This window comes from Urocitellus parryii, unplaced genomic scaffold (genome assembly GCF_045843805.1).
Source record: "Urocitellus parryii isolate mUroPar1 unplaced genomic scaffold, mUroPar1.hap1 Scaffold_60, whole genome shotgun sequence".
Classification (NCBI taxonomy): domain Eukaryota; kingdom Metazoa; phylum Chordata; class Mammalia; order Rodentia; family Sciuridae; genus Urocitellus; species Urocitellus parryii.
In genome coordinates, this window is record NW_027554101.1 from 2,530,246 (window position 1) to 2,602,334 (window position 72,089).

Consider the following 72,089-nt stretch of genomic DNA (forward strand, 5'->3'; position numbering starts at 1 on the left):
CATAGACAAATGAGCAACATATGAAACCAAAATGCTTCTGCGAAGCTAGGCAAACAATCAACAGAACAAAAAGACAAGCTACGGAATGAGAGGATATTTGCAACCTTGCATCCAATAAGGTGCTATTATCCAAAATATACAAGGAACTTAAACAACTTAATAATAAAAAAATGAAAAACACAACTATAAAATGGGGAATGTATGTGAATAGAATTTTCCTAAGATAGCATACAAATGGCCCATAGATATGAAAAAATGCTCAATATTGGGGCTGGGGATGTGGCTCAGTGGTAGAGCACTTGCCTATCATGTGTGAGGCACTAGGTTTGATTCTCAGCACCACATAAAAATAAATAAAGGGACATCAACAACTAATAAAATCTTTTAAAAAATTCTCAATATAACTAGCTATCAGAAAAAATACAAATTATAACCACAGTGAGAGATACCACCTTGCACCTGTTAGAATGACTATTATCAAAAGATAAGAAGCATTGCAGAGTATGAGTAAAAAAGGGAAGCTTGCATATTACTAATGTGAATGCAAATTAGTACACTCATTATGGAAAACAGTATGGAAGTACTTCAAAAAATTTAACATAGAACTACCATATGATTCAGCAACCCCACTTTGGGGTATATGAAATCAGTGTATCAAAGATATATCTGCATTCCTATGTTAACTGTAGCATGATTTACAATGACCCAAATTGATATCAATCCAAGTGTTCATCAGGCAGGGATGGATAAAGAAAAAATGTGGTATATATGCATAATGGAATATCAGTGAGTCTTAAAAAAAATCTTTGTGATAATAAAGATGAACCTGGAGGACATTAAGTGGAATGAGTCAGGCACAGAAAATTGATTAGCATCCATATTGATAGTAATCAATATAAAGAAAAAGGTATTTTCAGCAAAATGCAACTAATATATGGGGAGAAATATAAATATAGTACTATACCAATAGTCAATTTATCAAGAATTATAAATGGAGGCTCAGATGAGTTTTCTGGGAGGATATTTACACAAATCATCTCTCTACAGATAAAATTCATCTGGAATGACTTTGGATGTTTAGTATGAGGTCAGAATCTAAACTGATTTCTCTCCCCACCACCAAATGGTAACCAGTTTTTCATCTTTTTTTCCCCACAGATTAAACTGTAAGTGAATACAGATATTGGACTGAAAAACTTATTGAGGTCATGGACTATAATCATGTTCATAGTTTGATCCCTAGAGTAGTGCCTACTTAACAACACACATTGTTGGTGACTCCAAAATGTTTGTTACAGGGTCTGGAGGCACATGCCTAGAATTCTAGTTATTTGGGAGGCTGAGGTGGAAGGATGGAAAATGAGTCCAGCCTGGGCAACTTAGTGAGCTCCTATCTCAGAATTAAAAAAAAAAAAAAAAAAAAAAAAAAAAAAAAAAAAAAAAAAAAAAACATTAAAAGACTGGGGATGTAGCTCAGTGGTAAAGCACCCCTATGCTGCGGAAAAACAGTTTGTTGAATAGATGTTTTATTATTATTTTTTTAATCATACATGGAGTTTCTATATACATTAAGGTGTTCTTGTCTAGAATGACTACTTTATTCATATGCTCTCTGGGTCTATTTTGTACTTTATTTTAGGTTTATGAAATATTAATATATGGTGGACTGATTTAAGAAAGTTTTTTTGTTTTTCTTCCTAGAAGGCAGAGACTTGAGCATGTTCATAGGCTGAGAACAAAGAGTCACTGGGAAAAGATTGGTTGAAGATACAGTGCAAGATACCAGGAACAGGAGAGTAGATTGGGTGCCAGGAGGATTGAACTGGGAAAGAGCAGACCTCTCTCTACCAGAGAGGAGGAATCCAGGTAGGCCAGGGTAGAAGTGGATATGTGGATGCAGGAAAAAGCTGTGGCAGGGGAGGTTAGGTTGTTAAGGATTGCACCCAAAGTAACCTTGGCTTGTTCACTTGGTTAGATAAGATTCTCTAGAGAATGCTAGTCAAGGTAATGTGTGTGTGTGTGTGTGACCGCAGTAATGAAGAATGACAAGGGGAAGCTGAATATACTCTCTAGAATGATTGCTGAAGGGCCCAGTTGAGGGTTGTGACCAGGTTTTGTACTAGGACAGATTTCTGTGGTACTCTCTAGCAGCTGAAAAGATCATCTCAAAGAAAGCTTGAATGAGGATTTGCCAAAACTCTCTGAGGAAAAGAATCCCCAGAATTGAATTAAAATAGAACCTCCCTTTATATTTCTTTCCTTTCTGTGCTCCTCTGCCAAGCCCCACAATTTCAGTCAGCAGGTTTTGGTATGTTTTCTACCGAACCAAAGTGACGATCCAGCTAGCCTTAGCATCTGCAACTCAAAACCTGAATGAAAAGCTTAGAGCCAACATCACTAACTCTGGGTCAGGCACTCTGCCAACCGCTTTTCATTAACTGTTTTACATAATCTTAAAAAAAAAAGTATGTGAAGTGGGTACTGCTATTATTAACTCCATTTTACACACCAGAGGTCTGACGCCTGAAGAAGTTAGCAATTTTTCTACGGGAATATGCCTAGCTATGGTCGGAGTCCTGCAAGTCTGACACCGGCGTCTTCGCTCTCACCCACTGATCAGCGCTACATAAGTCAAAGTCCGGGTCACCAGAACGCCGAGCACTGTAACCCATTAAGAGTGCTCACGGTGTCGAACACATACGGTAACCGCGGCCCAACCAGCACCCGTCTGGTGCCCAGGACACCAAGCACGCATCCAGTGACCCACACGCGTGACGCTCAAGTGCGCCGTGATCCTGGCTTCCTCAAAAAAGGCTGAGGAGGCCTAGCTTTGGCCAAGTGGTCCCAGACGACACTCTCTGGGCTGGACTCTTTCTGCCTGAGCGTCTGATCCGAACGTCGTGTGGGCGGGGAGGAGGGGGTGGAGTCGGCCCCCAGGAAAGATCGCGGATTGGTAGGGAGGAGGAAAGGGGGGGCGGAGCCTTGGGGGGGAAGGGAGACTCCGCATCTACCGTGTAAGCATCTTCGCTTCCTGCTGCAACAGCCAGCGATGGAGTACCCCTTCGCTGCGCTCCGGGGCGGGCTCCCTGCACCTGAGCGGGGTGAAGCTGGGGTTGGGGTGGAGGGAGGCCGGCGGGGCCGGGGCGGGAGGCCCAGATAAAGGAGAGGCCTGGGGTGTGGCCAGCTGGGGCTGATAGTGGGAAGAAGGCCGGCTTGGGTGCTGTGCGGGCCAGAGCAGTGGGGGAAAGCTGAGGTGAGGGCGAGAGATGGGGCTCCTTCGCTGGGCTGGGCCAGGAAAGGCCAAGAACCTGTCCCAAGCATTAGCTGGTCTTCCTAATTCCAGGCTGCCCTAAGTCTGGCGAGTGGAACGGGAGCCGAGTAGGGCACTTCTTGAAGAGGGTTCCTTGAAACATTTGAAGTTCCCTTGCACCTCTTTTAACCTTCATGCCCGAACTTATTTAGGAGGAGGAATGCCCACTCCTCTTCCCTTTGAGTGGACGAGCTCTGGTCCATGTGTCAGAGGTACATCATTAGGCTGGAAAAGAAAGTTCATAAGCTACAGAACTGGTAACAACATTGGGCTTTCAAATATGCGTATATCTCCTTAAAAGCTTGTTTCTGCCATTAAAGGCGATTTTATTTCAACTCAAAGTGTTTTGGGAAGACTTGGTTTCCAAATTAGTACTTCCCTTTCTTAAAGAATGTTCTCAACAAAAGGATGAGAATGAAGTGGGTGGATACTTTTAGGAATATGGGGTCTTCTGCCTAGTTTAGAGTTTGTTGTTATTAAGACATTCAAGAAATATGAAAAATGCTAGAATTCTGTATCAAGCAGAATCGGTTATTTCTGTGTATCTGTGTATAATATGTTAAATTATTAAGATGTTAATTCCGTGCATTCATTTAGTAAAAATTAGTACAATGACAATACAGATAGTATTTTGGCATATTTGCAGTATTTTATTTCGGATTTATTTGAATCTCATTTTCTGCCTCTCCAAAAGGTCCTACTCTGTCATTCTTACAAAAAATATTCTTAGTTTTCTTTTTCTTGAGTTTGGGCAGGTTGACTCCTCTGAGAGGCAAGACTAATTTCCTGGGAACTGCCTCTTTCTTTCTGGAAAGAGTAATATGGATCAGTTTTGGTATTCCTTTAGTATTTTTGTTGGCAAAAATTGAACAACAACAACAACAAAACTCTTTGTTGGTGGAAGCCAACACTACTAGTATTAAACTGTCCTGCATTATTAGATAAAATTTGAGTATTTTTTTTAAAAAAAAACTACTTAGAGATGACTAGGCTGATACTTGGATATTCTAACTAAAATTTTGATATTGGCTGATAGAGCAACTTATTTCCTACGTTTAATACCCCATAGCCTACTGATTAGCTTTACTAACAAGGTAATATGCGTATACTACACTAACCTTGAAATGGAAAGAGGTGGAGTGCTGGTGATACATCAGAGGTCTTTGAGTAAGTAGATAAATACTTCTAATTACCTGTCAGGAAGGAGTCCTAGTTTTTATAATAAGCAGTTATTGAGTTGTCAAAAAATTAGAGTTGTAATGTAGTTTTTTCAGGATCCCAATATCATGTAATTATTATTGATAACTCCATGTGATTGTATTTATGTTGTAGAGACAATACTTGCTATATTTTAATATTGTGATTTTTTATCTTCATATCTCCAAAACCTAATAAAAGTTTCATGTTTAGTTGATCTTTAGAAGTAATTCAAGGTAATTCTAAGGCTCTTTATGCAGGTTTTTAACTCTGCTTCTGATATTACTTTTGTGAAAGTAGAATATAGGTTGTTTTCTGAGGTCTGAGGTTGCTATTGTCATCATGTCCTTCATCTCTAGTACTCTTTTAAAAAATACAGGACAAAAATTTGAGTTTGTACTTAATCAGTCACCATCTTATTTTCTAAGTCTTGAAGCTGGAATATGGAGTGTCATGATACTTTGGAAGGATTATTAACTACTTTCCCCAATAGAAGATGATATTAAAGACTTTTCCCTTTTTCCTTCCTCCTCCTCTTCTCTCACTTTCCCCCCTTACTCTTTTTCTTTTCCTCCCTGCCCCAGCTTCTAATAAATATTTATTGCCAAAATTCTGTTTAAGTTAGTGGTTTCATTTGTGCTTTAATTAAAAGTCAATTAAATTATAAATAAAGCAAAGTCTTGAGTAGTCTTGAGTAGCTAGAAAATAGCTTATAGGCTAGACTTGGAGGTCTGTGAAAAGCTACAAAAATAATTTCAATCTAAAGAATTTTGTGGTGAGATTAGATGCAGGTTCCCAAACTATCTTTGTGACCTCCCCCCAGGAAAGTTATTTTAGATTCAGAGTATCTTGGTTGCCTTGAAGATAAAAATGTAATGAGGACTGCTTTATGTACCTTCCAGGATTGTAAAAATAAAATGAGATGGTGCATATGATTTCAGAGAAGCAAAGCATTTACAAGAGTGTAATGTCCTCTTTTTAAAAGTGTAAATTATATTAGAAACTAAAGCATTTTAATGACTAACTAGAGGTATGCATGGTTCTTCTGGTTGAACTATAACTCCGAATAGCAAAATATAAATCGGTGCTTTTTTGGTAAACTCTGATGTGGAGATTTACTGCTTTGGCTGAATTATGATTTTTGGTAATTTAGGGGGAAAAGTCCTTTAGGAAGATCTTTATCTTAATATTTATATAGGGTTAAAGGGGAAAATAGCAAGTTCATGTTCCTGGGAGGAAACATGATGGAGCATAGCTTATTGATTTGAATAGTTGTCAATATTCAAATAAGGTGTAACTTGAGCTAATTATTGAGTTTATATAGAAATGTTTAAAGGATGACTATTTTATTTCCTTTCTTTAGGTAGATAATTTTTTGTTATATTTTTAGAGGGAAAAGCTGAAATAAGTAAGATGGAGGAATTTATATGTTGGCATAAAACCAGTTTCCCCCTATAACTTTAAAAAAATATTAAGTACCTTTTTTCCCAAAATTTTTACAGATACGAAAATATTTTTCTTCTTTGCCTGCTCACATTTATGACTTACCTGCAAATTTTTTAATTTAAAAATTTTAAAATGATTTTAATAGTAATGTTTGAAATTAGGTTGACCATCAGTTTTAGGTGTTGAGGTTTGATTTAGACAGCAGTGTTTTTAAACCTTCACTTGAGTATGCTAAGCTAAATTCACTGACTCTTTGGTTTTCATAGGTAAAAACTCTCACAGAATAGGATCTTCCAGATGTATGCATATTGTTTGAAATTAACTTTTGGCTTCTGAAACAGTAACTTTTTTTTTTCTTTTGCAGACTCATGAAATGGCCACAGATGATAAGACTTCCTCAACACTGGACTCTGCTAATGATTTGCCTCGACCTCCTACCAGTCATTCTCATCTTATACACTTTAAACCTTTGACTCCTGACCAGGATGAACCTTCTTTTAAATCAGCATATAGTTCTTTTGTAAATCTTTTTCGATTTAACAAAGGGAAGACTTACTCTTAAGCATCAGAAAACTTACAGTTTTGATTCTTTATAGTTCCCTTATTCAACTTTCATGTTGTATCTTTGTGAAAAAGTGAAATATTAATAAGATGCTTAATTCATATATCACCAGATTTTTCTGCTTAAGAAGAAAAAGCTAGATTTCTTTTTTTTTTGGGGGGGAATACTGTTGAACCCAGGGGTGCTTAACCACTGAACACATCCCCAGCCCTGTTTTATATTTTATTTAAAGACAGGGCAAGAGCTTGTCTTGCTGAGTTGCTTACAGTGTCACTAATTTCCTGAGGCTGGCTTTGAACTTGTGATCTTCCTGTGTCAGCCTCCTGAGCTGCTGGGATTGTGTGCCATTGAGCCCAGACTAGGTAGAATTTTTTTTTAAATATTGTTTTTAGTTGTAGGTGGATACAACACCTTTATTTTGTTTAACTTGTTTTTATGTAGTGCTGAGGATCGAACCCAGTGCCTCACATGTGGGAGGCAAACACTTTATCACTGAGCCACAACCCCAGCCCCTCAGTAGAAATTTTGATAGTTCTAATTAAGTTTATTAATGGTTAGGTTTAAAGTACTGTAAAAACTTGGTACATTTTTAAGATGATAATTTTTAAAAAATAAGCTTTAATTTTTAAAACAGTTTTATTAGATTTATAGAAAAATTGGAAAGATAATGCAGAGCACTTAGTTTACCCCTACATTCAGTTTCTGCTATTATTAACATCTTAGGTTAGTATTACTATACTATCAGTATTACTGCACTAATGTAAAGATTTTACAATTTTCACTAACTACTGTATGTATTTTATTCAGAGTTTTAAAATTTTTACATAATGTCCTTTTATTGTTATAAGATTCCATCTAAGATATTATATTATGTAGTCTCTTTATAAGATAATACTCTATTTATTTAGTAAACGTTTATTGAGCAGCTACTATATTGGGTGCTGTTTCAATAGTACAAGGAATCTCTTCCATAAACACAGCAAAAAATCTGGGCCTTTGTGTAAAAAGCTTGCATTCTGTTTCCTCAAATTTCAAATGAAAAGTAAAACAGAAAATCACATATACCAAGGGTGTGATTATTGGCTTATAATTTTGCTCTACTCTTTGGATTTCTTTCTTTTAAAAAAATCCAAAAGCCTAATTTTAAATTATGCATGTAATATATACATACATATATATAAGTATATATATGTATGTGTGTGTGTATGTGTGTATATATATAATATAGTTGTCTGGAAAATTTCATGTTTTCTCTTTGCTGAATTCTTGTGTCTCAATTTTTCAAATAATGTCAACCTTTCTTTTGCTCTACAGAGAGAGGAGAAGGGAGCCAAGGAGAGCACCCTTCTCCCAGTGGAATTTGGTCCAGCCCTCAGCTCCCTTCAAGGACACAATCAGTGAGGTCACCTGTTCTTATAAAAAACAGCTTAATGAGGAACTTCAGCGACGCTCTTCAGTGTTACGTAAAAGAGTGTTCTTATTTCATTCTTCTAAGATTTTTCCACAGTCATTGTTTCGCAAGTTATTTACTGACTTAACTTTCTTGTTGTTTGGAATAGTCAGGTACTCTCCAGAATAAATAAAACTATTACTTAATTAGTGAAAGAATTTGTTGATATCTGAATAAAAGCTCTTAAACATGTCACTAAACTTTGATTTAGGCAAACAACAGACCTCTTGGCTGCTTTTTGATTAATTACTTGCTTGAGTTTCAGCAGAGAACAATTTGCAGCATCCCCAGGAGAACACAGGTTAGTTTCAGTCTTGTGAATGAATTCTGTGTCTGTATTTGGGTGCTAGTGAAATGTGATGTGCATGCCTCTGGCTGCAGAATTCTTCAACTCCATTGCTGGGCTGCCACTTGCTCTTGGCCTGTGTCCTTTGTGGGGTGCAAACTATCAGTATGGCTGTATAAGCGGAGCTCTTCTTGCCTGTTTATTCTCCATCCTGGTTTATTACACAGTCACCTCCTTCATTTTCATGCTCTTCTAATGAGTGCGTGCTAGGGATCAGTGAAGTGAAGAAACTGGAGAGAGTAAATATTTTATGCTTTATTTCTGGTAGATTGCTAAACTCAGTAGAATGGTTTGCCCAACCATCTATCAAGGTGATAGAAGAAGGCAGTGGGAAGTGGTGTAATAGAGGCAAAGGGATACAGCATTGAGAAATCAAGTGTCCCTGAATACCAGATCCTGTGGGCCCTGGCCAGTCTTCCCCATGAGAATGAAAAATAGATGAAAGCAATGGTGTTTGGCAGAAGGATATTTTATTTCTAGCTGAGATTTGGTTTATTGGAAGAGGCAAGAGAAATCAAGAAGAAGTACTGCTGAAGAACTGGATCAGAGCTGGCTGTGTCATCTTTACAGGACTTCTAAGGCAGTGAGCTTTAACCCCTGGTTAAGAATTGGAAGGTGGGCAAGGGAAGAGAAATAAAGGAGTTCTCCTTTTATTTTAAAACATCTCCACTTTAACCTTTAACCTTAGCTCTTATACCTGGCCCATGGCCAACAGCCTGTTTTTGTTGAGGGAGCCCTTCTGACTAAATAATATTGAATGAAGACATTATTGTCTGAAAATTTCACCTACCACCTTTTCTTTGCAGAATTATTGATCTTAGTTTTTCAAAATACCACGCTTTCCTTAGCTACAGAAAGAAGAAAAGGAGACCAAGGAGAGCAGCAGTCTCCATTTTAAGCATAGGATTTCCTCACTTGTTCAGTTGAGGAGTTGGAGTAGAAACTCATCTTTTAGTAGTGACAGACTGCCTAACTTTGCCTGTCGTGTTATGATACAATTGAATTTAAATATTTTTAGATGGAGCTTCTAATGTCTCATTTGTTGCAGTTTCTATATTAAAAAAAATTTAAAATATCTTTATTTTACTAATTTAGTTTTTTTTATGTGGTGCTAAAGATCGAACCCAGTGTCCCACATGTGCCAGGCAAGTGCTCTACCACTGAGCTACAACCCCAGCCCCTCTACCTTTTTTTATTGTCTTTATTCTTGGATTCTACCTTAGATGCATTCGAACTTCAAAAGCCTGGGACTGTTTGGCCAAATAAGTTCCTTTCTTCACTAAAGAACTGTAATTATGTACTGGCTTTAGACCTTAGGAAAATAATTTAATTTCCTGGTATCTCTTTTATAAGAAGCAGCTAAGATTATTTGCCTAAGAGCAAAGAGCTAGACTAGATTTTCTCAGTGTCTGTTCATCTTAATTCAAGGGCACTAGTGCTCATGGTTCTAGGAAGAGCCTCACTCATCCTTTTCCAGTGGATGATGTTATTAATACTATCTTGTATTTCTAAGTAGCTAAATGCAAGGGGCTTCACAGTTTGTTATTGCCAGTATGCGGAGCATTGCCATTGTAATTCTCACAGCTTTGTCTCCTTTTTCAACTTATAATTCATGGATAGTTGCTTTATATTTTGAGACTCAAGAATAATTTGGTCGTTCTAATACTTACATTTTAGTACCACCTCTGAGGTATTACTAATGCTAAATTAAGATAAAAAGTTTTCAAAGTGTTTAAAAATAAGTGCAGTTTAGATACAGTGATTATTTCATTAAATTGTTTTAGGTAATTCTTTGTAAATTTGGATTTAGATATCAACCTCTCATTTCTTTGCAATCTTTTATTTCCCACCCAACTAAAACAAAGCACACCTAATATAAATCTGGCAAATAGTGAGTTTGAGGCAGATTTTCCATTTTATTTTTTAAATCATTATTATTTTGTTGTTGTTGTTGTTGATGGACCTTTATTTTATTTATCTGTTTGTGGTGCTCAGAATCGAGCTCAGTGTCTGATGCATGCTAGGCAAGTGCTTTACCACTGAGCTACAACCCCAGCCCCAGATTTTCCATTTTATAGTAGTTCCCATTATCTGCAGGGATATACTCTAAACCTCCTTTCTTTTCTGTACCAGTAGAGGCTTGAAACCACAGATAGTACCAGACCCTATGTTTTTTATCCCCATATGTACACATCTGTGATAAAGTTTAACTTGTAAATTAGGCATAGAAAGAGAGTAACAAAAATAAATATGACAATAAATATGTTAAAAATCATGTGATTGTTGTCTCTTTCTCTTGAAAGAATGAAGACAAATGTTAAAATTTTAGACTGCAGTTGCCTGTGGGTACTTGAAACCTTGGAAATAACTGCAGTCTGTTTAGGTTAGTGGGAGCTCCATGGGTTATAAGACTAGAGTGTTTAAGCTAATTGGATGTTCATCTTTTTTGTCAAATCACCTCCTATTCACCCTTAGATTTTGAAACAGCTGGAGTGTCTTAACTTTTTGTCACTATGACCAAAATACCTGATAGGAACAACTTTTAAGAAAAGTTTACTTTGGTTCATGGTTTCAGAAGTTTCACTCCATAGTCAGCCAACTCCATTACACTGGGCCTGAGGCAAGGCAGAATGTTAGAATAGAAGGACATGGTAGAGGAAAGCTGCTCAGCTCTTGGAAGTTAGGAAGTAGAGAGAGTGAGTAGCTAGGAACAAAATATAAGGCCTAAGGATATACCCCTACTGGCCTCCTTCTTCCAGTCATGTCCCAGCTGCCTATAATTACCACCCAGTAATCCACTCAGATTATTAATCCATTAAATTGATTGATTCACTGATAAGATTATAGTGTCCATAGCCTAAACATTTCATCTCTGAATATTCGTGTATTAACTAATTTGAGTTTTTCAGGAACACCTCATATCAAAACCATAACACTAATCCAGGAATAGAAACTGCAGTAGTTTTGGTCCACAAGAAAAGTACAGTTACCTACTAGTGGCACTTTTGGTGGGCATCTACCATTCTGGTTACAAAGCTAGAATCTGGGCTTGTTTTATTATAGATAGATTTATGTTTAGTATTGCCATTTCAGTGAAACAGCTGGAGTGTCTTAACTTTTTGTCAGTATGACCAAAATACCTGAGAGGAACAACTTGTAAGAAAAGTTTATTTTGGGTTCATGGTTACAGAGTTGTCAGTCCATAGTTAGATAACTCATCTTTTTTGTCAGATCACCTCCTGTTCACCCTTAGGTTTTGAAACAGCTGGAGTATCTTAACTTTTTGTCACTATGACCAAAATACCTGACCCTTTCAGTTTGGAACTACAGGATTGGGTTGGGTGCAATAGAGAAGGATAGGACTAGAGTTTTAGCAATTCTTTGGCAGTTATAATATGCTTGGACATTTGTCAGATTTTATCATGGTCAAATCTACTCTCTTAGATGTTTTGAATTCTATCAGAATCTTTTTTTAAAAATATATTTATTTTTTAGTTGTAGCTAGACACAATACCTTTGTTTTATTTATTTTTATGTGGTGCTGAGGATCAAACATGCTAGGTGAGTGCTCTATCGATGACCCACAACCCCAGCCCTCTATCAGAATCTTTAGGGGTGAGTTATTTCTTTTTGATGATTAGCCCCAGAAGTGAACCATTTGATCCTATTGCTTACCTATTTGACTATAGAGACTAAGCTAAACTAACCACATTTTTTTAACCTAAATTCTTAACTTTAATGTGGTTTATTAGTTTTTTTTTTTTTTTTTTTGCTCCTTTTATGGCTAGTGTTTAATCCTCTGGAGTTGCTTTTTCTTCTGTTAAATGTCCAGCAGGTATTTATTATAGGTTGGGACCAAAGAGCAAAAGAAATCATTACTAAATTCTGACCATGTAGATAATGCTGCTGTTTTAGGCCTCCAAACCATCAGCTCAGATAGTTCTTGTCTTAGATGGCTTTTACTTGCTTGTAAAATAGTATTTTACATGGCAATAAGAAATACTTTCAACAGTCTGTTACCCTTATAAAGACCACCCTTAACTCTCAACCTATGTCACTGGTTGGGAGAATACAAGTAATAAAAGCACTTCACATCACATAGATGCAGTGTTTTATATAGACACAAGGAACCGTTAACAAGATTGCCTTTGTTGTTCTCTCTTTTTTTTTTATTATGACTCAGATACAAGAAGGAAGGCAGAACCTACCTTTGGAGGTCATGATCCTCGTACAGCTGTTCAGCTTCGAAGCCTCAGCACAGTATCAAAACGTCTCAAAGAAATCATGGAGGGAAAAAGCCAGGTAATAATTAGTGCTTTGGAAGATTTCTTCTTACATACTTTTTGGGATCATACCATTCCCACTGAAAAATGACATAATATGACTTGAAAGAAAATGTATTTGTTAAGCTGGGTGTGGTGGTGCAGACCTGTAATACCAGAGGCTTGGGAGGCTGAGGCAGTAGAATCTTGAGTTCAAAGCCAGCCTCAGCAACTTAGTGAGACTCTATCTCTAAATGAAATATAAGAAAGGGCTGGGGATGTGGTTCAGAGGTTGAGTGCCCTGGTTTCAATCCCTGGTACCAAAAATAAAGAATAAAATGATAGTATATTTACTATTTATTTCAGTTGTGAAAACCACAATTTTTTTAACGTAAGTTCTTAACTTTAATGTGGTTAATTGTATCAGTTTTTTTCTCCTTTTAAGGCTAGTGTTTTTTTCTCCTTTTAAGGCTAGTTTCAGGCCAGGATCTGTAGATATACCCCTATGATTCTTTTTAAGAAGCTTTATTATTTGTGTGAATAAATAGGGTCAAGTTTCCTTTTATTTTCATGTCTATTTGGATATAATGGACATGAGGATAGCACCATAGTTTTTGAAAGACCATCTGTCATTGATTGTGCTGTAAATCTTATCACAAAAATCATGTACACATTAGTGTATGCTAAGCTACTTTTTTCTGTTCCATATCTCCATTTTTTTTGTCCTTGCACCAGTACTATTTAAAATTATATAGCTTTTGAATAAGTCTTGAAGGATGGTAATGTAAATCCTGTTTTATTCTTCAGGATTGTTCTTGGTCATTTTGGTCTTTTGCATTTATTATGAATTTTAGAATTAACTTCTCATTTCTGTAAAAAAAATCTTCAAGGATTTTATTTGCCATTACAATATAAAAATCAGTATTTTCAAGAAGTCTTCACACATTTTTATTGTTATAGGATAGTGACCTGAAGCAATACTGGATGCCAGATAGCCAATGTAAAGAGTGCTGTGACTGTAGTGAAAAATTCACAACCTTTAGGCGCAGACACCATTGCCAACTATGTGGGCAGATTTTCTGCAGTCATTGCTGTAATCAAGAAATCCCTGGAAAATTTATGGGCTATACAGGTAAATGCATTTTATTGACAGTGTTACAATTTTTAAAGGTCATAAGAATAAAATAATTATAATACAGGACCAACAATAAGCCAATTTTTATTTCGGGCCTTGTGTGTAAGGCGTGGGGATGCAATAGTGAGGGCGACAGCACTTCACAGTCAAGTGATAAAGTAGATGGAAAGTTAAAAAATAACTAGAATAAAAGACAGTGTATCATAGATACTAGCAGAAAGCTCTAGGGATGTTAAAAGTTATCAGACAAGATGGTTAGAGTAGATTTCTAATTTATATTATTATGAGAGTTCTTATTTTTAAAGTTTTTTCTTGACTTATATGACACTATGTTTTGGCAAATTGTATCTTACTCTTATTCTTCCATAAGGAACATAGTCAAATTTTAGCAATACTGAAAATTCAAGTTATTTGTTGAAACAGAAGAAAGCTGACAATGGTGTGTGGATTTATGCAGTGATTTGGAGTGGAAGGTGGACCAAAATTACTCAAGAAAATGCTCTTGACTTCTTTCATGTTATTTTTGTTATTGTATAGATTTTCCTTTTGCTTTCATTCACTTGAAAAAAAAAGAAACTAAAATTGCTACAGAGTTCATTATCTTTCATCCAGATTGACTAGAGCTTTCAAGAGATTTTCTTACTCCTAGTTTTTCCCTATCTTGAATTCATTTTTCATATTCAAGTCAGTATTTGTAGAATGCCAATTGATCATGTCAGGTTATTTCCCTGCTTAGTACTCTTAGGATAAATACCTTTTCAGAGCTACCATTACCCTTAGGATAAAATCTATCTCATACGGTTAGGATTGATTTCTTTCCTTTTTATTGAGGCACTTAACCACTGAGCTAGATCCCTGGTCTTTTTTTTTTTAATTTTGAAAGAGGGACTTGCTGAATTGCTGAGGCTGGCCTTGAACTTGTGATCATCCTGCCTCAGCCTCCTGTGTCACTGGTATTTTAGGTGTGTGTTCCATGCCTGGCTGGCATTTTAGTCTCTTAGGACTACCATAACAAAGTACTGGCTGAATGGCTTAGAACAATAGAAATTTATTGTCTTACAGTTCTGGAGGCCAGAAGCACCATAATAGAGGTTAAGGAATCAATGTATGGATTTTACCAGTTGCTGAATATGTCTATATCAATTATATATTCTAGAACTGATGAAATAACCACAGAATGGGCTTTGGGGATCCACTAAACTCACTGTCACATGTACCTGAGCTAAAACTCCCATCAGTTGCCATGCCTCCCTAAGCCTCTGCTGTGACTGGTGAACAACAGTGATGTTTGAGTCCTTGGAATTAGTTTCAGTTTAGAGTTAGTGCTGGTAATCCCTGAAAAAGTTGAATGTTTCCTTGCTTTAATTGTATAGTCACAGTATTCAAAGGCCATAAATCCCTTTGGCCCCTGATACCTGAGGATCCAGTTATCCCAATTGCATTTGGTTTTCCTGGTTCAGTGGTAGCAGTAATTTCTTATCTAAAAAGAAAAGCAATAGCAGCCAGAGCCCTTCAGGGATTCTGAGTCTCCCCTCACAAATTTATGTTTCATGGTTTTGCTGAAAGGTATATCTTTCAGGGATAAGGGAGCAGGTTTTATATGGCAAATCCACTCTATTTTATGTGTGTGACCAAGTATGATTTATTATAGGCAAATCATAGAAAAAGGTTACTAATATCCATAGATAAATTCCTTAAGTCATATGTAAAGAGAGACTATTATTAAAAGTTTACTTTAGTTTTCTGTCAAATCAAACACTACTATCACTTACAACTAGATTTTTTATGCTTTCCAAGTATTAGCACAATTAGCATTACTTTATAAATAATCAAATCATAACTAGGTCCCAGTGGTTTTGTCTACATCCAGATTATTCAAGTTATCAGGAAGAAAATCTTTTGTTTACTTTAGCTTTTAGTTCCTGGTGATAGCTCCAAATACAACAAGTATGAGAAGCTTCTGCTTCCATATTACGAGTATCTTGACCAAATAAACCCAGTAGCTGTTGAACAATGAATTGAGCTGTACTGAATTCCTCTGCAGGTTTGGCTACGTTAGCCAAACCAGTACATACCAATCCCTGTTTCATAATTGGCATCAGGAAAAAAAACCAAATACCTGTTTTTGTTGATTGTAGAGGTACAAGGTCTAGGGTACTCCTCTGGTGACGTCTTTCTTGCTAGCAGAGCCCAAAGGTCATGCAGAGCATCACATAATAAGAGAGAGGGAGTGTGGTTATGTATGTGCAAAATTAACTCATTCCTGTTTCCTAAGCTCATGTATTCCTTGCTCTGTAGTATATTAGGGAAGTTCAGGCATTTTATCTTCATTTTTAATATAAGCCACCTTTTAAAGATTCATATTTTTTAGCCAGTCAACTAAATAGACTTAAGAGCTTCTTTTAACTTCTCAAGCTGCAAGATTAAATATGGAATCTCTATTTAATGGACCCATATCAGTAAATTCAACTTGGGCCAATTTTCTATCCACTCTTATCCTATACCCTCAATAGCCATCTCACACATTCCTTGGGTTTTTGTCTATATTAATTGGAATAGTCATTTGGTTCTTCGGGTATACCACATACATCCTCATTGGTCTTACTTTGTACCTTACCTTTAAGACCTGACAGGACTTGACTATGGGTTGGAGGTACTAGGAATAGATCTTGAGGGGAATTAGAAGTGTCTTGCAAGGCACCTAACTCGAGGGAGGGCATTACAAATTCCTGAAGCAAAGCAGAGTTAATTTCGGATGACTTGGAAAGGCTACTTCCGACAGGAGGTTCAGATTTGGGGGTTTAATATCCTTAGCTTCTTTTGGCTTTTCCCATATATCTTCATTCTAATTTTCAGGATCCCATTTCTTCCTAATCAGTGTCCTCACTTTATTAGCAGACATACTGCAAGATTGGTAATTGAAGTTATGGGTTTGGTATTTTTTTTAAACAACTGAAATTTGTTCTCCCATTTCTGCATTTCTGGGGGCCAAAAGCTTGGAATCAAAGTGTTGGCAGTCTTACTTCCTTCTGGAGGCTCCAAGGGAGAATTCATCCAGGCTTCTCTCCTATTTTCCGGTGGTTGCTGGTACTTCTTCATATTCTTTGGCTTGTGAACAGAACCATCACTCCTGTCTCTGTCTTTGTTGTTATGTGTATTAATTCAGTCACTTGTATTTTGAGAATTGGTTAGATATTCAGCAATCTTAGCACTGAGGCCATAGGAGATAAGGGATTCTTTCAGGGAAGACAGAAACTTTTAATTAGCTCAGTTCTTGAACTGGGAATTTGAATCCTGAGGTTATTCTTTTATTTCTCTACTTTGTGTAGTGCAATTAGGAACAATAAGTTTATCTTAATATACTTATTAGTTTGACAAAAATGTTCAAAGATTAAATACATAGTAACTCATAATCTTGCTCCTTATAAGTATTTGATTAGGAGTATCCATACATAGGTGATATTTTGCATGTTTGTATTGCTAAGCACACCATAGATTATCAATATTCTCTTTGCTGTTAGAAATAAAATCATTAGTGCCTTTCAGTCCAATCAGAGAACCAGTTCTAGAAACATGAAAGCCCATTCAGGAACCTTATCCTTAAAATTCTTTTCCTTTGGAACCATTCTTTTTACCAGTTTTAGTTATGTTTGTGTGTCTGGTGACAAAAAATACCTGACAAAAACAATATAGAGGAGGGAAAGTTTATTTTGGCTCCTGGTTCCAGAAGTTTAATCCATGGTCAATTGAGTCCACTGCTCTGGGCCTGAGATGAGATGGAGCTTCATGGCAGAAGGGAGTGGTGAAGGAAAGCTGCTTAGTTTATGGTGGGGTCAGGAAGCAGAGAGGAAAGACATGAACCTAATGACCCACCTCCTTCAGCCACATACAAGTTACCTACAGATACCAGGAGGTCCATTTAAACTAGGCTAGACTGATCAGGTTACAGCTCTCACAATCCAGTCATTTCACCTTATTACTGCATTACTACAGGAGCTTTTGAGGGACATCTCATATTCAAATATAACAGTACCAAAATCTGCATTAGTGAGAATTCTTTAAAGAAACAGAATGAATGGAGTTATGCACACACACTGAGCAAATGAGTGAGAGAAGTTTATCTGTATTTTAAGGAATCAGCTCAAGTGATTTAATGATTGTGAAGGGCTGGCAAGTCTGAAATTCTCAAGGAGGCTAGCAGGCTGAAAACTTCTATAGGATTTCTGCCTTGCAGTATTTCCTTTTTATTCTGGAAACTTTAGTCTTACCTCCTCAGACCTTTAACTGATTGGATGAGACTCACTACCTTGTGGAGAATAATTTGCTTTACTTCAGTATTTGTAAATATTAATCATACTCCCTGCACCCCTCAACCCCAGATAACTGTTTAGATTACTTGACCAAACCCCTTGTCTAGCCAAGTTGACCCGAGATTAACCATCACAAATGGGAATAATATATTTAGTGCACAATTGCACATTGAGATGCTGAATAAATGTAGAATACCTGGAACAATGTCTGGCACATATCAAAGGATCCATGAATATTAAGCAATTATTATGGTAATAGTAAAAGTAATATCTATGCATTCATCATGCAGCATTTTAAATTATATATGTCCATCATCTCCAGTATACTGTGAGTTCTCTGGTGGCAGGACTGTGTCTCATCAGCCTTAATTTTTCCATCATATAATACACTTATATGTGTAGTGGCCTTTGCTGATGAATGCTCTAATGAAATGAAACTTTCCTGGTCAGGCTTGACTGTCTTTATTGGTTTGATAACTTTAGTTTTGAGAGCTGACTGGTTCAGGGAGATTTCCTTTAATAGTGTAAGAAACAAACCCGCTTTTGTAATGGTAAACTGTAGGTCTTTCAGGAAGGAAGTAATTTCACATCCTCACTGAAATTCTGCCTTGGTCAGTTGATGGTAATTATCCTAGTGCTTTGATTATCCTAGACTGGTGTTCACTTTGTTGTTACTGTTTTCTGGGGTCCTGATTGAAGTGGATGCAGATCTATTTTTCTTAATAGTTTTAATAGATTTTATCTTTTAAATTGTGATGACAGAAATTAGTATATCAACAACTGACATTTTATTTTGATTAAGATACATGTATAGTTTAATAAAATTAAGTATTATATAATAGTAGTTTTAAAATAAAACAGAGGTATTATTATAGTTGGTGAAATTATGGCAAAAGCAGTACAGTGAACTTTTAGAAATCTTTTCTGTCACTTCAGATTTTTAGTAGTAGTGGTAATAAATAATTAAGGTAGAATTGTTAAATTACATGTAAAGTTAAATATAGTCTTGTGTTGCTTAATGATGGGTAAGTTCTGAGAAGTGCATCACTTAGGTGAGTTTATCTTTGTGTGAACATTATGGAATATACTTAAACCAACCTGGATGGTGCTGGTTAATAGATCCCTATGGCCCCCCTTTTTTTTTGGTAGGGTGGATTGGGTTTTTGGGGTCTTGCAGTTGCCCAGGCTGGTTTTGAACTTCTGGCCTCAGGTGTTCCTTCTATCTAGCCTTCTGGGTATCAACATAGCATTTTGAACAATTGAGAGACTGCTACTGATCCAACATGGTATACTGTTTTATGGTAAAATTTTTTATAAGTAAAAGGTTGTTCATTCTAAAATAATGATAAAAAGTGTAGATCATAATGACATAAGTCAGTGACATAGTCATTTATCATCATTACCAACTTTTATGTAATATATGTAATTGTATGTGCTATGCTTTTATAAGATCTACAGAGTAGTAGATTTATTTATAACAGCATCACAAACATTAGAAATGTGTTGCCCTACAACATTATGATGGCTACAACATCACCAGGTGATAAGAATTTTTCAAGGGCCAGAGCTACAGATAAGTGGTAGTATTCTTGCCTCAGAAGTGTGAGGCCCTGGGTTTGATCCGCAGTACTGCAGGTGGGGGGAACAAAATGGAGTTTTTCGGCTCCATTATGTGACAATTATTGTATTATGTGATCTTGTTAACCAAAACATTGTGTGGCATATGACTATTTCACCTCCATTTTTAATACACCAAATTGTTACGGAATCACAAACCAATGTTTTAGAAAAACAAGGTAGAAATTAACACTTATTTTTGCGCAGGACTACATCCTAAAAAAAAAAAAAATAGAAGTATTAAGTAATCTTGTTTGTTCTCCCAAGTACATTTCATTTCTATTTTAACTGCTCGTTATAAGAATTTCAGCAAAGTTTATCTCAATATATCATATTGTGTTTAGGCCATTTTATTAGTTTATTTCAAAATTGTGTACCCTTCTAGAGGCCACTCTTCAGGGCTTCATAATAGAAACTTTAATTTCCTCACTTGTTGCCTAGGGAAATTGTGTTGTTTACATTTACATTGGTTTATTTACTTATTGAATTTTTTTTCCTCCCAGGAGACCTCCGAGCTTGCACCTTTTGTAGAAAAATAGCTTAAGTTATGCTCATTCCACAGACAGTAATTCCATTGGGGAAGATTTGAGTGCTCTTTCAGATTCTGCTTGCTCTGTGTCTGTACTTGATCCCAGTGAACCCCGAACACCTGTTGGGAGTAGAAAAGCCAGCCGTAACATATTCTTAGAGGATGATTTGGCCTGGCAAAGGTACTGGCACTTGAATATAATTTTATTTAAACTTGAGAAATACTAAGTTTCTTGACTTATAAGTGCTTTCGGTTGACTTTTATTCAAATTATTTCAAATTCACCATTTTCTCCTTTCTCTTTGGTTCACCTCCAGCAGGATCATAGATGTTTATGGGTAGTGAGGTTATTGACCAATTAGAGTATAATCTCAGTAAGACGAGAGACTATATCTTTATTGTTCACTCACTGTTTTACTGTTGGCACCAAGAATAGCACATGGCATGTATATAAACTTCATGATATTTGATGAATAGGCAATAGAAGTCACTGAGATTAATAATTCCTAATGAAGTCTTTTTAGGGATAATACTAATGAGATTTGTATTCATATTTCTAAATGAAATTAGATTTTTTATTTTAATTAGTAATATCTTTTAATTGTGTATGATCTGGCTATATGAGCCCTTAATTGGCAGGTACAATTTAATAAAACAAATTTTATAAAACAAACCAGGTATGATAGCTTCCTGAGAGGTGTTTGATAGATGTCAAAGGTAGAATAATAGTTTTAGACTTTGTGCTAATTATTTAATATTCATTCTCTTTTATTCATTATACCTCTTTGGTAGGCACTGTTTTTTCCTTTTGACAGATGCAGATGCTGAAGTTCAGAAAGATTAAATAATGAATTTGGTCACACAGCTAGTAAGAGGTGGAACCTGCTCTTAGACCTAGTTTTGCTTTTTATTTTGCTATTCCAGTGGGCTGTGGGGACAGAGAGTAAAGTTTTAGAACTCATATTTCCCAAATCATTTCCATCTTATTTGTGATTTGGGAAATTATCATGTAAGTCACTGATCCAACCAATTTCATTATTTTATTGTTATTTTGCGGGGGGTGTACTTGGGATTGAATTCAGGGGCACATGGCCACTGAATCGCATCCCCAGCCCTATTTTTATATTTTATTTAGAGGCAGGGTTGTATTAAATTGCTTAGCTTCTCACTATTGCTGAGGCTTTGAACTCACAGTCCTCCTGTCACAGCCTCCTGAGTTGCTGGAATTACCGGCATGCACCACCGTGTTTGACTATTGGTGTTCTTAATGTTTGGTACACTTAAAAAACTTTATCATTCTTTTGACATTTGATATGATAATCACACAGTTTTCACCTTAATCCAAGCAAGTGCAAAAGTGACCCATAATCCCCCAATTTCAGGGGAAAAGATTTAATTTGCTTTTAAATGTTAAAATATCTCATTGGAATTGGGTTTGTCTTTTACTGTTCCAAGCGATCTCAATATTTTCCTATTTTCTTTGTAGTTTGATTCATCCAGACTCCTCCAACACTACTCTGTCAACAAGACTTGTATCTGTTCAGGAGGATGCTGGGAAATCCCCCGCTCGAAATAGGTAAATGCTAAATGGAAACACTGTATTCTGTGTCTGTTTTTTATTTCCTCTCATGGTAATAACAACAAGCATTAAAAAGGGTGATTGCTTGTTATAATCCCAGTTCTAAAAGCTGAATTAAACTATCATTTTCTTTTTGTTGGTCAGCTCTTGCTTTCATTCTTTGAGTAGCTCTTTCCAGTATTCATCAATGGCTTAAGATATTGGGACCTACACCATCCTCTGTCTTCTAGTTTAGTAAAAAGACCTGAAGGATGTGAGAGAATGATGTGAGAGAATGAAACCTTGTGGACCTTTTGTATAAGAGTGTACCAAGAAAACAGGAATGACAAGTTCCCAGCAACTAATAAGAAACAATCCCGTGAGTCTGAAGTAGATCAGTTTTACAGTTAATTGTCAGGACTTTTACTCTGAATGAGATGGGGAGAGTGTTTTTTTCTTGAATTTTTAATTGTTTTAAAAAACTTTCAAACTTGCAGAAGATTTGCAAGAATAGGAAAATAAGTATCCATATATTCATTAAGATTTACTTATTTATGTTTTTGCTTATTCTGTCATTTTACACATGCACATACATTTTTTTTTCCTGAACCATTTGAGAGTATGTTTCACGCATTGTTATCTTTTATTTCTTTAGTTCATCAGATTTATTTTACATGGCAATTTTAGGGTGATAACAAAATTGAGGAGAAAGTACAGAGGCCCTTTTCCATTGTTCTCCATATGCTCAACCCTTCACTACTGTGAATATCTGGGACCATGGTGGTATATTTATTATAGAACCTACACTGACACATTATCATTCAAAGTTTGTAGTTTCCATTAGGGTCTACTGGTATTGTAGGTTGTATGGATTTGGACAAATGCAAAATGACATGTATCTACCACTGTACTATACAGAGTAGTAGTTTCACTGCCTTAAAAATCTGCTGTGTTTTGTCTGTTCATCCCTCCCTCTAACCCATGATAATCATTGATTTTTTTAATTGTCTCTGTAGTTTTCCTTTTTACCAGAATTATATTCACTGAATATATGTAGATTTTTAAGATTGGCTTCTTTCACTTGGTAATGGGCATTAAAGTTTTCACTTTATCTTTTATGACTTGATATTTTTAGTGCAGAATAATGTTCCATTGTCCAGTTGTACAGTATCTGTTTACCTACTGAAGGGCATCTTGATTGCTTCCAAGTTTTAGCAATTGAAAGAGTAAGATTACTATAAATACCTGTGTACAAGTAATTTTCACTTTATTCAGATAAATACCAAGGAGCATGATTGCTTGATCATTTGGTAAGAAACATTTTTGTAAGATATTTTCGAACTGTTCTTCAAAGTGTCTATATCATTTTTCATTCCTACCAGCAAGAGTTTCTCTTGCTCCTCATGATACCAGCATTGGTGTTTCCAGTATTTTGGATTTGGGCCAATGTTATAGATGTATATTGGTATCTCATTATTGTTTTAATTTGCCATTTCTTAATGACATACGATGTTGAACATCTTTTTTATCTGCCTTGTGGTTTGTATATCTTCTTTGGTGAGATGTCAAAATCTTTAATCATCTGTAATCAGTTTGTTTATTTTCTCATCATTGAGTTTTAAAAACTTTTGTTTTATTTTTTTTTAAATACAGCAAAAAACTTTATTGTTTTTTAATTCTCATTGTTAATTAAAAAAATTTTTTTTTGGCATTACTCACATTGAACATTGACTCCTGAGGTGCCTTCCTGCTGAGTTATAACATCAGCCCCCATGCCCACTGTTTTTCCATTCTTTATTTTGAGACAGTCTCACTAACGTGTGTCCTCCTGCCTCAGCCTCCTGTGTTGGTGGAATTAGAGGCATGTACTACCACACCTAGCATATTGTTGTGTTTTAGATCATAGTCCTTTATCAGATGTGTCTTTTGCAAATATTCTCTCCCAGTGTATGGCTTGTCTTTTCATTTTCTTGACATTGTCTTTTGCAGAGCAGAAGAATTTAATGAAGTCCAGATGATCAATTATTTCTTTCATGCACTGTGACCTGAGTGTCATATTTTTAAACTCATTACCATATCCAGGATCATCTAGATTTTCTGTTATGTTATTTTCTAGGAGTTTTGCCTTTTACAATTATGTCTATGATCCATTTTGAGTTAATTTGTGAAGGGTATCAGTTCTTTTCTAGATTTATTTATTTTTTAATATGTGGATGGACAGTTGAGTTTTCAGATTGGAAACTTATTTGGAAAGATTAATTGCTCCTTTGTTTTACTTTTATTCCTTTGTCAAAGGTCAGTTGACAATTTATGTGAGTCTATTCCTGGGCTCTTTTATGTTTTGTTGACGTATTTGGCTATTCTTTTACCAATACCATTGCCTTGATTATTGTGACTTTATAGTAAATCTTAAAGTCAGGTTGTATCAGTTCCCCAACTTTTTCTCCTTTTATAGTGTGTTGACTATTTGGGATGTTTTGCTGCCTCTTATATTCTTTAGAGTTACTTTTTTGATGTCTACAAAGTAACTTGCTGGTTTTTGATTGGTATTGCAATGAATCAGATCAAGTTTGGAGAAACTTGACATCTTGACAATATTGAGTTTTCCTATTCATGAAATATCTATTTATTCTTTATTTTATTCATGTGTTGTAGTTTTCCTCATTTAGATCTCATACAAGTTTTGTTAAACATTCTTGCACTGTTAATTCCAACATTTGTGCCGTACCCAATTTTTTCTTATATTTGTTCTATATCTCCAAACTGTTTTTTTTCCTTTTAGTATGCCTTCTGGGTTGGTAACTAGACATGATATAGTAGGTGAAAGAAACTGCAGTAAATAGGCCTTTCTTTAGTCATGTAATGATAAGGCATGGATGAGGGAAGTATCTTCAGACTCCTTTGGTTAAGTCTCAGTTTTTTGGTGAGCCTGTGCCATGGGACTATAAACTTTTTAAGTACTTCCCTATCCCTCTGTCCTTGTCCCCACTCCTTTGCCCTCCTTAGGTGGGACAGGATGGTTGGAAGAGGCTAGAGTTGTGTATTTCTCTTCCCCTACATGGTTGGTTTAGAGGGGGCTGGTATTGGGTATTTCTCTTCCCCTGGGGAGGGGGGAGTGTTTAGCTCTGCTATTTTACTAGGTTAGGCTCTAATAAAATAGTTTCTTCTCGGGGAAGGCCTTATTAAAAAGATCTGGCATATTCAAAATTATATTTTTTTCCTCCCTTGGTGGGGAGCTGGAGGGCCTTTTTCTTTGACATTCACCACTAGGACCTGGTAGCACTCCTGAAAATGAAACTCACAAATACATGCCCCACTCCCCAATACTTGGCCCACCTAGAGTTTTCAGGCTTATTCACACTGAGCTATCTGTAATTTGTCAATTATAGTTCAGGTTTTTCTACCTAAAATGAGTTGTTTTTCAGGGAGGTTTCTACTTGTGAGTTTCTGCTCCAGTAAATTGTTATTCTTTGTACGCACCTGTCTCATTCTTATGATTGAAGTAGCAGTTTGTCCTGTGATCTCATTTATCTGACAGATCTATGAAGAATTGCTGACTTTTCAGTTTTTTTAGCTTTTTGGTTGTTAGGACAGAGTAAAAATTTCTAAGATTCTTACATGTCAGGCCAGAAACAGGAAGTCTTATTTTTTACTTATTAATATTTAAGTGTGTTCCCTTAGAACAAAAAATTAAGGTCCCTTACATAATCATGTATAAATTCTGGAAATTATAATGGTAAGAAATTTCTGTCATCTGATGTGTTGTATGTATTCTGTTTTTATCAATGTTCCTAATAATGATCTTTGTATACATTTTGAGTATAGACATAATGACATTTGCTAGTCAATTGAATGTAGGCCACAACAGGAAGAGAATTCAAAGATGACTCAGGTTTTTGACTTGAGCAATTGCAATCGCCATTAATTGAGATGGAGGAAGACAGGGAGTAACAGTTTGATTTTATTTATTTATTTTGGTACTGGGGATTGAACCCAGGGGTACTTTACCACTGAGCTACATTCCTAGCCCTTTTTATTTTGAGACATGGTCTCACTAAATTGCTGAGGCTGACCTTGGACTTGTGATCTTTCTGCCTTAGCCTCTGGAGTTGCTGGGATTATAGGCATATGCAGTTCTGACTAACAGGTGTCAAGCTGAATTAGACACCTTCTAGAGATCCAAGGAAGATGTCAAATAGACAGTTGGATATATGAGTCCAGAATTTAGGGAAGAGGTACAGGCTGGAAATATAAACTTGGGTTTCATTATTATGTGAATGGTATTTAAGGTTATAAACCTGGATGGGGATCGTCAGCAGAGTGAGTGTGAAAAGAGGAGATAGGACCAAGGACTGAGATTGGGGAAGTGAAGAGGACCCAATAAAGAAGGAGATGGAGGGGCCAACCAGGCCAGGTGTGTTTGCCTTACTAGACAAGTGAAGAAAGGTTTTCATGGAATTAAAATGCTGAAATGTTAAGTAAGATGAGTTAAAGCATACTAGGTAATTTCAGTGGGTTGGTTGGGGTTTAAAATAGGATGGAGGAATAATTGGAAATGGGAGTTTTGCTATAAAGAGAAGGAAGGAAATACAGCAGAGGGATGTGGAAAGTTTTTAAAAAATAAGATAAATTGTAGTATTCCTGTGGACATGTACTCAAAGAGATAGCTGTGTTTACAATATATCTTCATGTGTTTTCAAGTAATTCTAAGATTGATGAAGGTCTTTAGGAGAGATGTAATTTATTCAATGAATGGCAGCCCTATGCTTATAATTTTCATCAGCATTCTTGCCACTAGCATATTCATTAGCGCTTTTGACAACAAAATTAACCAATTTGCTTTTTTCTTACTGCCACTGTAATAGCATAAATGCAGGATGGTTAGAACATTAGACAAAGCAGAATGCATGAACTAATGCTCCAACTGGAAAAGAGATTTTAATTGAGTAAGACATAGTGGCAATCTTTGAACTGAAAGAATATGCCAAGAAATGAATAGCTGATTATTTTTAAAAATATTGCTTAAAGGTTATTTGATATATTAATCATTAATAGTGACTTTCTGCTAAATCTCTGAATAATTTCTTAAATTATTTAAAAATATTTTTAAATCTTTATATTGGAAAGAAGATGATTTTCATTTGAGACCTAGTTTCTTTTTTTGGTTGGGGGGGGCGGGTTCCAGGAATTGTACTCAGGGGCACTGAACCACTAAGTCACATTCCCAGCCCTATTTTTTGTATTTTATTTGGAGACAGGGTCTACACTGAGTTGTTTAGCACCTCACTTTTTTCTGAGGCTGGCTTTGAACTCACGATCCTCCTGTCTCAGCCTCCTGAGCTGCTGGGATTACAGGAGTGTGCCACTGTACCCGGCTGAAACCTAATTTTGAATGGCAGCCCTCATGCTTATTAACTGAGTTGCCCTAAAATTAACTAAAGCTCTAATTCTGGCTTTCATTATCTATAACATGGAACTATAAATACCTACTCTAAAGAATACAGTGAGGATTAAATAAGGTATGTGTGTGTGTGTGTGTTGCCCTAATGAATGGGTTACATAGTATCTAACACAGAGATGCTTCTGCCTTTTATCCTTTGTTTGGAAGCTAAAATTCGGTTTCATTTTTCCTAGGTAGAAGCAAAGTAAATTTTTAGCTACATATTTTTTTTTAAATAGCTTGCTTGATGCTGTTGATAATACACTTATAAATCATTTAAGTAAATCATGTATAAGTACTTTTGTCATCAGAAGAAACAAATATTCACTAGTTTTTTTAACTCATGAAATGAAAATTTAATAATAACTGGGGACAATATTTTAAATGTAGGTCTGCTAATAAGAAAAGAGGAATTCTTTTTTTGAACATAACATTTCACTTAGTTGGGGTTCAGAATTGGTGTTCCTTGAGCTATACAAAAACAGGATGGATTTGACCTCTGAACTATAGTTTTTTCCTTCCTGATTTGTAATATTATTTCTATGTTTATTTACCATTTTTTATATTTCTCTATAAAACCCCCTAATTTTTAATATTTTTAACAAGTGTTTATATCTACTTCCTTTGAAATATTACTGATATATAACTATATAATTATTTTTCTGTAATATTTCCATAATTACTTTCTACTTTCTTTTAAACTTACTTCTAAATGATTTTAGACTCACATAGAAATTGCACAGATAGTACAATTTCTGAGTATCTTTCACCTAGTTTTTCCCAATAATGACATTGTACATAATCATCATAACTACTTTTAAAAGTGCCTTTGAGAGCTTATTTGGAGGTTCTAGGAGGGCAATGCAGCTACTAATATACCCTTGACTAAAGAACAGTCCTCCACTATTGGAGAAGGTCATCCTCTTCAATTGAGCACACAGTGGGGAGGACATACAAGAAGTGGTGAGCGAGTAAGGGGGCACCCACCTAGGCAGCCAAATCAGCTGAATCAGCTCTGGCAATCAATGGGTTAACAGATGTCACAGCTGGATTGTCCTCACACCCATAAATGAGATGGAATCAAACTAAAAAGCTTCTTCACAGCAAAGGAAACAATCAAGAGCATGAAGAGGGAGCGTATAGAATGGGAGAAAATCTTTGTCACCTGCACCTCAGGGTGTTAATTTCCAGGATATACAAAGAATTCAAAAAAACTTAATACCAAAAAATCAAATAACCCAATTAATAAATGGGCAAAAAACTGAATAGACATTTCACAGAAGAAGAAATATGAATGGTCAACAAATATATGAAAAAAATGTTTAACATCTCTAGCACCTTAAAACTACACTGAGAATACAGTAAACTCTAGGAAGAATGGCAGTTATCAAGAATTCAAGTAACAATGAATGTTGACAACGGTGTGGGAAAAGGATATACTCCCACATTGATGGTGGAACTGCAAATTGATGCACACACTCTGGAAAGCAGTGTGAAGATTCCTCAGAAATGGAACCATCATTTGACCCAGTTATTTCACTCCTTGGTTTATACCCAAAGGACTTAAAATCAGCATACTATAGTGACGCAGCTACATTAATGTTTATAGAAGCACAGTTCACAATAGCTAAGTTATGGAGCCGACCTATGTGCTCTTCAACAGATGAATGGATAAAGAAAATATGATACATGTACATAATGGAATATTACTCAGCCATAAAGAAGAATGACTTTATGACATTTGCCAGTAAATGGATTCATCTGGTCACTATCATGCTAATTGAAATAACCTATTCCCCAAAACCAAAGTTCTTTGATATGTGGATGATAAGCCACAACAAGGAGAGAGTAGGGGAAGAATAGAATTTCATTGGATTAGACAAAGAGGAATGAAGGATAGGAAAAAGAAAGACAGTGGAATGAATCTGACATAACTTTATTATATACGTATATGACCATACCACAGTGAATCTCACATTATGTACATCCATAAGAATGGGGTCCTAATTAGAACAAGATATATTCCATGCTTGTATAATTATATCAATATAAATTCTACTGTCTTGTATACATAACTAAAAAGAATCAATAAAAAAATGAAATTGCCCTTAACATTGGCAAGTAAGCATTTATTTAAATATGAATGTTTACTGTATTCTATTTATAGATGAATTTACAACTGCTATTTTACTTTTTGTTTGTTTGTTTGTTTGTTTCCAGATCAGCCAGCATTACTAACCTGTCATTGGATCGATCTGGTTCTCCTATGGTACCTTCATATGAGACATCTGTCAGTCCCCAGGCTAACCGAACATATGTTAGGACAGAGACCACTGAGGATGAACGCAAAATTCTTCTGGTACTAGTACACTGTCTTTGACCCATTGCTAGTTTTGATCATAAGGATGTCTATTTCATTGATTTTTTTTAAAGAAACATAAATGAAATAGCATATCAGTTAAACAGAAATGATTAGCTTAACTTTTTACTCAGATCACCTGAGAAACTGGTCAGTATTCTTTCTCTACTTATTGCATTAATATTTTTTTTACCCCTTTCTTCTGGCAAGATCAGAATTCAGTTTCCTACATAATATAAGAGAGCTTAACTCTTAGGTTAAGCTTGCTGTTTAAAATTTGAAGCATTATTTTTTTAACTTTTTTTTATAGAGAGAATTTTTTTTAATATTTATTTTTCAGTTTTCGGTGGACACAACATCTTTTATTTTTATGTGGTGCTGAGGATTGAACCCAGCGCCCTGCACATGCCAGGTGAGCGCGTTACCGCTTGAGCCACATCCCCAGCCCCCTGAAACAAGTTTCTTATACACATGGAGAAGCCTTTGAGACAGTTTATTCAGTTTATGTGAGATAATATTTAGTTTCTTCCATTTGCTTATATATAAAATCATGTGTTCAATCCACAGAGTGATTCAAAGAAATGAAAGATATGGCTTCTATCCTCAACTTTTAATTCAGGAGGTAGAAATCAAATCAATAGAAATGTTTTTAATGGTAAAATAAATACATATATGTCTTAATACTAAAAAGCGTCACGAATGATATAAAATTTAAAAAATTGATCATTAATTAGGGTGTCAGAAAAGGTATTGAGCTCTATGTTTTGAAGGACGAAATGGATTTGGATAAGTAGTAAAGAAAGTGAATCTTATATATAGATGTAAGGAAAGGTATAGAGATAAGAATAAGCATGGCATTTCCATGGAATAAAGTAGGATTTATTAATTGGGAGAAAATTTAAGTTGGAGAGTGTGGGCATTGAGAGTGCAGTTATTTGGGACTACCCAGTGAAAGGCAATGAATTTGGTCACTCAAGTTTAGATTTGAATCTGTAGTTGCTGAGCAATGGATAAAGTTTTTTTTTTTTGAAGATTTATCTAGCAGTTGGGTGGTGCTGAAAAGGGTGGAATGAATATGGTGGCATAAAGGCTACCAGGAACAGTTACCTTAGATTATTGTGATTTGCCTGTTGTCACATCTTCTACCGTTATCCAGTTTCCAAAAAAGAAGAATATATTTTGTACTTAACTAGGAGATGGATAATATGTGCCATTGATCCAAAAATATAGTACTTGGGATCATTGATTTTTAACAGAAAAGTCATGCTTGGAATTAGTTCAAGTTGTTCCTCATGTATGCATCATTTATATTAAATCATATAAATTAGTTGCTCTAAATTGGTGAGGCCAATTTGGAAAGCAGTATGGAGATTCCTGGGAAAGCTGGGAATGGATCCACCATTTGACCCAGCTATTGCCCTTCTCGGACTATTCCCTGAGGATCTTAAAAGAGTGTACTATAGGGATACTGCCGCATCAATGATCATAGCGGCACAACTCACAATAGCTAGACTGTGGAACCAACCTAGATGCCCTTCAATAGATGAATGGATAAAAAAAATATGGCATCTATACACAATGGAGTATTACGCAGCACTAAAAAATGACAAAATCATAGAATTTGCAGGGAAATGGATGGCATTAGAGCAGAGTATGCTAAGTGAAGCTAGCCAATCCTTAAAAAACAAATGCCAAATGTCTTCTTTGATATAAAGAGAGCAACTAAGAACAGAACAGGGAGGAAGAGTATGAGGAAAAGATTAATATTAAACAAAGACGAGTGGGGGGAGAGAAAGGGGGAGAGAAGGGAAAGCATATGGAAATGGTAGGAGACCCTCAATGTTACACAAAATTACATATAGGAGGTCGTGAGGGGAAAGGGGGAGGGAAACAAGGGAGAGAATTGAACAACACAGAGGAGGTAGAGAGGGAAGATGGGAGGGGAGGGGAGGGGGGATAGTAGGGGATAGGAAAGGTAGCAGAATACAATAGTCACTAATATGCCATTATGTAAAAGTGTGAGTGTGTAACCAATGTGATTCTGCAATTTGTATTTGGGGTAAAAATGGGAGTTCATAACCCAATTGAGTCAAATGTATGAAAGATGATGTATCATGAGATTTGTAATGTTTTGAACAACCAATAAAAAAAAGAATCTTTAAAAAAATTAGTTGCTCTAAAGAAATGCAAATCAAAGTTCCTTTTATGAATGTGAAAATCACAGGAAAGCATCTGTACAGGTAAATAGCATTCTTATGAGTAACACTTGCTCTCAATGTATTGCAGGACAGTGTTCAGTTAAAGGACCTGTGGAAAAAAATCTGCCATCACAGTAGTGGAATGGAGTTTCAGGATCACCGGTACTGGCTGAGAACCCATCCCAATTGCATTGTAGGAAAGGAATTGGTTAACTGGCTAATCCGAAATGGTCATACTGCTACCAGGTATTGTGATCTTAAGAAAGAGGTTTTTTCATCAAGACTGTAAGTTCTTTGTAGGAGGCATGCTGTTTTTAGCATGTTTTTACTCTTCCATTATGGAGAGGGGTGTGTGCATGCATTGAGTATTTCCTGTAATTAAAATAAGGTTTTTAGGACTGCCTTACCATAGGTTCTCATCCTTTACTATGGTATCTAGACAAATTTTTTAATTTGCATCCAGTCTCCCCAGTCTCTTGTTTTATTCCTTATCTGTCCAAGGATAATTTGAAATTCGAACTCTGAACTGGAAAAAAAAAGATTATGTCTTATACTATAAAATTATTCTGACTGACTTTTAAAATATTTCATGTTTCTTGCTCTTAATTCAGGGCACAAGCTATAGCAATTGGACAAGCAATGGTTGGTGGACGTTGGCTGGATTGTGTTAGTCATCATGACCAGCTTTTCAGGGATGAGTATGCACTCTACAGACCACTGCAGGTAATCTTCATTTTTTTACTCCTAATGAGAATGTAACAAGCTTGTTTTGAAGTCTTTCTTCATCAGTGAGAATAAAAAGTAATTGAATTAACCAAAGAAACTTTTTTTCTAATAGATTTTCCTTGCTGTTTGAGGAAAGTTACAACTTTTTTTTTTATTGAGCTATACCACTAGTCCCAATGCTGTTTTCTCCTTTTTAAATATTTTTTTTTAATTTTTATTTTATTTTATTTTTTTTAAGTTTTTTTTTTTTGAGAGAGAGAGAGAGAGAGAGAGAGAGAGAGAATTAATATTTATTTTCCATTTCTCGGCGGACACAACATCGTTGTTTGTATGTGGTGCTGAGGATCGAACCCGGGCCGCACGCATGACAGGTGAGCGCGCTACCGCTTGAGCCACATCCCCAGCCCAAAATATTTTTTTTTAAAGTAAGGTAATAAAGATGAAAACCTGCTATTAGGATTAAATACTTTATTTGGTGTGGTTTTGCTTAAACTTGGCTTAGTTTTATAGTTAACTTATAGTTTGTCATTTAATAGCTTTCAGTTTTACTGTTTATGTTTTTATAACTAAAAGTTGCATGTATAACAAAATGATTGAAAAATGGAAAGTAAATAGAAACAGATTTTGACTCTTTAGTACTATTAAACTGTGCACTGATGATAAAATAATATCTTTTTCTAACTCAAGGGAAATGAAAATTACTTAAAGATAGAAAATTTTAAAAATATTTATATAACCATATATGTATATTTATATATATATATATATATAAAGTACATACACACACTAAATATATATGTTGTGTGTGTATGTTTACTAAATAACTTTAAAAAATTTTTTTTGAGGTATTAGTGATTAAATGCATGTCTTTCCTGACCCCTGCCAGGCAAGTGTTCTACCATTGAGGCACATCCCTAGCACCTAAAATGAGAAACTCAGTAGTTAGAAATGACCCTGAAGACTGGTGTATATTTGTTAAAGTATGACAGTTATTTTTTCAGGATGTGACCCAGAGTTTGTTTAGGGTTAGACTAGATGCTGTGTAGTCTTTTCTGATAACTAAAGGATGACATAAAACCCTGTAAAATCTATATCAAAGAAATATTGTGTTTGTAACATGTTAACCTAAGACTTCTAGTTAATTAAAATTACAGTTTAACAATGGAATTGCCTGTATGATAATATTTTATAGCTTAGTTCTTGTTAATTTGTTTATTTTTCTAAATAAATTTACTCAGTTATGTTTATAAAAATATTGGGTACAATTTATTTCTTGTGTGATACCCCCAGCATCGTTGACATTGAGGGTCAGTTGCTTGGATCCTGTCTTGATACTTTCAGAGTACAGAATTTTCTGAGACACCTTCTCCGGACAGTGACTCCGTGAACTCTGTGGAAGGACACTCTGAGCCATCCTGGTTTAAAGACATAAAGTTTGATGACAGCGACACAGAACAGATAGCTGAAGAAGGTGACGATAATTTGGCTAGTGAGTTTTACTTTCTAACATTTTAGTTTTTATGGATCATTATGTGTGTATGGTAAAATGAGTGCATTACTTATTTCGTTGAAAAAAAATCTGCTTTAAAATTTATGGCTTCAACCGGATGTAAACATCTAGTAGCAATCCTTGTCTTAGATACAGTATTTTCTTGAGATACTAACTTGTTAGGCAACGTATGTTTTCAGATTTTACCGTAGTCTATAGTTTGCAGCAGCTTAAAAATAACTCTGAGCAAATAATATCATAGCAGATAACTTTCTCACCTCTTCCCTATGATATCAGACTTTCTTTCTGCAGAACCTCCAATATACTTATTCATTTTAAAAATTGATTTTATATTTAATTTTGTTCAAATTTTATTAAGTCTACACAGAAGTACATGAAAATACTGTATCCATTTTGGTATTGCACATTGGGCTTGTATATTAAAAACATTTTTCTACTTTCCTCTAATACCCTGATAAAACCCATTTTTACTCCCCTCCTCTCCCTATATTTCTTTCCCCTCCCCAACACTAAAAGATTCTGCCAGTCCTAGCAAGCGCACCTCAGTCAGCAGTTTCCAGTCCACAGTGGACAGTGACTCAGCTGCGTCTATCAGCCTGAACGTGGAGCTGGACAACGTCAACTTCCATATCAAGAAGCCCTCCAAGTACCCACATGTGCCCCCTCACCCTGCTGACCAAAAAGGTAGGAGGTAGTCACCATCTGGAATCCAAATAGGCTGGAGAGCTGGGCTCTCATGCCAGCTTGTCCTTCTGGCTTCCTCTGTTCCAGTATGGCTGAGGGGATTTGATGTGGGTTTTGTTTCACCCTTTCTCATTTTCCCCATACCTCCTCCCTACATCGTTTTGGTTGGTTCTTTTTGTTTCTTGTTTTCTCCCTCAGTATCACCATGCCCAGTTTAAAGCTTGTAGTCTTTTAAAAGGACCTACATCTGACTGCTTTTCCCATAATGTGCAACTTCCAAGGTGGCATTTCTTTGCATTTATAACATGGATGTTCTGCTCTATTCTTTTCTCTTTGTTTAACATTTTAAAGCCTATTCACCTATGCTATTTTATAATAACATATTTATTTAAACCTGTTCAGATGATTGAATTAAATTGGGGGAAATTATTCACACATTTAAAACATCTTTCTACTGGAGTTTAAAAGGCCTATTATACATATAGTATATTTACTAAAAAATTCTTCTCTAATAAAAAGTGAATTAATTTGTTATTTTTAGTTATGTTGATATTAGTCTACTTATATAATAATAATAATAATAATAATAATAATAGCCATATCCAAATTGCATTTGATGTAAAAGGAAAAATTAGATAAATCATTTTTAAAATCTAAGATAGCAGTACATAAAAAATAAAATGCCTTTAAAAAAAATGAATGGTGAGATTTACATTATTGGATATAATCAAAACCAATTTAAATTATAGCCCTAACATGGCATTATGTAAAAGTACATAAATGAAAAAAAAATGAATGATTAAATGAATAATTATGGGAGTTTATTATGTCATAATAACTGAAAAGTCATTATTATAAAGTATTTTATTGTATGATTTTACCTGAAGTTTGAATTTTAAGCATTTAGTTTTCTCAGGTCAGATTGTCTCTGAACTTAGATCTGGACTGCTTTCCTAATTCTTTGTTCCTCTCTGTTTTGAGCTTAAGAAAAATGTAACAAATGGGAAGATTTTGAACTTAAATATCTTTATTAAAATAATTTGAAAGAAATTTACATTTCTAAACCAAATTTCTCTTAATTGTCAATGTAAGTTATTATCAAGATGTGGTAGAATGTCTTTAAGAGTTAAAATAATAAGCTGTATTTTATTTAAAAATAAGAAATTTAGAGAGTGTGGGATAGGAGAAGATTTGACTAGCAAGGAACATAAGTAAGGTATACATCTTTATGGAAACCCTCAAAACAGAAATTGGATGAATGATGGAGAAAATATGGGTGTGCATGAAAGGACAGTGAAGCAGACATGACACTTTTGTGAGAATTAACTGTCACCTGGAGGATATTGTGATGCTTTTGAGTATTAATTTACAGATGTGGATCAGAGGCAGAGTATACCATGACAGAGGACATCTGTTCTGGACATATGTATTGGCAGTTTCATTTCACTAAAAGCAGAATATAAAATACATTTGTGACTTGCTGATGCTTTTACCTCTTGGAAAGTTAAGAAAGTTTTGAAAATCTTGAAGAAAGTGATCTATCATCATAGAATTCATAATGGCAAGGGGCACACTACTGAGCACAGTCACACGTGTATTTTAGGAAACCTAACTTCAGAGTGTTGAGAGGGGAATGGATCAGGAGGTTCCAATAATGCCTTTTTTTACAGCACAACCTCACATTTTTCAGGGAGAATAAAAAGGGAAGCACCTGAAGTTGAAAAAGCCATCATACTCCTCTGAAACTTCTTTGATCTCAAACCTTTAAAAAAGTTGTGAGTGGCAATGTTCTTATGATAATGAATCTAAAAGAGGGACCAGCACTCTTAAGGAAAATGACAGGATAGCAGGAGTCTAGATGGCACTAAAGATTGAGATGTTACTAAAGGTTGGAGAAAAGGCCAAGGATATCTGAGAAAAGATATTGCCATAGCAAGAAAGAAAAATTAGAACGGTTATTTAGGGAAGTCAGTATAATATTGAAAGAAACTTTTCTTTTTCTCTGTCAAGATTTATCTTGTCAGGAAAGAACACAAGGTTAAGGGGAAAGCAAAGCCCAAGAGAGAGAAGAGATAGAGAATGTCCTGCTATTTTCAGTGAGTCTGTTGCCAGATTTAGGCAGACCACATGCAAGATTGTTGAAAGAATTTGGGTCTGAGGTCATGGAGCCAGAGATGATTATTTTGTAAGAATTGTGTAAGGTAATACAGAATCTAGATGACTATTGATAGATGAGTTACATTTTTTAAGATGGTTTCTTGATGTGGTATTGGGAGTTGGAAAAATTGTAGGAAAATTTAGTGAATTGGGTGTACTGTAATATTTAGAAAAGGATTGTGGTAAAGGGCAGCTGCATTGGTTTAGTAAAATAAGTCATTTTGAAAACAACTCCATTTTCATCTTATGTTAATATGAGGTCATAAGATAAGGAGAATATCATATATACGATTTTATATGATGTTAGGCATTTGATGGTTCTCAAAAACATTTTAGACAACAATGAATTTTGCACTAGAAATCTGTTAAAGAGGGAGTTGAAGGAGGTGATCATATTTATTATTTAAAGTACCGGTTTTGGAGCTTTTCAAAAATTGTAAATTGACAAATTATAATTGTATGTGTCTATGGGGTACAGAGAGATGTTAATAACATGTATACAATGTAAGTCAAGTTAATTAACATATTCATCAACTCATTTATTTATCATTTTTTTGTGGTGTGAACTCTTGAAATTTACTATCTTCTCAATTTTGAAATGATCCATAAACTGTTATTATATTATAGTTATTATAGTCATCATTCTGTGTAATAGATCTCAAAAAATTATTCCCCTGGCTAACTGAAACTTTATATTCTTTAACCACTATCTTCTTTACATCCTAGAATTTCATATTCACCATTGTACTATGGAATTTTTGTATGAGAAACACACAAATAGCATGGTGTGTTTAGGAATGTAGGAGCTCAGCAGTGCCACAATTAATATTAGCATAGTAATTTATAGCTTATTTTAATGGTCGGACAAAATGTTAAAAGGGCAATTAATAATTTGATAGCAGCAGGAAAGGGATGATCCTAAATTATACTGTAGGGCTTTGTCAATTTGTATTTACTGTTGTTCAGTACTTATTTTAAGTTTACACTATGATGGGATTGCAGAAGTGTGCCTCTGTGTCCTTCTTTTCTTACTATTTTTTTAAATACTAAGAATCATTCTTTTTCCATTTACTTTATGAAGTTGAAATGTGATAAAAATATTTTGTTCTTTGTTGTTAAAATTATCCTATCAGAAAGTAAAGATTCCTAAAGTGAGCTGGTAATGGTAGTGCATGCTTGTAATCTCACCTACTGGGAAGGCTGACACAGGAAAATCTCAAGTTTGAGGCCAGCCTGGGCAACTTAGTGAGACTCTGTATTAAAACAAAATAAAAAGAGTTAGAGATATATATCTCAGTGGAGTATATATATATATATATATCTTAGACTTACCTAGCATGTGCAAGGCCCTGGATTCAGGACCCAGTATGGAAAAAAAAAGAGTATGTGAAAGATTAGAGTTCTTCTGCCTGTTTTCATTCCCTTTAAATAAATACAAGTGGGATTAACTATGTTTGATTTTTTTCCATTGGAATTAAAAGCAATGCTCTTTACCAATTATCCTCTATCTTTTATGACTGAGGAAATTTGGGTTTATAAAATATGTTGAGGCCTGGAATTGTAGCTCAGTGGTAAAGCACTTACCTCACATGTGTGAGACCCTGGGTTCAGTCCCCAGCACCACATAAAAATAAACAAATAAAAATAAATATATTGTGTCCATGTACAAAAAAAAAAACAACCACAAAAAACCAAAAACTTTGAAATATCTGCACTTAAAATATGACATTTGATTTGGTTAATTTTTCACTATTGGTCTTAGAGAATTGTACAATTGAAATGTGTTTTATTATGTGGTGCAAGCAGAATTCTGAGCCATTCTTGGAAAGTTATCGCAAGTATGACCTAAAAAGAAAGAGAAAATAATGGCTTCCTTGAGCCTCCAGATATAATTTCCCATATACAGGAAAACATGGGGGAGAGATGCAGATTAAACATACCATGAAGGAATAGTTGCTCAGATCCAGATGTGGGATATTGCACAAAGACATTTGGCCTGGGTTGCTTAAAAGTTCTTTATCATGGAAAAGAATAAAGGTAGGAGATCTATTCTAGATTAAAAGAGAATGAGCAAGCATAGGGCCAAATATTATTTATGAACTTTTTTGGTTATATGTTTGAGGATATTTTGAGAACAGTTGGATAAATTTCAATATGGACCAGTTCTATGATATTAAGGTATTGTCAGGGGCTGAGGATATACCTCAGTGGCAGAGCCTAACTTGCATGAGGCCCTGGGTTTGATCCTTAGTACCAGAAAAATGAAAAACAGATATTGACAGTTTTCTTAAGTCTGTAATTGGTGGTGTGGCTATAAAGAAGCGTGCCCTTATTTTAAAAGGATGCATGTTGAAGTACTAGTAAAATGTGATGTGTGTAATTTTAAATGGTCAAGGAAAAAAGCATATGTATATGTGAAGAGAAAGATACGGCAAGTCCTTAGCAATTGTTGAATGTAGGTAGATGGTATACAATATTTTCTGTATGCTTGAAATTTTTTCATAATAAATGTTTGGGGAAATCCACAATTTCTGGAGTCTCCTTTGTATTTAAGCTTTAGGGTGAAAAGTAAAACTTGTAAAAGACTTGTAATACATTAGTTGAACTAACAGAATTTAGCATTATTCATTTTCTGCAAGGGAAATATAAAAATAAAGCATAACATTGTCTTTATTGTATTTGGCATGGTGCACTTGAATTTTCTAAATAAAATATTTTCTCTGCTTCCTGGTTGGGAAGATGATCATAGTGGCTCATAGGTCCTTTTAAAGCCCATTTGTTTATAAATGAACTTAGAAAAAATTTTGTGGAGAACATTCACCTTAAAGGAGTTAAATTGTGTTGTGGCTTGCTTTGCATAGTATACAGAACCCCACTTGAGCTATGCTTGGTCACCCTCCTAGAGGAAAGTTCAAAGGGAAGTAAAGAGTAAGTTTCACTTTAATATTTTTAAAAGCATTCAGCGCCTGTTCAGGAGTTACCTCCTGGCAAATGGCAATGTTGGGTTAGAATTTTTGAAAAACAAAATCTAATTCAAAACTATTAAAAATCTGATAAGTTATATCTTTTTTTTTTTTTTGCCAATGTCACTTTCATATGACTTTGTTTTATAGTTTATATTCTGCAATTTTAAAAAACCTTACATTGTTTTCTCAGATGGCTTCTCTGGGAACTACCTTGTATATAGAAAAAGTCATTATGTATTAAAATACAGTTACATATGAGAAAAGCAATGTAATATTTTAGGCTTATGCAAATTACTAAAGATTTTAGTTTTCATAAACTTTCAGTTTTGGTATCTGAATATTTACTATTTGGAAAAATGATGTTAAAAATGATCTGACATTTGAACTGAGGTGAACTGTTTCATGGTTCTGTTGAGTTATTAAGTTTAGTATGAAGTGCAAGTATAAAAAAATTTAGTCTGAAGCTTTCTTGAGTTCACAAAGCAGTGATGGGTTTTATATGAGTAATACATTGTTGTGTGTGGGTGTGCTCTCTATATAATTATGCCGGCCCATTATAGTCATGTGTCTTTCCTTCCTCTCTGTTCTCTCCTTCGTATGCAGAGTATTTGATCTGACGCTGGAGGACAACAGCTCTCAATAGGTGACGCCTTCATCAAAGGTAATTTTATCAACAACTGTCCATGTGATGGTGTTTCTTTTGCTCAGGAGGGTATCCTTAGGGCTTAGCACATTGACTGACAGAGAAGTACTGAAAATATGTTTGATTAGTACTACTAACACAGTTTTAATGTGTATAATGGCTTTGAGAATGTTGAAAGACAAGGATATAAATTTAGATTTGGTTTGAGAGAAGGATCTGAAAAGTAATTGTGTAAAAACTTTTTAAAAAAATTTGAATTTTATTCTTTTAAAGGCATGGATAGTGTCTTACATCATGAATACAGTATTAAATATTGATATACATATCATCAGGGATTGTTAGCTTTATCAAAAAGCCTATAGGTAGATTTCATCCATTTGAGGATGCTGCTTTCCCATGTAGACTTGGGAAAAGAAATAGACAAAAGAGGCTAAAGAACTAATTTTGCTGATCAGTTTCTTGGGGACAACAGGAATATAGAAGAATATAAGCCTATTATTACCCATTCCTTATTTAGCTTACTGTAAAGTAAGAACATACCCAGTTAGTTCACAATACTTCTTAGTTTAGGTCTTAAATATGGGAGAAGTTCCATTCCCAGTGTCTTTTTGGCTTCTGGAGTTTTGGATAAAAGAGAAGGTAGGGCAAGTTAGTGCAAGGGAACTGATCACTTGGCAATCCTTCTAAATTCATTTCTAAGCATCTGGTTCAACTGGAAGTTTGTAGACTGGCAGTTTATATGATTGAAATGTGCAGGTCTTGTACCTCCCACATCATGCACACATATTTTATGTAATGACTGTTGGACTGTTTAGTGTAAGTTTTTTGCTAGATTAGTATGCTTTAAAAGGGAAAGGATTAGAGGATTTTTCTAAGCATTACCTATCTCCTTTCTTTCCATTTATTTAGTCACTTCAGTTATTTAGAATAAGCATCTTTTCTACAAAACATTTATTATCTGTTGAATTTGTCTTGATTCATTTTTACCCTTTAAAATATTTCAATGATTTTATAAAACTTTGTATAATTTGCTATGTATCATGTTTTAATATTTCTTTGTAGTTTATTTTCAGGTCTATCTTGTTAACAAGTTTCTTTAAAAGTCTCTGCTAATATTGAAAAAGAAACTCCATAAAGGATTGTCTATATAGATTTCTACATTGTCACCTTCTGTTTTGGGATATCTGAGTTGAGCTTCTTTCTTGAAAGTTCAGTACCCCCACTATTATATATTATTCTGCCAGCATTCAGATTTCAGTTGAATGCAGTCAGTTTGTAATTTTGTAGGTGAAATTAGCATACACAACTCTCTCTCTTTGTGGTGCTGGGAATCAAACCCAGGGTCTTGCACATGCTAGACACGTGCTCTACCACTGAGCTATACACTGTCAATCTCTGCTTCTATATTTTTAATGTATTTATATATGTACATGTTTATTATTATATATATTTTATATAATTTATGTATTTATTTTACATCTTTGCCCTTTCATACCTGTATTTTATATTGGCTAACTTAAAAAAATTTCAAAAGAAAAGTTGGTAATTTCTAAATATGTGAGTAGATGGCATTAAAACATGGCAATAAAATACTGACTTCATATTTTATGTTTACTTAGAATCCTTATTTAATCATCAGGTGGAGGAAAAATCCAAAGAGTTGCCTTTCACACCTTTGGGCTGGCATCATAACAACCTGGAGCTCCTAAGGGAGGAGAATGGGGAAAAACAAGCTATGGAGAGATTGCTGTAAGGCAGAGAGCTTTTAAATTTTAAATGTCCATTTTTATGTTCAATGACTTAGGCATATGTGTAGTTCCTCTTCCTTATAAAGCAAAAAATACAAAGATTACTTAGAAAATAAAGCCTATTCTGATTTCTGATGAAATATCTTATTAAAAAGGGACTTGTCTGTTCACATTTGCATTTATGTACTGAAATTTCATTTTAGCAAATTAATGGGGAATGTTGGTTGGATTTATTCACAGATTTTATTTATATACAAAATCATTAAAGTACAGATACACCGAGAAAATATAAATTGACCTAGAAGATTCATCTGTGAGGTGTAATTGAAATGTTTATTCCATTGTAGACTGCTTATATCTTGAGAATTATGTGTTTGGTTATATTAACTATGCACATTTCTTTCTTCTGACATTTTCATAGTTCAGCTAATCATAACCACATGATGGCACTACTCCAGCAGTTGCTCCATAGTGACTCATTGTCACCATCTTGGAGGGACATCATCGTGTCACTGGTCTGCCAGGTTGTTCAGACAGTGCGACCTGATGTCAAGAACCAGGATGATGATATGGATATTCGTCAATTTGTACACATTAAAAAGGTGAGCTCTGCTAATACTCTGCCTATGCTAGGAATCAGTGAGGCAGGCCTGGTAGCATTTGTGACTTAATGGAAATGTAAAAAGAGTCATTACCCTGAGGGTTGCTGAGTGTGGGAAGTTTGGTGTCTGCTCTGTTAGCAGTGCACTTAGGGGTCATGAGAGCCACTCAGAGGAAGTGAGAGGTGGACAGAAGGTGTGAGTTGGGTGGATAATCCCCCAAAATAGTTTCTCCTTTCTTGCTTCCTCTTCTTAAGAAAGAAATCAGTTATGAGAAAATCTTGTTTCAGATTACTGTCACCATTCTGAGGAAAACAGTGGGTAATTAATTTAATTAGATAGTAATGGAATACTTTGTATTTTTTACTATGATATTTAAAATAATAGTTTTAATTGCCAAAGCAACTAATTTATTCAATCAGTGAGTATGTTAGAGTACCAACACTGTATAAGAAAATTGGGAGTAGGATGATAATCATGCTGAGATGCCATTAATCATTGGTTGATAGGAAGATTTATATCCTGGAATTTCTTGTCTTTATTTGGATGTATAGTAGAAAATGTTAGCACCATCTGGCTGGATACTAAGGATTTATCACTTAATTTTATTGTTTTTTTTTTAATTTTAGTTATTCCATCAGATCCCAGGTGGAAAGAAATTTGATTCTGTGGTTGTCAATGGCTTTGTTTGTACCAAGAACATTGCACATAAAAAGGTAATGTGATTTAGTTCAACAGTGAAATTCAGTGAACTATGGCTCTGTGCTCTGTTAACTAGTCTTTCTGAAACATGGCAAAAAAAGGAGAATAAGACATTGAGGGGCAACTAGTAATGTTTGTCACAGGGGTGAAAGTTTGGAGGTTTCTTGGAAGGTCCCTGTTTTAGTCAGCCTTTTCGCTGCTCTGACTAAAGGACCCAACTAGAACAACTGTAGATGAGGAAAAGTTTATTTTAGGGCTCTCAGTTTCAGAGGTCTTAGTCCATAGAAGACTGCTCCATTTCTGGGAGGGGGCCGCTCCAGGTGAGGCAGGACATCATGGCATAAGAGTGTGGCAGAGGGAAACAGCTCATGATTTGATCAGGAAGCAGAGAGAGAATCCATTTGCAATATACAAATATATAACCCATAGTCACACCCCCAGTGTGACTCCAGTTCCTCCTGCCATATCCCACCTGCCTCTAGCCACCATTCAGTTAATCTCATCAGGGATTAATTCACTGATTAGCTTAATGTTATAATCCAATCATATCTCCTCCAAACCTTCTTGCATTGTCTCACATGTGAGATTTTGGGGGACAACTCATAACCAAACCATAACAGTCCCCCAGAGCTGATGATGAATGAACTGGAATTTGGATAATAGCATTCACCAGATGGAAGAAGGAGGCTCAGTCTTCCATATAGGAAGGTTTCAGGTTTCCCTAGAGATACTAAAATCTGAGGGTGCTCAAACCTCTCATATAAAATGGTGTAGTTTTTGCATACTTTGAATTATCTCTGTATTACTTATAATAGCTAGTACAATATAAACACTAGATTAATAGTTGCTGTACTGTATATTTAGGGAATAGTGACAAGAAAAAAATCTGCATATTTATTTAGGTACAGTCCTCCTGCCCATGAATATTTTCTGTCTATGATTGGTTGAATCCATGGATGTGGACCTTGTAGATACAGAGGGCTTCAACTGTAAGGCATTTTACCTCTAGAGAATTGTTAGTGATCAAAGATAAGTAAAAGTTGCCTGAATTCAGTATTATTTTTCAGCAGTGGTCCAAAGTTAGTATTTACATATAGACACTTATTAAAGCGGCACATTACCTTTTAAAGTAGTGCTTTAAATCAGATTAAGTAGGGTTTTTGGTGGTTGTTATTGAATTAAGAGGTCAGTGTGTCATGCTGTTTTCAGGAACTGAAGAAAACCATGTGTAACTGTGGTAGAAATGTATGCATGAGTGACCAACTTGTCCTACTGACCATATTTAGAGAATCTTTAATTTGCTAAAAGAACCTTGAATATAATTCCCCAGCTAGTGAGTCACTGTTCTCAGTACTGTTTGGGGTCTCTAAGATGGGTCAGTCTGAAATCTTGATTAGAGAACTCAGTCCCTTTTGCCTGTGACTTTAGTCACATGTTTTTGAACATGCTTGAAGACTTTCTCTATGAACTTCATGTTACCCAGTTCAGTTTGCCAACTTGTGATTGTTTAGAAATTTATTTCATTATAAATGTTCAGGAGACATTTTAATTCTTTTCTTCCTTTTCTATCTTGAATTAAATATGCTTTCAAATTTGCTGATCTCTTTGAGTTTTTAAGATAGCCTATCTGTAAGACCCATTCCTACCTCTTCTTACAATATTAGGGGGAAAAAAGTTAGATTATAGAGGAATGGATTTAATTAGTGTTTCAAAAGAGTAAATTTTTAAAGAATTTTTCATTGATCAGAAAAGATTACTTGTTTTTTAAAAAATGAAAGAATAACCCAGAAGAATTAAATTAATACTGATATAATGAGATATTTTAAATTAGCGGTAATTAGGAACCATGTGAACTTAATTATTAAAGAAGGTCTGTAAAGTGCAAACCTTTAACAGCTTTAACAGTCTGTTCTTTTTTTCTAGATGAATTCTTGTATTAAAAACCCCAAGATTCTTCTGTTAAAGTGTTCCATTGTGTATCTCTACAGAGAAGAAACTAAGTTTACTTGCATTGATCCTATTGTGCTTCAGGTAAGCACTCACTACTGAAAGTGGTAATTTGAAGGAATGGCTATGTACAATGATGCTTATCTCAATTATTTTGAAAGGAAACTTGTTGCTCTTGTTTTATTTAAAATTTAGTTATAGAAGACACTTCTATGAATTAAACTTTACAGATAGCTTACCAAAATCTCTGTCACTCATTATTTTTAAAGCTTCAGAGTGTTAAAGGGAAATGTACATGACTGGGAATTTATGGAAGAAAAAATGAAAATCCAAATATTGTTTTCCCTGGACCATTGATATACTGAGAGAGTTTCACCAACTTTTCAGATCTCTAAAAGACTTTCCAGTTTGTAATACAGTCACTTTTACTAAAACACATTTCTAGAACATAGCTTGTACGTAGTTAGAAACTTGGGGAATAGTGTCAGATGGAAGCTGCTGATTCTGGGGCTGTTCCTAAGTATGGGGCTCCAGAATAGCGGAGTAAGATTATAGCCCTCATTTTGGCTGCCACATAAGCAAGAAGTCTCTCAGCTCTATTTTAAGAAATTGAAAGTGAGCATCTGTTGGCAGGACTTTCTCCCCAGCGAGGTGCACCTTCCAGCTCTGGGTGGCTTCTTGGTAGCTCTGCTGCTCTGAGCTCCATTTCCATTTGTACTGCTATAGTTTTGTGCATTTAAAATTTCTCTTGAGGCAGCCTCCAGCCATGATGAACAATGTACCTGGTCTTTCCAAGTTCTCTGTTAAGGTTCCAATTAGTGATTTTGTTATTGCTGTTGCATAGGTTTTAAGTCTTCTGCCCCAACTCTTTTCTCCCATAAATACTATTGTAGTTTGTGGTCATTGAAAATGGAAAGTTTTTACCAATGTAAATATAATACTACAGGGAAACATTTATATTCAATTCAAGAAACATAGGAAAAGCATTTCTTAAAAATTCACAGATAATCACATTTTTCCAGGAGTCATAGGAACAATCACTTTTGTTCTAAATTCATAGGTATCACAGAAAAAGTGAGGAAGTAAATTGTGGTCAAAGGCACAGTGCTTTTATTTATTTATTTATTTTTATGGAGATTGATTAAATACAGGGCACTTAACCACTGAGCCACAACCCCAGCCCTTTTATACATTTTATTTAGAGACAGGGTCTCACTGAGTTACAGCCTCTCTAGGTTGCTAACGCTGACTGTGAACTTGTGATCCTTCTGCCTCAGCCTCCCAAGCTGCTGGGAGGTGTGTGCCACCACACCCAGCACACAGTGCTTTGGAAACTCTGCTCTTTTACTTAATGAAGTGTGTTATCTGGAACTCTGTGATCTTTGGAATTAAGCTATGTTTTCAATAAAATGGAGGGGTTTTGATTAGATTTATACCAGTCTTTCTAACTCTAATTTACTGTGACTTTTTGAGATTTGAAAGAAAAAACACAATTATTATTGTTCATGTAATCCAAGATGCTTTGATGTTGGGTTTTGGCTGCAGAAGATTAAACTCCAGGCCTTGCATTTGCTTATCACACCCTCTACCACCAGGCTAAAGCCCCAGATACTGCTCCGGAGGCTTTTTGGTGTCACAGAAGATGTCATATGACTTTCACAGGATAATAATCATAATTTTATTGATTATAGGGATGTATCCTGATTGTAGACGTATTCAGATGTCTAGAATTGTATGACTTGGATCAACGAACTAGTGTAATTGAAACTAAACAGGTATTGTTTATAAAAATTTTATGCTTCATCTGTGTTTTTAGTACTCCATTCTTTCAGTCCAATTAACAAACTAAAGTTTTTTCATGTTAGAGAGGTAAGCTCTGGACAAATATGTAGTTAATAAACATGTATTGATTCAGATAACAGAAAGTGTCTTATCTTTTCATCAATGCTTTTAAACATAGTTTAATGATACCTCTAACATTTCAGTTTGGAATTGATGGAAATAAAGTACCAGCTGATATGATTTTTCCCCTCCTTCCTCCCTCCCAATTCCAGTAATGAAATTAGTAATCAAAGAAGCCTAAAGGTAGATAGTCAGAAAAAGGAACATACAAGGGCAAGAAGATAATTAGGCTGTGATATTATATTGTCTTTACAAGGCCAAACACACTAGGTCTGATGGTTTGCTATGTTCCCCTTTGTGTCTACCTTTTCTTACTCTTTTCTAGCTGAGCATGGACCAGACCCCCTTTTTAAATGCTGTTTCAGGTACACTTACAGTAGTTGATTGGAGTTGGGTGAATAGGAAATTTATTTGTCATTCCTGTAGGAGAGGCAAAATATTTTTAAAAAATCAACTTATTTTAATTATGCTTTATTGGAGCTTCATAAATAACTTTAAATGCTATTAAATTATAAATTAATAATCAGAATAGAAAATTAATACATTTCACAAAAGACATTCCATTTTGTTAATAATGGGAGAATTTGAAAATATATACAATAATGGAATTTCTCCAGAAATTCTTTTAAGCATAATCGATGGTTCAGAATGATGAATGAAATTCCTGATTGGGTGTGAATTAATTTGGTTACTGATTTATTGTGATAAAAACCATTTAGGTGAGATTGATATTAATAGTCAAGCTGTCCTAATATTTTAATATATCCTGATCTTAAATTGTATGAGGTATAAGGCTAAAAGGACCATACCTCCTAACAGGCAGGTTCATTAAAGGGAATAAACAATAAGCTCTTGCATTTTTGGTGGCTGTGAACATTATTGTAGTCTTGCTCAGAAAATACTTTGGACATATGGAATAGGAGTGGCAAGCTTGCTCAGTTTCAGTTGTCTGCCATCTAGAGCCCAGAAGTTTTATGAAGTAGTTAATGAATTGTTTTGTCTTAATTCTGGTTGTTGTTTTCAATGTTCATTTGCTTTGAAATCAAACGTTTGTTATTAAATCATATTAAGCATTAGTTTTAGATCTCTCTAGCTATTCAGGGTGGAATATGATCAGTTGGGAGATTGGAATTAGGAAAGTAGCTGAAATAGCGTCTGTTTGAGAGTCATTTATTCTGATATCTAGAAAAAGGGTGACTTTTGTTGGTTTCAAAAAAGAGGATTATAACCGTATTAAAAAAATTCAGTAAGTGGGAGCTGTGAGGTTAGAGTTTGGTTGGTCTTGCTGTAGTTTTTTTAAACTAAGAGCTAATTAAATGTATTAGTACTTATGGATAATGATGCACTAAAAATCTTTCAAAGTAAAATTAGTTGGAGATGGCAGTTTCTCCTAATTTTTTTCAGCACAAGTAATATAGTTCAGAATGATTAATGAAATTCTTGGTTGTGTTTGAATTAATTTGGTTATAGATTTATTTGTGGAATAAAAATATTTAGGTTGAAAGCAATTTTAATTGTCAAATTACCTGATATTTTAATATGTCCAGATCTTGAATTGTAACAGGCATAATATTTCTGATTTATCTTACTTAGGAAAGGGAATTCTTGAAGAATTATGTCCAGCGAATAGTTGATGTTCGACCTACATTAGTTCTGGTTGAGAAAACTGTGTCTCGGATTGCCCAGGACATGTTACTGGGACATGGCATTACTTTGGTCATTAACGTAAAGTCAGTGAGTTCTTATTTTTTAATTTTTATGTCACTTAAATCCAGAGCTTTTCACTTTATATTTGTGCATGGTAGGTCTACAGTTATCTTTATTTCTTTGCTGCACCATAGAAGACATGGTAGGTATTTCATTATTAAGACTGAAGAATCTCAGATTAGAAGAAAATCTGCTTGATTATATGACACTTACTAAAAGTTTAATTAGCAAGTATTTGTTGGTCCTTTATTTTGTTTGGGGGAATTGTACAGCAGTAAAAATGTTCTCTCCTTTGAGAAGATTACCCTCTGCAGAATAGAGGCCAATTCTAGGGAGTTTTTCTTTCTTTTCCTCCACAGTAGCTTGTGATAATGCATGATACTCAAATGCATTTTGATAATATTATTAGTATGCGTATTGTATTTTAGTGGGCATGTTTTAATTACTTAGCAACCCAGTGTAGACTTAACTCTGACTATTGTTTATAATGTTCATTTGCTTTGAATTCTAGAATAAAAAACTGATTTTAATTATTAAAATTAAGGAAATTCACTATGAGGTTCACATCCCCATTACTTTTCCAGGTTAAATTCACTAAGGTTTTTATTTTTTTCTAATTTTGTAATACAATGTTTTTCTCTTGTAGCAAGTTTTAGAACGAATCAGTCGGATGACCCAGGGAGATTTAGTGATGTCAATGGACCAGCTACTCACAAAACCACACTTGGGCACTTGTCACAAATTTTATATGCAGATATTTCAGTTGCCTAATGGTGAGTGATTTTTGGCATAGATTCACTTGAGATTGGGGATTTCAGAGATTTAATGACCTCCTTAGTACTGCAGCATTTAGTTAGTAGGAAATATCAAGCAGCAGTGGTTAAGTGAGTGTAGGCAACTGTAGTCTTATTCTTGGTAGGATGGTTTTTGTTTTTAAGACATTAAGGTAGTGAATTAATTCTGTTGGGACTTCTGGATTATCACCTAAACCTTCTTAACTTTTTGTTTGTTTATTTGTAGAACAAACCAAAACACTGATGTTTTTTGAAGGCTGCCCGCAGCACTTAGGCTGTACAATCAAGCTCAGAGGAGGCTCTGATTATGAGCTGGCTCGAGTCAAGGAGATCCTAATTTTTATGATCTGTGTAGCCTATCATTATCAACTAGAAATCTCCTTCCTCATGGATGAATTTGCTATGCCTCCCACATTAATGCAAAGTCCTTCATTCCATTCTCTGATTGAGGGACAGGAGGAAGATGGGGCTGTGCAGGAGCAGTATAGCAGAACCTCCCTTCCCCGGGATCCTGACTACCCTCCTGAGTTTCTGCCCTCTGATGATAACACTTTGCTGGAATCCAGGATTATGTTTGAGAAGGGTGAGCAGGAAAATAAAAGTATTCCACAGACTGTTGCCTCTTTGAAGCATCAAGAGTATGCCACCTCTGCTTGCCCAGCTGGTGTCCCCTGTGCTCTTTTCCATTTGGTACCAGAATCATTGTTGCCACTTCATGTGGACGAACAGGACGCTGTCCGCAATCAACAGCCAGAGATTTTGCAGCAAATAGAGGAGCAAGATCCCAAAAGCCAGATGAGAACCTTTAGAGACCCTCTACAGGATGACACTGGATTATATGTTACTGAGGAAGTTACCCCCTCTGAAGATAAACGAAAGACTTATTCTTTGGCCTTTAAACAGGAGTTAAAAGATATGATCCTTTGTTTCTCCCCAGTAATCACATTCTGGGAACCTTTCCTTTTAACTGAGAAGGGCATGAGATACTCTACTCGAGATTATTTTCCAGAGCAGATTTACTGGTCTCCTCTTCTCAATAAAGAGTTCAAAGAAATGGAGAGCAGGAGGAAGAAACAGCTGCTCAGGGATCTCTCAGGGTTTCAGGGCATAAATGGAAGTTTTCAGGCCAAGTCGATTCAAGTCTTGCCCTCACATGAGCTAGTGAGCACTAGGATTGCTGAGCATCTGGATGATAGCCAGAGCTTGGGTAGAATGCTGGCTGATTATTGAGCCAGAGGAGGAAGAATTCAGTCAAAACATTCAGACCCTTTTGCTCACTCAAAGGATGCTTCTGGTACTGCCAGTGGCAAATCAGGAAGCAAAACTGAGAGTGATGAAGAGAGAGGGCTGATTCCAGGTGATGCATTGTGGTCCACAAAGGTAAGCCACGGCACTGGCTTTACACATTGCATTGTTATCTAGCTATGAAAGTGATCTTTTTCTTTTGTTTTCTATAAAGAAAGATTTGTTTATGGGCACATTACTAATAATGGTAGTAATTAATGAAGAAATCTACTTTAAGATGAGAAAATGCAATTGCTTAATAAAAAAGACATTCAGATTCATTCCTTATCAAGGAAATGCTAAATAGTAATGGTGTTAAACAATTTTTTATTTGTGAGACTGGCAAAAAGATCCACAATTAATGAGGGTTGGAAAAAACAACTTGCATAAATTTCTATACACTTCTGTAAATTTCTTGAAAGTGATAGGGAGGTATCTTAATGTATGGGTACATTTATATGCCTTTGACCCAGTCTTCCTCCTTTTTATAATCTATTGCTGAAGAACCAATTAAATCTGTTTGTATAAGGATGCTTGCATTTGCTAAGAATATATGTACTAGGATATTTATTGAAGCAATGTGTTTAGTTGTTTGTAGTGAAAACAATGATTTGGATTGCATTTAATGACATGGATAGAATCGATGATACATTTTTGGTTTTTTTGGTGTGTGTGTTTGTAGTAATGGTGACTGTACCTAGCAATGTTCTATCACCAAGCTAATCCTCAGCCCCCCACCTTTAATTTTTTTTTGCAACATAGTCTAGCTAAATTGTTAAGACTGATTTTGAATTTGACAATTTTCCTGACTCAGCTTCTTGAGTTGCCAAGACTATAGGCAGACACTATGGCATCTGACTTTGTGATATATTGTTGTGTGTTAACAAGGAAGTTGTATTTTAATATATGTAGCCTCATTTTATAATTTTTATAAAACAAAATCATCTTTGTGTTCATACTTATGAGGGTATTTGTGTGTGTGGATGTTTTAGAGAGCTAGCAAAGAGGATGGACATATGATTTTAAACTACAAACCACTGAGCTTGGGAGGTGGGGTGGAAGGCTTCTCCTCAGATGCACAGAGGCTTTGTGTATTTTAAGAACTTCTTTTTGGATTTCTGTAGCATAAATTTGAATTTCAACAGATAGCAGTTGCTACCTCATAGAGAACAAAAACAGGCATAAAATATAGGTGAGGAAATACCTTAGAATTTAGAATTCTGGGCATCTCTGATTAATGTTATATTCAGTTATCAGATCAGACTTTCATATGGACATTTTAGTTTCATTTTTCTCCCCAAATAATACAATTTTGAAAGAGTATTTAAGAAAACAAACTATTTAGTATTTTTTTTATATTTTAATTTAGACTTTTTAGATTGTCTTTCTTCAAATATCAAGTTTTCTTCTTCCTTAAATATAGTTTCTTGTAGTATTGAATTCTCAGCAGAACTACTGCAGTGATGACAGGAGACTTTACCAATAGAGTGGAATATATTGTATGTTAGAAGCAGGTAGAATTAGATGTATTCTGACTTCCAGTGGCTCATGTGTTCCTTCTCCTTCAGGTGGACTGTCTGAATCCTGCTAACCATCAAAGACTGTGTGTGCTTTTTAGCAGCTCATCTGCCCAGTCCAGCAATGCTCCCAGTGCCTGTGTCAGTCCTTGGTAGGATTCTTCTCCCTGTAAACTATTGCACTTAAGAACAGAATTCTAGCAACTGACAAAAATGTAGACATTCATACTTGTTTTTAGGTATATGGCACATTGCTGGTCATAGCTAAGTTGACAAAACTCTGAAATTTGTAAATATGTAATTTGTTTATGGGAAGAAATAAATGAGAATAACCTGAGAGTGAAAAAAAAATGTGAGGGATAGAAGAGAAATTTGTACTTACAGAAAGAAAGTTGACACACACAAGTTGAATTTTGATGATAACTATTAGGCAAATTTTTCTTCAGATACCATTTTTATAAAAGCAATCAGCCTTTTGCTATATTGTTTTTATTTTTGGTGCTGGGGATTGAACCCAAGGGCTTTGCACATATTAAACATGTGCTCTACCATTGAGCATACCCACAGCCCAGTCTTTTGCCTTATTAATGGGTTTTATTCTAAAACTTAATTCTCTGTTGAAAATATAAAACATATTTTATAATGTTATAAATTATTGTTTCAAATCACAGGCACATGATGCTCACATAGACTATATAGTTTTACATGACATAGCTTACCTTTAGTTTAATATGTACCTTGTAGCTCAGTGGTAGAGTGTGTGTTTATATTTGTGAGTCTCTGGGTTCCATCCCCAGTACCACACACAAAACAAGACAAAGTACTATAAGAATGTAATTATACTTTCTGCAGTATTGTTTCCATGACAAAACACTTACTTCCAGAAGTGATATTCTGGAAGTGGTATAGCAGTGGTATAGGTCCAGTAGGCAGATGGGGGTTGGGGAAGCCCACAGGGATTTTCTCTGGGAGAAAAGGGACTCCTTAGGTCAAAATTTGAATAAGAAGTGGGTTTTTAAAGGCATATAACCTAACTCTTGTTTGTGAGCATTTGTAGATTAGATAAAAAGTTAGCAGTTGGATGCTTAGTAAGAAGAGCTGCTGTTCTCCATGTTCAGTAAAGGTGTGGACTAGAGAGCAGACGACAGAGTCCTCTTTTTATGTTTAGGAGGCATAAGGTTTTGTAAAGGAAACTTTTACCTCTTTCTAACTCAGATCAGTTTTACTTAATTAATATTATAGTTTATGCATCCTCATTAAACAATTTCATAAGGTACTAATGGACTGGGAGTGGAAAAGATGGTATGGTGTTGCTAGTCCAAACTTTTTTTACAAGATGATGTAAAACCTGTTCTATAACGACAAATATTACCTCCTTTAATACTTCATCATAAGCCCATTTTATAATCAGAATGTGTGGTCTCATGAAGTGTATTTGCTGTGTGGTCCTTATGTTTCTAAGAAGTGATCTCTTCTTTTAGGATTGTAACAATGGAATTTTATGGGAAGAATGATCTTACATTAGGAGTATTTTTAGAGAGATACTGTTTCAGGTAAGAGCTAATTTCCTTGTGTTCCATTATGGCTTTTTGAAGACCAGAATTTCAACCTAAAACATAAGTATGAGTTTGATGTCAAGTGTTATATGGTCCTCACTGTAACACCACATTAAACCATGCCATGCAAAGAAGTAATCTACTTCATATTCAAATTGGGATGTCTTATACGGCACTTTTCTCATATATTTATCAATCTAATAACCTTGCCATCCCTAGGGCTTTTTCAAATGTCTTGTCCAATAGTGATTCAAATGACAGGCAAGGGAAGTGTTGGAGGCAGCTAGCTAGTCATTTTAAATCTTAGTGCTATCATTCCTCACTTACATGACAAAAGGCAAGTAATTTAATCTCTGTCATTCCCCCTTTAAAGGGAATACCAGTCCCCCAAAATGTCTAGGTTTTAATGGATAAAATGAATCATCTTGAAATTGTTGGACAAATAGAAATGACTTAACACACAGTAGTTGATGACAGGGGTTCAGCTGCAGCTCAGAGCAGCAGGAGTGCTGTACACTTTGCTCACTGGTCATCAATACTCTAGCAAGAATGCTGCTCTTTATTGACAGTGGTTCTGAGTAACCAGTATTCATTATTCTTGGCTTCTATGTTTTATGCTTAATATGAGAAGGGCTCTTTTGTTTGTCAAAGGCCTTCTTATCAGTGCCCTAGCATGTTCTGCAATACTCCTATGGTGCATCACATTCGGTGCTTTGTCCATGGGCAAGGTTGTGTGCGGATAATCCTTAAGGAGTTGGATTCTCCAGTACCTGGATATCAACATACAATTCTCACGTATTCCTGGTGCAGAATCTGCAAACAGGTAAATATACCTTGGTACTATAATATATGACATTTATTTCTTTATTTGTATAGTTTTTTGGGGAGGTAGTAATCTATAATATTTTGAAACTGGTTGTAATTGGGCTCTTATTTTATCTTCCTTTGCTATATGTTCAAAATAATGTTCATTTTTTGACAATTTCACTACTGAAATATATCAGTCATTAAGTAAAATTCAGGTGCTTTGTTCAGTAAAAATATTGAGAATGTATCTTGACAGTTATTAATTATTTTATTTATTCATTCAGCAATCACTCATTTTGCACCATCTGTGTGTCAGGAGGTACTGTGCTAGGTCCTAGGAATGAAAAAAGAATACAGACTTTTCATCTAGGGGATAAGACAGATTTGTAAAGTTAATTATTGCAGTATATCAGGATGTTTGCACAATAAATCTGAGCTTCTATCAGTATTTCTCTCTGAAGAGGTATGAATGAGACAGTGTTGAAAGTGAACCCTACTGATTTTCATGTACAATCTTCAAAAAGATATGAGTTTTATTTCTTTCATGTGCCTTTCTTTACTTTTCTAACTCTGGGGCAAATATTTGGCAGCATGATCATGTTTTTCATACATAATTTTTTTATCCAAATTACGGTGAGTATATATCCAGTTTAACTTCATTGTTACCATGGCTTTTTTTTTAGTTTATTTTTGGAAGGAATATATGACAATTAGAAAATAATAGTATGACTTACGATAATATCTGCTGTCAAATCTAGTTCCTCCTGCATTAGCAAATATACCAGCCTAAAATCATTCTATCATTTATCAGTCTTACTTTCATATTTATCTTATAGGCCTTTAGTTCTCATTAGATAGTTGGTAATATTTTTTGTGAACTCTGTAGATTCATAATTGCATTAAAGGAATAACTTGAATTTGAACTTTATATCTTGCATACTTCAGTATATGCACTTTATTTTAAAGACAAAACTTTCTGCTTTGGGGATTCTGATAGAAAAGAATTTTGTTACACAAAAATGAAGAACTTCTAGTGTAAGAAAAGTTACAACTTAAAAAAACCAAACATAAATATACTTAATATTAAATATATTAAATTTATAGAATCCATGGTTATAGAAACAATAGGCAAAGAGCATAACATAGCAACTTAATACAAATGGACAGTAAATGTGCAAATAAATTTCACATTAGTAATCAAAGCAATGAAATCAAGTAGAAATTAAATAAAATGACTTTTTTTTTAAGAAATGGCATTTCAAATATTTATAATTCCTAGGATTGGTAAGAAAGTAGAGATTGATATTCTGAAATACTGTTGGTACTGGAGGTTTTATAAACTAGTACAACTGTTTTGGAAAACAGTGTGTCAAAAAGTATGAAAGCCCATAAGAATGTTCATGCCCTTTGATATTTTATTAATTTATTTCAAGGATGTAACTATGAATGTTTTTATGTATGTACAAGGATGTTTAACACAGCATCATCCAAATAAGGTGGAAATTATAATGTCTTACATGCACATAAGTAGGGATTGGGTTTAATATTCTAATGTAATAGGATAATCCTACAGCCATTTAAAAAGTTGTAAAGATTATCTTATGATAAAAATATTCATGATTTCTTGCTCAGTAAAGAATAAAAGCTTATAAAATTGTAGGAAAAGAGTTTGTACAAGTAACATTTACTGTGTAAATATATATTCATATATAGAAAGTAAACATACAGGTGTATTGTTGTTGGTGATGTGATTATCAGTGATATTTCTCTCCCTCACAACCCTCAGCTCCATTCACCTATAAACTTTTTTCTCCCTGTTTTCTGCATTCAGAATATATTGTTTGTATTAGAAAAGACATTTTTAAAAATGAAGTTCTCATTATTATTAGATAACTTAAATTATTTTTGTCGAATTCCAGGTAACACCAGTTGTTGCTCTTTCCAATGAATCCTGGTCTATGTCATTTGCAAAGTACCTTGAACTTAGATTTTATGGGCACCAGTACTCACGTAGAGCCAGTGCTGAGCCTTGTGGTCACTCTATTCATCATGATTAGCACCAGTATTTTTCTTATAACCAGATGGTGGCATCTTTCAGGTAAGGAATCAAAGGGATCTTGTACATTGTCATATTTCCTGAAGGTTTTGCAACATTTCTACTGTTACTGGATTGAATTAAATTGTATGTGTCATCTCCCACGTCCACCCTTGCAAAAGCACAGAACCAGACACTGCTAAGAGCTATCAGTGTTAACTTAATCTACCTAAAAAATGTATTATTATCCTTACTTATAGACTTTATAGACCTTACAAGTGAGGATAATAATATTGTATGTTCATTATAGAGCTAACAAGTTTTGGGGTCTTGATTTGAACCCTGGTTGACCTATCGGTTTCACTTTTTTTTAAAAAAAAAAAACTTTTTTGTAGTTATAGACGGACAGAATGCCTTTATTTTATTTGTTTATGTGGTGCTAAGAATTGAACCCAGTGCCTCATCTATGCTAGGCAAGCTCTCTGCCACTGAGCTACAGCCCCAGCCCCTCGGTTTTACTCTTTGTTTTGGCATTCAAGAAACTCTGTCAGAATTTTTGCTAAGGTATTAACTACCATAAAGATAATCAAATACTTGTAATAAAGCTAAAATTTCAAGTTTAATAAGTAAATAATCACCACTGTGGTATTAAATAATTTGAGGAAGGGTTCAGGCTCTGGCTTCAGAATATATCCAGGATCTGAACACTTTTCACTACCCTCAAAATTTAGTAGTCTCAGACAGTTTCCTTTTGGCCTTGTCCCACAGCCTGTGCTCAGTATGATCTTATTAAAGGAAAAATCAACCAAGGTCATTTCTCTGCTCTAGATGCTGCACAGAGTCACCGTTTCACCCTGAGTGAAGGCCAGAGTCCATTTACTGGCCTATAAGTCCTTACAGGCTCTGTCTGTTTGCCTAGGGCCTATCACTGTCCCCTCACACATGTGCTAGCCCCTTGGCTCAGCCTCACCTGTGTCAGGTAGGTTCCTGTCTGGGAGCCCTGTGCTGGTTCTTCTTTCTCTAAGCTCTTCATTCACAGGTATCTGCCTGCTGTTTACTTACTTTGCATGAGTGTCTGTTCCAGTTTTCCCTACTCTGATCCCCTCTCATGACTAGTATTCCCCTGCTTCTCTTTCTTGTTTTGTATTTCTCTGACACTTAGCACTTGATGTATGTGTTTTAAATATTTATTTGTTTTTTTAAAGAGAGAATTTTTTAAAATATTTATTTATTTTTTTTAGTTTTCGGTGGACACAACATCTTTATTTTATATTTATGTGGTGCTGAGGATTGAACCCAGCACCTCTTGCATGCCAGGCAAGCACGCTACCACTTGAGCCACATCCCCAGCCCCAATTTATTTGTTTTATTTTAAATATTTACTTGTTTTTCCTGAATCATGAGGAAATATCTTCAGTATCTAAAATAGCATCTGGGACATTTTAGACTCTGAGGGAACATTTGCTAATTAGAACTTATTTCTTTTCTTAAGCAAGAGCTTTAAACGTGAAAGTACTGTGTAGGTGGGGCATAGCATTGACTAGGCAGTACCTCAGGCGGAAAGGAAATATTCTCATGAAGATTCCTCAGGAGTGGAAAGGTAAAGAATATCTATACCTATACCTATTATATGAAGGAGTCTCTTCCTTACTCATAGAGAAGGTTTATATCAAAATCAGTTTTGTTTTTATAACAAATGAGGATAACTTCAAAAGGATACTGATGGCATCACAGTGTAGTGATGAAACAAAACAAAATCTAAAATTGGGGAAAATATTTATGATTGAAATTTGTCTTCAATAACTTTGATTTTTAAAAAATACAACTTTATAGAAACTTTATTTTTCTTTATGCCTTATTAGGATTTAATTGACCATCTGGATATATCTCTGCTCAAGGTATTAAAATAGTTTTCATTTTTCTGCTGTTACTTGTATTTCTTCTCTCAGTTATTCTCCCATTCGGCTCCTTGAAGTATGTGTTCCACTCCCTAAAATATTCATTAAGTGCCAGGCCCCATTAAAGGTGTCCCTTCTTCAAGACCTTAAGGACTTCTTTCAGAAGTAAGTTTCAGTTTCTTTGGTGATCCTTTTTTTTTAAAAAAGTCTGTGATGTACAGGTATCAAGTATCAAGTATCACGATTTGTTCATTTAACCGTCTTTGAAAATGTCGATAACTTTTTTGAATTGTATGTTATATGTGCTTTATGGAAAAAAAAGTAGACAATACAGAAAAGCATTTTTTTAAAAAGTTGAACTCTGACAATGCAAACAACTGTTAAAATTTTGAAGTATATCCTTCAGGTCTTTTTTGGTGTGCACAATTATATGATTTTTAATTAGATAGGACTTTTTTCAGTTATGGTTTTGTGTCTAGTGTCTGCTTTTTTACCTGTTTATGTGGAGTGGGAAATTTGATCTCACCTTCTTTAAAGTATGTAATGTTCTCTGGTTTTAGAGTTTCACAGGTATATCTAGCTGTTGACGAAAGACTTGCATCTTTGAAAACTGATACATTTAGCAAAACAAGAGAGGATAAAATGGAAGATATCTTTGCACAAAAAGAGGTAGTTCATTTCTTTAATAGAAAATCAAAAAGTCAATTGTCTGCTTACTAGAAATTGTTTTTTGTGGGGAAGGGTTATCTATATAGTGCCTATTTACTGAAATTTTATCTTGTTACCTGCTAGATGGAAGAAAGTGAGTTCAAGAACTGGATTGAAAAGATGCAAGTAAGGCTCATGTCTTCCTCTTTAGACACTCCTCAGCAACTGCAGTCAGTCTTTGAGTCACTTATTGCCAAGAAACAAAGTCTTTGTGAAGTTCTGCAAGCTTGGAATAACAGGTATATGATTTTGCAATTTAATTAATATTATTGCCAAATTGGCTGTGCCGTGACATTTGATAAATTTAAATAATTTATTAATTATAGACATTTCATCATATTCTTTAGTTATAAAGAAACTTCACCTACCCCCTCCTTTCCCTTTTTTTAAATCCTTTAAAATGTATGGTCTAACCTTTAGATTGCTTGTGAAGATATAAAAACCAAAGAAGGGAACAACCTTCAGTATTGTTTCAAATGTGTATGCTGCTGAATGGAATTTGACAGAATTAGTGTGCAATGAGTAATAATTGGAATAATTAGTGTGCAATGAGTAATAATTGCTATGAGAGTATTTTAGTTAGCTTTTTTGCTGCTGTGAACAATTAGAGAAGGAAAAGTTTATTTGTGGCTCATGGTTTCAGAGGTTCTTAGCCATGGATGGCTGATTCTATTGCTCTGGGATGGAGGTAGAACATCATGGCAAAAGAGTATGACAGAGGGAAACACCTCAGGAAGTAGATCCAGAAAGCAGAGACAGAGACTTCTCTCACCAAGTACAAAATATATATCCCAAAGGCATACCGTCAGTGATCCACCTCCTCCAGCCACACCCTACCTGTCTATATGCCACCCAATTAATCCCTTCAGGAAATTAATGCTCTTATTAGGTTAAGGCTCTTATAATTCAATCATTTTCCTGAACTTTCTTGCATTGTTTAATACATGAGCTTTTGGGAGATAACCCATATATAAACCATAACAGGGGTGAGAATTCCAAATATATTACTGTATTTATCTTATGTCATTATTTAAATATTTATTTTTAGAAATATTTTTCTTTATACTAATTTGCTATTCTTTTATAATTGTAGTCATATCAACAAGAGCTCTTGATTTGTTGGTTAGATATGATAAGAATTTTGTCCTAGATAGGTACAACTTTAAAGTCTGTTGCAGGGGCTGGGGATGTGGCTCAAGCGGTAACGCGCTCGCCTGGCATGCGTGCGGCCGGGGTTCGATCCTCAGCACCACATACCAACAAAGATGTTGTGTCTGCCGAGAACTAAAAAAATAAATAAATATTAAAAAAACTTCTCTCTCTCTCTCTCACTCTCTCTCCTCTCTCACTCTCTCTTTAAAAAAAAAATAAAGTCTGTTGCAATCCAAATAGGAAACAATTGTGATTTCAGAGTGTAAAAAGAAAATTTATAAATATTCAAAGTGCTAAAAAACAAACCATATTCTTTGACTGAAGGTTGCAGGACCTTTTTTCAGCAGGAAAAAGGTAGAAAGGACCTTCAGTTCCTCCAAGTCCTGGAAGACTGAGACAAGGAGAAGAAAGCAAGGTAGGAAAATAAACTTTTGTCTTTGGTCCTTCACTATAATTGATTCCATTCATAACACTTAGAAGTGGTAGTTTAATACATAATTGATTAATATCTAATAGATTTTCCATCTTGAAGTTGTGAGGTTTCAAGGAGATATAGGACTTGGAATACTTTTATGTACTAGCCTGAAATAAATGATCTGTTCTGTTTCATTTATTTGAAATATTTATCATAAATCTGTTCTCCACTGGAGTCACTGAGATACTCTCATGGTGATAGCAAGTGCTTCAAAGGAAGAGATGTGGGTACTCAAGAGTGTGTAATATAGTCCTCGTTTGTTTTACTATGAGTATTTATCTCTGTGCTTAAAATGAGAAGTTCTTAAGGTGTCTGAACTGGGTAAGTTCTACATCTTAATTTAACTGAATTAGTTTTATTTTGCTGGGGAACAAATTGCCATAGATTAGTGTCTAAAAATATAAATCTATAATTTCATAGTTTCTGTGGGCCAGAGATCTGGCAAGCATGGCTAGGTTCTCTGCATAGAATTTCACATAACTGAAATGAAGATTTTGGCCAATGCTTCTGTCTTACTTGAGGCTCAGGGTCTTCTTCCAAGCTCATTCAGATTACTGGCAGAGTTCATTTTCTGGTGGTGATAAGAAGCAGATTATGCTAAGTGAAGTTTAGCCAATCCCTAAAAAACATAGGCTGAATGTCTTCTCTGATATAAGGTGGGTGACTCAAAATGGGGTAGGGAGGAAGAGCATGAGAAGATTACCACTAAATAGGGAAGAGAGGTGGGAGGCAAAAGGAGGGAGAAGGGGAATTGCACGGAAGATGGAAGGACACCCTCATCATTACAGAATACATGTATAATGATGTGAGAAAAAAAAGAAGTGTGTCACATCAGATTGGGTAGAGAGAAGTAATAGGAGGGGAGGGGAGGGGAAGGGAAGGGGGGTTAGGAAGCACAGCAGAATAAAATAGACATTATTATTGCTATATGTATATGTGTGACTGTATGACCAATGTGATTCTGTAACCTGTACACTCAGAAAAAATGAGAAATCTGATTCAAATATATGATATGTCAAGATCATTGTACTGTCATGTGTAACTAATTAAACAAATAAAAAAAAGATTATGTCTGGCTGTGGAAATTCCCCATTTAAAAAAAAAAAAAGAATGAGCTTCCCTTCTGTTGGTGGCTATTGATTTGGAGGCCATTCCTAACTCCTCCAGGCTATCTGCATTCATTGACCTGTTCAAAGCCTGCAACAATAGTCAAATCCCTCTTGTGTTTCAGATCACTTACTTCCTCTGTCTCTTATTTATAGACTCGGTTTTGGTTTTAATGACTCATGAGATTACATCAGGCCCACCTGGAATTTGAGGTTTGAGGTCAACTGACTTGGGACTTTAATTACAGCTGCAAAATTCCTTTATAGCAGTAACTAAGTCAGTGTTTGAGTAGTTGGAAGAAGGTATATACACACCAGGGGCTGGTGACCATCTTAGAATTCTCATCATGCTGCCCAAATTTCACATGAGTTGTTACCAGTATTTTTCAGGTCCTCATGCTTTGATATCACAACAGCTTTGAGCGAGTGTCTTCTTTTTATGTAGTGTTTTGTATTTGTAAAGGAATATTTTCATGCACTGATGGATCCAGGAAACTTTTGCTTTTTAGTAATATATAATGATTTTTCCTTTTGTCTCTTAAACTAATGTGTAGGAATCCTGTTCCCTTACAGTTTAGGTGAGAGTAAGAAAAAGATTATTAAGGATCATTTAAATTTTAGTATTTTCCAACTAGTTCAGCGCTATTAATAAGCACAAACCCCTGGTGACCTTTCCATTTGCCCACTGAACGCACTGCAAAGGTAATGGTGTAAGAGGTTGATACAGAATTGAAAAGATACCATCATTCAACAGAAAGTTATCTTTTTGAAAGATTAAACATTGATTTGAAATTCTGTTGCACTGCCTTTATATTTAATTATTTGATAAATAGTTCTCAAGTACTTATGATGTTCTGGGAACTTTTCTAGGTTATAGTGGATGCAATTAGGAATAAAGGTCATATAGTTACTGTCCTCATGAAATATTTTTCTAGTAAGTAAGAGACTGATAGTACACATGTGAACCTATAATTATAAAAAGGCTCTGAAGGAAGAAATAACCGGAGATAGTTTTGCTGAAAGAGTAGGTAGTGGTGGTGGGTTATTTTATCTAGGGTGTCCAAGGAGGTCTCTCTGATGTGATGATATTTAATCAGTGAACTTAGAAATGACTTTATTGAAATCATGTGGCACTGATAGTCATTCTAAATATATTTTATCCACAGATAATTAGGACTTGAGAAGGTTCAATGGATAATAAAAGTTTACCAGCTTAATGATAATCTTATGTATTTCTAGATGCCATAATGCCAAGAAGTAAGCTTCTGTTTAGAACAATATTCTCAAAGTGTGCTTCAAGGACTGTTGAGGGTTTATGACCTCTTCAGGGCTTCTGTAAGTTTCTCTTTATTAACCACATATCTGTATGGAGCCAGAACTTTAATCATAACAGTGTATTCATCAGATTAAATGCAGAAGCCAAATAGGAATCTAGCTAGCTAGACACTAAAGATAATTGAAAAATGCAAAACAGTGCCACTTTTTCACCAATTGTTTTTAATTTTGGAAAATAAGTATTTTTTATTTACTCAATGTTTTTATACTTGTGCTAATATTATAATGGACTTATTACTATATTATTATTTTAGGATACTGAAGATTGAATCCAGGCGTGCTTAACCACTGAGCCACATCCCCCAGCCCTTTTACTTTTTTTATTTTGAGACAGGGTCTTACTAAGTTGCTTACGGCCTCTCTAAGTTGCTGAGGCTGGCCTTGAATTTGCAATCCTCCTGTCTCAACCTTCTGAGCCGCTGGGATTATAGGCCTGTGCCACCAAGCCCATCTTGGGCTTATTGTTTTTAAATGAATAAATGAATATTGTAAAATATTCTCAGGTTTAATTTCTAATAAAAAGTAGATTGATTAATTTCTAATGAAAAGCTACATTAAATTATAAAGGTGGTTCTTTGTTATTTTTAGTATAACAGGTCTTGACATGAAAAAGTTCAAGATTCATTTGGTTAGACAGTTTTAAAAATGTGATTTTAGTATTCCCTTAAGAATACAGTATTTATTTCTTTACAGACAAATGCAATGGATGTGTCTCCACGGAATATTTCTCCAGGACTTCAAAATGGGGAGAAAGGTTGGTCCTTGAGTCTAGTGACCACTTGCCATTGGAAAGTTTGCATAAGTTGTTGTTTTATAACTGAATGAATTGTTTTTAACTGCCAATTTTAGCATTTTTCCCCAATACAATTACTCAGAAACTTTTAACCCCCTACGTATAGATCATTTGTAACTCTATCATCTTAAGCTTATCATATAATATATTGTAAGAAATTAAGTTAGGAGAGAGAAACACATGAAATATAGAGAGGACTGCTATTGAAGGAAGAAGGAATAGAGAACAGGAAATTGAATTTCTATTTGCTCATTCCTGAATCCCTAGGTTTCACTAAAAAAATCTTCTAACATTTAATTTATATTTTTAATGTCACTAAAATATTTCCTAGGCTTAAAATATCTTTTCTAGTATCTTATTAGATAATTTGGTGTTATTGTAGAAACCTTGTGGGAGAATTTACATAGACTATTTTTGTTGGGCAAGAGCTCAACTCAATTTTTTTGGTATTTTTCTATAATAATTATGATCTAGTATCTTTTCTCCCCCAGAATGAGCATCTGATTTTTTTCCCATAGTGTCCTAAGACATTGTGTTATAGTGGAAAGAGTATTGTGTTAAATAGGAGTCAGATTTGATTGATATAGTCCCCTGAGATTTGATTGTGGTCAAGTCATATATGGAATTTTGTTTCCATTTCTGTGACATGAGCTACCTGACCTTGATAATTTTTTAAAAACTAAAATTCTGTGTTTTAGCAATTAAAAATATGAATTGGAATTTAAAAACATTAATGTTAAGTTGAAATAGACTTAATATTTTTAAATGACTCTTAGGATTGTATTTTTTTTTTTAGAGGATCGTTTCTTGACAACACTGTCCAGCCAAAGTTCTACCAGCTCTACCCATCTCCAGTTGCCTACTTCACCTGAAGTCATGACTGAGCAGTCAGTGGGAGGCCCACCTGAACTAGATACAGCCAGTGGTTCCGAAGGTACAGTTTAAGTCACTTTTTCTATATTTCATTGACTCTAAGGCTGTTAGTTGTCTCTTTGGCTTATATGGGTCTCTGAGAAAGAAAAAAAAATCACTGCTAATTCTTTGACATAATGCTTTCTTAACTCTTAGAATATTTATATTATACTTACCAAAAGTGCTTTTTAAGATAGAGCTTTTCATTCTATCACTTCTTTATTTAGTTGCACTACTTGACATGTAAGTATTACAATAACAAAATGTGATTCAGCTTTATTTACCTTCTGGCGCTCTTACTTCTGTAAGTTCCATGAAGTATAGGATTGCTGCTTTGAAAAAAGAAAAAGAAATAAGAGAAATCACTGCCATTTCTTCCAAAAAAATATTTACTTCCTAACAGTAAATTAGTGCCTTGTCCTTTCTTTCCTTGCTTTCTGTTTAAGTAATAAATTGCTCAATATAAAATTTGGAATTACTTTCCAATTGCTACTAATCTCAGGTATAATAACCACAGTGCTCATTACTTAGTTGGACCTGAACTTCATCACATGAATAGTTGTAATGAAGTTCATGCATATTTGGGCAGTTATACCCTTATGGCTACTCACTGTCTCCTGCAGCAGAAACCATTGATGGTAGAATAATCTCAGTTTCAGAGGCGCTAAAATGTAAAGAAGAAAACCTGTCTCTAGAGTCAATGATATATATGTTTCACTGTGCTTTCTCTTTCATTCCATAAGAGTCATTTTTCCTAGATTAGAAATTTTGAATCACATCTGATAATTATGATATTGATATGTCTGCCAGTATTCCCCAAGGGGAAATCAAGTTGACACTTTAATTTTTTTATTCTTCCTGAATGTTAGTGTACAAGTGGAATATTTTTTTATTCTAGATGTGTTTGATGGATATTTGCTGGGATCCACAGACAGCCAGGTGAAAGAGAAGTCAACCATGAAAGCCATCTTTGCAAATTTGCTTCCAGGAAATAGCTATAATTCTATTCCATTTCCTTTGTGAGTATTATACAAACTTTGTGTTTTTTTTTCCACTCCAAACTCTACCATGTCTGTTTTTTCACCATTATTAATTTCTTAATTATGTAAAATGCTTTGTTTTCCTTAATGTCGTAACCTTGCCCATTAGGGGCTGAGTAAATAGCACCTAAATAAAATGAATGAATGTGCCTTAACAGTACCTAGAAGAGTTAGATTGGAAGTCAGGGGAGCAAAATTTACATTGAGAGGGAGTCACCATTGAGTTTTCATGTAATAACAGTAGAGTGGCTGGGTTATTCTTGTTGGACTAGTAGTATGTCTTCTTCACAGTTTCTAGAAGACTTTTCTCTCAAGCTTATACTGGAACAAAGTATTTTAGACTTCTCTAGTTCTTTGGAAATTCTTTTTGAGATTAATATGGCCAAAATTTTGGTGCTATAGAAAGTTTTCTGAAGTCAATATTCTATAGTCCTGTGATTTGAAACCTAATTCTGACAATTTTCCGGTTGCCTTCAAATTTTTTTCTTGATTGCTTTTTTGTTTCCTTTTGATTCAAGTTCTCATAATTTGCATACATTTTTGCTTAATTAATTATAATTCTGTAGTATTTAGGTAAAATTGTCCTGAAATTTACTTACAGAGTGTTAATGGATTTTGTATTTGATTTTCTGCTAATTTTAGTTTTATTTATTTAATGCATTTTAAAAATTTAAACAGTGATCCAGATAAACACTACTTAATGTATGAACATGAATGGGTGCCCATTGCAGTCTGTGAGAAAGAACCCAGCTCCATCATTGCTTTTGCTCTCAGGTATTGTTCTTGGGACTTTTTCCCCAATGGTTATATCTGTGTATTTTATGTATGTCTATAATTCTTTTTTGGGAGATTGTTCACATAAAGCATAACAAAATGATTAATAAAATACTTTTTGTTTCAGCATGGTGGTCTGTTCTCTTTGTACCTGAAAACCTTCTCTTTATTCAAATAATGGGGTATAGCATGAGTCTTAAGCAAGTTCCTAATAACTGAACTGACTAGAGAGTTTATTTACTGCCCTTGAATCCTGTAACTGTTTAATTTGTACCCCTGTATCCCTTACTTTGATTTACTTATTAACATAATACGTGGGACATATTTTCCTAATAACAGGTGAATATCTTGTTTTTGTATTCTGTTCTCATTTCCTTTCGGCTTCCTATACACACTAGGTAAATTTTCCTACCTTGAGAATGCTATTTCTATTCCTTAAGTCGTAGGTATATTTGACTTTCTGACATAGTTATCATGTGTCTTAAAGAAGTGACCCACTGGGCTGAGGTCCTGGCTCAGAGGTAGAGTGCTCGCCTACCACCTGTGAGGAACTGAGTTCGATCCTCAGCACCACATAAAAATAAAGCAAAGATATTGTCTCTACCTATAACTAAAAAATAAATATTAAAAAAAGAAGCAACCCACTTTAAAAATATTGATATGTCTAAAAAACCTCAGCTTTTTGATCATAAAAGTATCTTGACAGTGGTTAAACCGTTTAAATAGAATCCAAGGTGTTGAATCAAATTTTTTTTTTCTATTGTAAGGCGTTAAATTTTTCCTTTTGGATATTTGTTACAAGGTGTATATTTATTCAACAAGTGTTTGGCATTGTATCTACAGGGGTAAACAAACTTTTTTTTTTTTTGTACCAGGGATTGAACCCAGGAGTCCTTAACTGTTGTGCTACTCCCCAGGCCTTTCTTTTTTATTTAGATATAGGGTCTTGCTAAGTTGCTTAAGTTGTATTCAGAAGTATATTTTTTTCAAATGAAAACAACACTGAAAGCTTTATATTTAAAAGTACCACAGGTTTTATGTGTACTTGATGTCCATGTGTCATTGAAATAGTAGATCCAAGGCTGTTTGTAAAACAGAATGACTGTACTTTTTATATAGGAATAGCCCTAACTTAATGATGTTGATTTTAATGAAATTCAGTGGGAGTGGTTTTTGGCCCTTCATTTTTACTATGCTACTGAAATACTCTCCCCCTACCCAATTCAGAGAACCAACTGTTCTAAAAAACAGGAAGTGAAAAGAGGACATACAATCTGTGGAATCTGTGGGGGATTATTTCCAGAAACACTCCCCTCACCCCACAGATACTAAAATCTGGAGATATAAATCTCCTCTATGTAAAATGGCAGTGCATTTGCATATCATCTATGTACATCATCCTGCATCACCTCTAGCTTACTTATAATACAGTGGAAATGCTGCATAAATAGTTGTTTAGGGAATAATGACAAGAAAAAAATCTGTACATATTCAACCCAATTTTCTAAAATGTATTTTTGATCTGTGGTTGGTTGAGTCTGTTAAATATGAACCCTGCAGGTACAGAGGGCCTATTGTGCTGCTGTTTCTGGTGGTTCTTTCCCTGGTTTTGGGTAGTTTTCTCACTTATGTGATCAGTATTCTGATAGACACCTGAGTTGAGCCCTTAGCAAATCTTTGGGGTTCTCTTTCTCTTCGATTCTTACCAGGCTGGTACTCTCTCATATGAATTTGAGCTGCCTTGATTTCCCCAAATCTCAGTCCTGTCTTAGCCCAGGAAGTGGAACAAGTTTTTCTTAATTGCTCCCCTCTGTGCTTCACCTAGAACCTTCCCAGGTGTAATCTGGGACAAACAGGGCTCACCTTATTTCCCATCTCTAAAGGATTATTGTTCTTTCTAGGATGATATATAACTGCTTTTATTAATTTTGTTTGGTTTTCTTGGCTGTTTTTGGAGGGAGGTTAAACCTCCTGTTGCTTTGTCTTGCTCAGAAGTAGAGGCCTTCTTGGTAATAGAATTTTAGAAAGATTGGGTAAATGCTGTATTGAATATTTGATGTATTTGATACATTTTATCTGTTGGAGAGATAATTCTTTATTTGTAACTATTTTAAAAAATCATTTAAAAATCCAGTCTCCTCTAATTGAAGTCCTTATTTTATGCAACAAATCAGAATTGACAATAACAAGAGAGGGATAATTTAGTCAATATACAAAAATATGCCTGAGGTACCATCAGATAGTCAGTACTGTGGACATGAATGCATGTCATTGCCTCAACAGAGCAAGCTCCTGGGAGTGGAGAACCTGGAATTGCTGCCAGCCTTGCATTTCAGCTTCATGTCTGGGAAGTGCTGCTGAACTTCAGAGTTTTTAAGAATGTCCAGTATAATTAGTTGGAGTTTAGCTTATTGGCAGCAGGGCTTTATCAGTACATCTAGATTTTTCCACATAGAATTTGATGAACATTTCTGCTGCAAACATGCTACTTTATCTGTGAAAAACTTCCTGGCAGTTTTAGCCTCACAGGATCTGGCTGTCATCACACCTTCAGGAACATCATTTACACATAGCACTCCTGAGAAGGTGTGCATAGGCAGAGTCTGCCTGGTATTCTAAGTGATTCTTCTAAGCAACATTTGTTTGCCTGGCCACACCACTGCTCTTTAGGGGCCCTGGTTTATCTTTACTGTACTCATTTCTAAATGCTCATAGGTGGAAATATCAAGCATTAGCCTAATTTCAGAAGATTGCTCTTTTCTTCTGTCTTTTGGAAGTGAATGCAAGTGTGACACTGAACAAACTGGATGAGACATCTTTGGGAAATCCTAGTTCTTTGGCTATGATGGGAGTTGATACTCGTTGTCTTAATGATTAATTCAGGCATGGGAGCTTCTGGTGACATATTCTGCCTGCCATAGGAGTAGTAATTTTACCTTCTACTTGTCATTAATGTGTGTGCTCTTCATAATGCTATTTCAGCAACACTTTTGTTCTATACTGTCAGTGAAGACACCCTGGTGGATAGAAATTCCTTTAGAATAAATCCATCCATGGCGGTTTTGCTTCATATCATTTTAATACTAAGTTCTTCCTCCCGCCCTTGCTTTCAGATTTTGCAATTTTTTTTCTAATTGCTGTGTGTATGTGTGTGTGTGTGTGTACAGGGATATGTGATTCACTGGAAAAATTATCAGCATAGCTGGATAATTCTAAAATACTTTCTTTGTTCTGCTTCTAACCAAATTTACTTAACTAGGAAAACCTACATTGTATATAATGGAAGCTATTTTATTTTGATTCATGTAGTAATATAAATAAGTTGATGATTTTGAGATATTCATGCTTAAATTATCTCATAGATTAGATTTACAAGCTTTAATTTTGGTAATTATATTTGCTACAGCATTCACTGATTTTAAATATTGTAAACAAGAATTGACAGTTCCTACCATTGTTCCATAAAAATATATACAAATGTATGAGTGAAGAATGTTTTTGTTTTCAGAGCAGCAATAAAATAGGTGAAATTTTTAATGTGTCCTCAGATTACTCAGAATACCAAGTAATACAAATAGTTTATTCATATTTGCATATATTTTAAATCACTGTGTGAACTGGATGTGTTTATTTTCACTTCATTTGTATTACTGGTAATTGCATCTTGATGGAGGAAGAGTTCCTTCTGTCCAGGGTTCACAACTCCCCTCTTCAGCTTTTGATTCCTTACTCTCCTGTCTTATTGCCTCTTTTCCCAAAAGTGGCCCTTATTCTTCCCATGCTTTTTCATTTCTATGTCACTTTTCATTACAGAACTTTGAGAAGGCTCATGCCACATTTACTGATACCTTGTACCAACCCCCCCCAACCCCCTACTCATTGCCTTCTACCCACTACTGATTTCTCCTTTGAAGATTATTTTTTATTTAACCCACTTGTGAAATCTAATTGAAAAGACTTTTTTTTTTAATCAACTAAATCCAGGCAGTGCTTGCACTCATTCAGTCAACAAACTTGGCTACAAACTCTTGGCTAGGTACTAGTGCTGCAGAAATGAAAGATGCCACTACTTGCCTTAAGGAGCTTGCAGAACAGTTGTGGCAATAGGTGTAAAATAATCATGAGTGAGATAAAGACTGATAAAAGTCTGTTTCTTGTTTTTGTTTTGTTTTGGATGGCAGTAAACATTTTTCAGAGAGTGTTGTTCAGTTTTCAACATGACAAATTTGTTGACTTGAAGAAAGTTATCTGTAAATGAATTTAGAGTTTTGTTTTCACATTTTAAATTTCAGACGATAATGTTATTCAAATCTTTGATTTTTTAAAATAGATGTAAACTTTACACAGCTACTTTAAAAGTGATATACCCCCTATTTCTCCTCCCGCCCCAAACTTCAAGGAGAAGAAGAAAATATATTTAACTTGAATACCTAATTTCAAGCATCTCTCACAGAACCTGATGTAAACTAAGGTAGAAGGATAATGCAAAACCCTTGTGAAGACAACCTACCTTAATCTTGCTGAAAACCTGCTGTGAGCAGCTCAAAACTATTTTATGAAGGCCAGGATCAACAAATATTTATTTTTTGTTTTTCACAGTTGTAGTTGAACTGTAGGCCAGTTGACTAGGCCACAGACCTTTAGGACTATCCATGGCAGTTTTCCTGTTAGAATAAAGAGACCATAAGCAATTTCTTTGTATAATTTAGACATTTTTTGTCATGTTTCCTGATTACAATGACCATTACTGGTTGATCCAACCCTTTCCTAAGCCCAAAGCAACTCTGCACACCGATATGCTGGAGACCGGCAGCCTGTGAGGCCATCCAGTTTGAGTTCTCTGTCCAATGAAAAGACTTTAAATTGGATGGTGCCTATGAATCCAATAAAATTC

General features: G+C 35.0%; 1 protein-coding gene across 1 annotated transcript; it reads left to right on the top strand.

Moving 5' to 3' along the window:
* Nucleotides 1-6,326: 6,326 nt before the first annotated feature.
* Nucleotides 6,327-34,649, top strand: LOC144252821 (1-phosphatidylinositol 3-phosphate 5-kinase-like). Its single transcript, XM_077794922.1, is given in 13 exon segments — nt 6,327-6,496; nt 7,828-7,925; nt 7,928-7,978; nt 12,495-12,613; nt 13,534-13,705; nt 20,139-20,171; nt 20,174-20,345; nt 21,650-21,739; nt 29,382-29,520; nt 31,807-31,964; nt 32,330-32,441; nt 33,786-33,933; nt 34,471-34,649. Coding segments are annotated over 13 exon segments (1,641 nt in total).
* The last annotated feature ends 37,440 nt before the right edge of the window (nt 34,650-72,089 follow it).